The sequence below is a fragment of the Mustela erminea genome, chromosome X (assembly GCF_009829155.1).
Source record: "Mustela erminea isolate mMusErm1 chromosome X, mMusErm1.Pri, whole genome shotgun sequence".
Taxonomy (NCBI): domain Eukaryota; kingdom Metazoa; phylum Chordata; class Mammalia; order Carnivora; family Mustelidae; genus Mustela; species Mustela erminea.
In genome coordinates this window covers 85,477,582-85,549,670 of record NC_045635.1, presented here as the reverse complement: position 1 = coordinate 85,549,670, position 72,089 = coordinate 85,477,582, and the positions used below count along the sequence as shown (strand labels likewise).

General features: G+C 41.0%; 2 protein-coding genes and 1 long non-coding RNA gene across 5 annotated transcripts; 1 reads left to right on the top strand and 2 right to left on the bottom strand.

Annotated features, from left to right (window-relative positions):
* Positions 1–4,440: 4,440 nt before the first annotated feature.
* On the top strand, positions 4,441–17,441 carry MORF4L2 (mortality factor 4 like 2). 2 transcript variants are annotated; one of them, XM_032330441.1, is made up of 4 exons: positions 4,441–4,553; positions 7,295–7,383; positions 14,574–14,678; positions 15,893–17,441. In XM_032330441.1, exon 4 carries the CDS (start codon positions 15,917–15,919, stop codon positions 16,781–16,783), a length of 867 nt encoding a protein of 288 aa, XP_032186332.1. In that variant the 5' UTR covers positions 4,441–4,553; positions 7,295–7,383; positions 14,574–14,678; positions 15,893–15,916; the 3' UTR covers positions 16,784–17,441. The 2 variants fall into 2 exon arrangements, with proteins under 2 accessions (XP_032186332.1, XP_032186331.1); XM_032330440.1 differs by lacking the exon at positions 4,441–4,553 and adding an exon at positions 5,800–5,907.
* A 28,985-nt stretch (positions 17,442–46,426) lies between these two features.
* Positions 46,427–48,470, bottom strand: TCEAL1 (transcription elongation factor A like 1). 2 transcript variants are annotated; one of them, XM_032330884.1, is made up of 4 exons: positions 48,359–48,470; positions 47,843–47,928; positions 47,423–47,494; positions 46,427–47,362 (listed from the first exon to the last, which is right to left on the bottom strand). In XM_032330884.1, the coding sequence occupies exons 3-4, from the start codon at positions 47,480–47,482 to the stop codon at positions 46,943–46,945; spliced, it is 480 nt and encodes a 159-aa protein (XP_032186775.1). In that variant the 5' UTR covers positions 47,483–47,494; positions 47,843–47,928; positions 48,359–48,470; the 3' UTR covers positions 46,427–46,942. The 2 variants fall into 2 exon arrangements, with proteins under 2 accessions (XP_032186775.1, XP_032186774.1); XM_032330883.1 differs by having other exon boundaries at positions 46,427–47,494.
* Positions 48,471–52,204: 3,734 nt separating this feature from the next.
* LOC116582989 lies at positions 52,205–64,829 on the bottom strand. Its single transcript, XR_004282579.1, has 3 exons — positions 64,819–64,829; positions 53,824–53,897; positions 52,205–53,057 (listed from the first exon to the last, which is right to left on the bottom strand). It is a non-coding gene; the product is annotated as an uncharacterized LOC116582989 (long non-coding RNA).
* Positions 64,830–72,089: the final 7,260 nt, after the last annotated feature.

Genomic DNA, 72,089 nt, shown 5'->3' with positions numbered 1-72,089 from the left:
AGTTCTCTTCTAAAGAGAAATCTGTATGTGTTCTCCTCCTCATGACTGGTAAAGCATTTTTTTGTTGTTTTTTTAAATGTTTTATTATGGAAGACTTCAAAAAATACACAGAGGTAGAAAGAATAGTATAACAAACCCCCAAGTACCCATCATAAATCTTCAACAATCTCAAGATGCAGCACTTTAAGCACTACTGGTCTGTCCTCTTTAAAAGACACCAGCTGAAGTTTTCAAAAGACATAGCTTTCTTCATTCCCAGTAAAATGGGGACTGTGGTAGCAGGTTATAAGCATAAACAAGTTATCTCTGGAAAACTGGCTCAAGGCATCCTCTTAAGGCAATCAGATTGTAGGAGTCAACATACACTGGTAAAAATCAGTCCTCATCTCTGTTGGTTTATGTGTAACATGGATAACTTAACATGATGATTCCAAGTAAAGCTTGTGGTCCACAAAACCACAAATTTCAGTATATTGCATGCTAAACTACTGACTCAGGTAGGGAAAACCAAGACATTATGTGCAGGGTCACCAAGGACTACACTGGTTGGATTTAGGGTCTCAGTCATTTGAAGTAACCTCTTTCTATTAAATGGATGGGTCAGATGAAGCAGGAGAGGGCTGATTATAAGAAGAGAGAGGAGCTAGAACAGAATACCTTAAAAGGATAAAACTTTCCCATGACTATTTCTATCCTTTGTCCTGTCTGTCATAGGCTAGCAAACTAGACTGATGCAGAGTAATTTGCTGAACTGGTTTGTGAAATCCCTATGGAATGAGGCAGCTATAAACAGACTAAAAAAATTATTATTTAAGAAATACTGGGGCACCTGGGTGGCTCAGTTGGTTAAGCCTCTGCCTTCGGCTCAGGTCATGATCCCAGCATCCTGGGATTGAGCCCCGCATCAGGCTCTCTGCTCAGCGGGGAGCCTGCTTCCTCCTCTCTCTGCCTGCCTCTCTGCCTACTTGTGATCCCTGTCTGTCAAATAAATAAAATCTTTAAAAAAAAAAGAAATACCATTTCGCTTAGCTTTGAAATATTAAGGTATTTTTTTAACTTCTAAATTAATGAAAGTCTTCTAAAAATCATCCAGTAAGCTAGTAAGAACCAAATGAAAAAATGTCAAAATAACCTAAGAATGCAACAATTTCATCTACTATCCAGAAGCCATGAGAGGATACTGATGACCCTATCTACTCTCTCCAGAAAACAATGACACTACTTTCCAGACCTAGGAAGGCTCTTAGCCACTAGGCAAGGGCAACAGATACTGTTAGGCAGGGCAGGTTGCCCCCCTGCACAAGGGTACCCAATGAGAGGGAACACACAAAGGCTGAAATTCATTCTTCCACTGCCCCGGTGAAACTCCAACATCTCTGAGAAAGAAAGGTATTTTTCTCATTGTTTCACTGGAGTGGACGCTTCTCTACAATTTTTCTGCCCCCAGGTGGCTCACATTTCTAATTAGCACAAAGGCGTTGTCTGAGCAACTGGTGGCCTTGAAAATTAACGTAGAGATCTTGGATCCATTTGGTGTTCTCTCTGAAGACTGGGACTGTAAACTCTGGACTTGGATCTTGAAGCCAAACAAAAAGTAATTTCAGCTATCTTTCCCTTTCAGTTGAAACGGATTGTGAAGATGATGGTTCAGCTATAAATGCAAAAGGAAGAGTAACTTGAATTTTCTGAGGACCCACTAAGAAGCAGGAATCTGCTGAAGCTTTATCCTACTTAGTAAGTGGAACGGGCAGGAGAGTTTTCACATTGGAGATGGTAGTATTGCATAATGAAAAAAAATGGGCTTTGGAGTCAAAAAGAAGTCTGAATATTTGCTCTGCCATTTACTAATTGACAACTTGAAGTGAGTACTTAACTTCTCCGGGCTTCAGTGAAGATTCCCTAAGATAATAAATGTAAAGAACTGAGCACAGAGCTGACTGGAACATAGAAGGCATTCAGTTCCTATGTCTTTTTCTGCTACTGCCCTGACTCCAAAGTTAATTCACATTATTCACATCCTCAGTCTTGAGATCTCATTCAACAGAGTAGCACATAAGGATGGGTCCACTAGAGGGAATGCTAGAGAGTTAGGAGATGTAGGTCCCAATGCTAGACATACCCTCTATTACAGTACATTGGGTAAGTTACTCCCTTCTCCTGACTCCGTCAGTAAAACAGAAGAACATACCTAGCTCTAACACTGAAAGGAAAGAGCAAAGGAAATCACTTTTCTTGGGCAACTACTATGAATTATACACTAAGCTAAGTCCTTTTACATACTTTATATAATCTAAATCAGCACTGTACCACAAAGCTTTCTGGGATGGTGGGGATGTTCTGTACCTGATGTATGTCCAATATGGTACCAATATTAGCTTTAAGTAGCTGTTGAGCCCTTGAAATGTGCTTAGTACATACAAATAAGGAACTGCATTTTTAATTTTACTTAACTGTAATTCAAATTTAAATACCCACATGTCTAGTGGCTACTGTTTTGGATATTGCACCTCTAACATGAAGCAGGAATATTTGTTCCCACTTAATGTATAGCAAAACTGAGGCTCAGAAAAATAAAATAACATGATGAAAGTTACATAAACAGTAACTAAACAAGATTCAACTGAGCAGTAGAAAGTTTAGTGGTTAATACTGTCAGATATACCAGGAATTACCTAGACTCCACCACTTACAAGTTGTATGACCAAAGAAAAATAATTATATTCTCTAGAACTCATTTTCATCATTATAAAATGATTACAGTCATCACCTAATTTACAGGCCTTTCGTTGGGATTAATGTATATAGAGCTATATAGTGTGGCCCATAATAGGCTTTCAACAACTGTTTCCTGACCACCCTGATTTCTCTTCCACACATAGATAAGGTTCAGACATAAACTGAAAAAGAGAAGTGTAGGATACAGAGAGCATTTGGGAAATATAAAAACAAGAAGGAAAACACTCAAGAGCTTTACTTGATATTACAGAAGAAACATGAGGGAGGGTATGAAATCATCAAAATATTTCCACTTACTTAGTTTGCTTTCCTGCCCTCTTCTTGGCAGTCTAGTCAATGTTATCCAAGCAGGGAACAAGGTATCTGTAATATATTTTGAGGCCCAGCAAGACAAGCTATTATAGATGAAAAACAGAGTACTGTCAAGGGTCTGGGCTTGAGAAGCAGGTAAAGTTCAAATCCTGACTCCCATACTTGTCCACACGGAGAAAACAACTGAACACCTCTATAGTTAGTTTTTAATCTTAAAATGGGTCTGATAATATGCAGGATGATGTACACCTGAAACTAATATAACATTGTATGTCAACTATACATCAATAAAAAAAGACAAAAATTTTTTATAAAATATGCAGGGTGTCTCAATTAACATATCATTTATGACCTCGCTTTAAGTTCTGTAGCACCCTCTAGTGGAGTGTACAAAACCAGCATTGCATTTCTGCCTTCCAAAGCCATGGTTTTAACTTTAGTGTACATTGCAATCAGCAGAACAGTGTAACACAGATCACCAAACCCCACCCCTAGGATTTCTGATTCATTAGATTTGAGGTGGAGCCTGACCATTGAATTTCTGACAACTTCCCCAAAAGTGGTAATAATGCTACCACTGGGTCTGGAAAACACTCTGAGAACCACAGCTCTAAATCTCGCCCCCTACACTTTGTGCATGCATGTGCACATGTGTGCATGCACACAAATGTATATGATTAGCAGTTGAAAGATACATTAATTTTTGTTTTTTTGAGTTTTATTCATACCCATCTAATAAGGACTTGTGAGGATTAGAAGAATATCCATGTAAAGGATATGACACAGCATCTAAAATATAGAAAGTATGCAAAAAACTGAGCATCACAGAACATAAATCATTTGCCCAAGGTCTCACAGCTAAGTGGGGAATTAAAATTGGGTCTCTAACTCCAAAGACATAACAAAGTGTAGCAGTGCCACTACAAAAAATAGGGTGCAAACACATATTTAATAAAAATTTCAAGAGAAAAAGATCGGTTTTCAGTATCGGGGTCCATGTTTTCATCTGTCTTTATTGACTAAACAGCCACCTATATTTTCCACTGGAGAATGTTGTTAGCATTGGAAAAAAGATGTACAGAAAGGATTCAGATCTTTATCAGCATCAGTGCCTGGGGTCATTCATTAATTCTAACCCCCCAAAAGGCAAGGAGGAAAGAAGAGAGGGCTGGAGGGGGAATTTTTTTAAGAAGAAATAAGGAAAAAACATTTGAATCTAGGGCCATAGTTCTCTGCTTCCTTATTTTCAAAAGTTAATTTGATTTTTTCCTTACCAATGAAAAATTTACAGATTCCCTATACATTGTTTGTGGAGTTCAACAAATCAGAAATAGGGGAACAAAATCCCATAATTCCAGGGACTAAACAGCCAATCCTTTGCTGGGATTTGGTGGCATCTAGTGGCAGACTCAAGAGGTATAAACCTCACCCAGAGAACTTTCTGGAAAACTAGCTGACCGCGTACTTGCCTGAAGGGCACTGTGCTTGGAGATCAGGACAAAAAGGTAAGAGAGTCTCAGCCCCCACAGAAATTCAGAGTCTGTGTGTGTATAAATATAGATAGAGAGACGGAGGGGAAGGCTATCACGTATGTTACCGGCAGAAATCTGTGTTTGTGCCAAGAGAATGGCAGTCAACTTTGGGGGGGGCAGGGAGAAGTTACTAGGAAACGGGAAAGAAGTGGCACCTTGTAACTGCTCATATGGGGATGGGAACGTTTGGCTCTGAACTATTTATTGGAGGGCTATGGTTTAGAACAGGATTTTGTCAGCAGAGAAAAACGTGGGAAGAAAGGGTATTTTTAGGGTCTGAAATTAAATCAATAGGAAAGGCCAACATATTTCTGGCAAAGGCTCTTTATTGGTTACGGGCGCCTTTACTTATTTTCCTTTTCATTAGAACAGTTTTCAAACTTATACGAAGTAGATACTATCCGGTACACAGCGCGCGTGCACGCACACAAGCACATACACATGTGCGCGCACACACACGCACGGCCCCGCTCCTGGACACACACCGGCCCCAACGCCTGTGTCCCAACGCTAGGGGAGCACGCCTGCGCAAACCCACCACCACCGACGCCACGAGGGCTGCCGCGTACATATCCCAACCCCAAGGCTACGCGACCTTGCCCGCACACAAACACAGGCCCCAACACCACGCACCCACACACCCACCACCCCAACTCACACATTAAAACCCCTGCTCCGCTTTTATTTTTTTTGCTCCGACAGTTGCGCAAGAGATTCGGGGGCGTGGCCCCAAATTTGACCTCGCGCTTCCCCACTCGCGGGAACCTTAGCTCATTTCCGCCCATCCTGTTTCCGCAGGCCACGTAGACACTTCCTTTCCCAGTGGAGGAAAAAAAAAACCCATAATGCCTCCCTGCAGGAAAAAAAAAAAAAAAAAGAAACTCCGGTCAGGGGAACTCTGGGTCGTGAAAACAGGCCACGTGAACACCCTGCCCTATAGACTTCTGACCCAACGGCCGTCGCGCTTTTGGAGGGCGGGCTAAGAACCTAAGAGGGCGAGAGTCATTGGCCAGAGTCCGCACTAAAGAAAAAAGATGATTGGCTTGCTTCAAGCCTTAACCGTGAAGAAGCAGGTTGCTAGCACCCGCCTTTACTGCGGCGAAGTGTCATCGCTGACGTGTTAGGCCTTGTCCAATCATTTGGTTATGGAACATTCTAAAACTTAGACAAGACGATTGTGATTGGCTGGAGGCTATAATCCCGCCTCCAAGGTGACGTGTCTGCCTATGGATATCAGTTGCCAGAGAAACCTGGCTTTACTATGGCGGTTGGAGGAACGGCAGTGATCACACGTCGGCTGCTGGAAAGAACTGGATTCTCGTTTCAGGTTTCGGGGTGGGGGTGGGGTGAAAGGGTTGACGATTTCTTTTTATCGTCGCATATATTGGCGAGATTAACTAATGGCTTCGCATTTGAGCAGAGCTGCATTCAAATTTCTACTCGCCAACGCCCAGCTTGGGCTGGCTCCTGTTCTTTCAGTGTCTCGGTTTCCATGTTTGTAAAATGGTGATATAATAGTATCTACCTCAGAGACGTTTACCTCACAGGCTTGTACTGTGTATTAGTGCGTATAAGACACTTAATACCAATCTTGGTTCCGAAAGCTATTCGCTATTATTGTGTAGTGAAAAACCCGCGTAACAGAATGAAAGAAAAACATAAATTATGTAAATTCGTTCATTATAGTGTTTTCCCTGCCCATCAGATTCTTTCCTATAAGAAATTCGAGCTATAAAAGAGACATACCAGTCTTTACTGATTAAATAATTTACTATTTGAGAATTAGCTCAAAATAGCGGGGATTGGAATTTTCCATATTGAAAAGTTTAAAAGGCCGGAGCGGGGGTGGGGGGAGATGGAGAACGAGAGCGATCAGGAGATGAACCACATGCGATCAGTAGGCCTTGTTTGGATCCTGATTGGAACACACCAGCTTAAAAAAAAAAATAGCTGCTTAAGATGCATCGGGAAAATTTGAAGACGGATTTGCAGTTTTTTTTTAAGGAAATGATGTCGATTTTTTAGACGTTGTAATGGCATTAATGGTTACAATTTCAAATTATCTTTATGTTGTAGAGAAACAGGAAAATATTTGCGGATTAAGTAATAAAATGTCTGGGAATGACTTCATATATGTTAATGACTGGAATTTGCTTCAAAATAATCTCAGCGGTAGGGGAAATGGGGAGGGACATAGATGAAACAAAACTGGCCCTAAGTTAATAATTGTTTGAGCTGAGTGATGGGGCATAAGGGGTTCCTTATATTATTATGTCTTCCTTGGTATATGTTTGACATTTTCCATAATAAAATGCAGAAAATCAGCTATTCCTTGCGCTTAAAAAAATCGGAGTTGGGGGGGAGAAGTGGGTGGGGTTATAGATGAAACAAGATGGCCTTCAGTTGGTAATTGTTGAAGCTGGGTGATTGGTAATAGGTTTATATTACTCTTCCTTCTACATTTTTATTCGTTTGAAATTATTATTCATAAGAAGTATAAAAAGGACTGTTACTTTATCAGAAATAAAGATAAATGTACAGTAAAGTCGTTTTGAAAATATAACCACAAGAAAGGGAAAAGAAACATTTGTACATTATTTATCAGGCATTGTGTCCTTTGTGTGTGATAAATGCATTGGTTGGTGGAGGAAAAAAAAAGGATCTCATATCTTTTTACGTTATGTCCTTTTCTGTCCCCTTCTTTGACCTTCCAGGCCATCATCAGAAAAGCTAAGTTTGCTGTATTGTAAGGATCAGAAGATCTGATCCTGATTGCAGAACCATCCCTGATTACAGAAACTAGGTAAGTGCCTCTCTCCTCCTGGCCTCAGCTCTCAAACAAGATAATTCCACATAACCTTCCTAACTGTCCAGGAATATTTTGAAGTTTAATAAGCCCCTATCTGGGAAAGCACTCTAAATTCTAAGAAGAAAAGGATGGGTGCTTCCAGTGTAGCAAGTACCCAAACAGATTACATTACATTCTTTGATAAAAGATAATACAGTTGATACCCTAGGGTTAGTTCCATATATTTATATGTGTGTATAAATATATAATTCTTTTTTTAAAAAAACTTCGTGGCATCTCACGTATAGCATAATTTAGTGATTGAAAGCAAATACTGACTTCCTTAGTTTGAATTCTGTCTCTGCCACTTGCTGTGTGATCCTGGGCAAGGTACTTACCTCCCTTTGTCCCTAAATTTCCTCATGTGTAAAATAAAGATGGTAATAGTTCCTACTTCATAGGATTTTTGAAGGGACAGTGCTTGGTACATATAAGTGTTTGCTTTAATAATAATTATGGTTTACCCACACATACACTCTTAAATTTCTAAAAGCAGTGGATTCTTCTGTTTGGAAATGTAAAATAATAATAATAATAATAATGCTGTCGGTTTCTTTCCTGATTTTCCAGAAGCAGCAGTTACCTCTAGAACTGAATTCTGAAATTAAGACTTCTGGCTTGTCCTAACAATCTAGAAAGATACTGAGTATATTGATCATATTTATTTACAAGGAAATTTCCAGGCACTATAATTTTAACTAGGAAATCATAACCATATTCAGTCTGCTAACAGCTTTTGTGTCATTCCTCCTTTGTCTCAGACTCAAAAAATATGTTAAACATAAAGGAAGTGTTCCAAGATCCAGAAGAGAATGGATATAAATGTAACTGGCATGGTATATGTGTATTTAAAGGTTTATTACAACAAACCATAGGAGATGTTGTTCACACTTGATTTGTGACACACCCATACCAAAATGTTAGCTTTCGGAGTCTGCATTCCGAAATGGCCCATCACTTGCATGAGGGGATGAAAGAAGGTTTCTTTAGGACTTGAAAGGTTTATTTTCCCATGTAGTCACTGTATTTTCCTTCTAATTTTTTTTTTCTCTTCTGAAAGCTGGGTTGCAGAGGAGGGCGCTGCACTGGTGGGAAAGATTCAGTAGATGTGTAGGCACAAAACCCCTTTACAGGAAGCCATTTGGAGAATGATTAAGGGCAAAAGGGAGGGAGATGGGCTGTTAACGCTAGTAGGAGCTCAGAAGGCAAGGTCCAGGGTATCCTGAAATGGAGAAAGCCTCAAAGAGGAAAAGGACCTTGACCTGGACCTACAAGAATGGGCAGAACCTAGAAGGGGGGAGGGATGCCTACAAAATGTATTATACACGGTGATAATTTACTGAAAAGTCCACTGTTGAGGTCTAAGGATAAGAATCGATTTTAAAAAATCATTGAATTTAAATATGTATATTTTAAGACAGATTTTTAGTCTCATAATTGCTATGTGAATATATTATCCTTAGAATGAAAAGGTTTAAATACTATGAAGTAGGCTCAGGTTTCTATTTCTTAACCTCCAGTTCATCACTATTCTCAGTTCTGTTTCCTTCTAGATCTTTAAGTACCTGTTGAAAAACATACATGGAGATATATATATATATATAGTGTTTTCTTTTACATAAATATGGTATCTATCACACTATGGGAATTGTTTTTGCAACTTGCTGTTTTTATTCAAAGAATTATCTTGGATGTCTTCATGTTCATTCTTAGAGTTCTGTTTGATTCCTTTCACAGTGGCATTGTTTTGACTAGCGTGATAATCCATATTATGGATAAACCACATTTTATCTTTACAAATCACTAGTGATAGTCCTCCACATTGACTTCAGTGTTTGCTACTTCAAGTAATGCATCAAACATCCTTGGAAACCATTTACAAGTGTTATTCTAGGGCAACATTTATGTCTTTATGGTAATTAAACCAGTGCAATGCTGGTGTGAGAACAGATACCACTGTGACGGAACAGGTGACCTAGAAATAGTGATAACATTTAACAATTGAATAATCAAATCATTGGGAAAAGAGTACCTTCAAAGACCCATGCACATCTAGGAATTTAGAATGTTCTCTAATAGAATTTCGGATCAGTGTGGAAAGGATGACCTCTTTAATAAGTAATATTAGGAAAAGTTACATATTTGGAAGAAACTATAGAAATACCAAGAAATACAGGAAATCATTTTTAGAATATTGATTTGGGAGCATTTTCCCTAGGTATGACATAAATGCCAAGTTCACAAAGGAAAAGTTTGACATATTTTTCTGTGTGATTTTATGTATACACTCACCCCCAGAGAAGGAAAATGAGTTTGGAAAAAATGTTTCCAACATATCCAAGAATACTTAGGATTTATTATTAGAAATCAGTAAAGGAAGCAAACAATCTAGTATAGAAACATATTCACATAAGAAAAACATACACATGGATGTGTGAAAGATACTCAGTGATATACTACATACTAGATAAGCAAAAAAAAAAATTTTTTTCCAAAAGACATTTATCCCGTGTTGCTCAAGGTATAGGTGAATGAACTTTAATAATTTTTGCTGGGAGTACAAATTGAAGTGGTTCTTTACAAATTGAATTTGCCTCTATCTCATCAAAGTTAAAAGTACACCAATCCTTTGAACAGTTCTGTTTTTGAGAATAGCCCTGAAATCCCTGATGCTCTAATATATCTGTACACTGACGACTCTTAAAGCGTTTCTGTAATAATGAAGTACTGGGAACAACTTAAACTTTTAATAAAGGACTGGTTAAATTCTGCCACATAGAGATTATAGGGTAATGTGAATATTAAAAAGAATGAGCTAGGTATGTGTGGACAAAAAGATGCCCATGACAAAGTGAGAAAAGGTGGGGGGCAAGATGTCTCACATTTGCCAAATGAAATATAAAGTACACATTTAGTTTTATAGATTATATATTTGTGTGACTATGCACATAAGATCTGAAAGCTTACACAGTTATTTTGGGATTAGGGAGGGGATGAAAAGGAGGAATTCCCCCATTTTTATGTATTTTGGAATTTACACCTATGTAAAGGAAAGATTACCCATAAATGATGCCACAGTATTAACTACTTGGGGAAAATAATGCAGATTTTCTGTTCATAACTTAGCAAATTCTAGATGGATTAAGAAAATGTAAAACCTCTATTAAAATGACATCTTTTAACAGTGGAAAGGAAAGTTAATGTTTCATTATGTAAAACTCTAAAATCTTAACATTAGGCACTATAAAAGAACACTAGGGGAAGTATTTGCCCCAGAATGACAACTTTTGATATATAAAGAGATCCAGGGCACCTGGGTGGCTCAGTGGGTTAAAGCCTCTGCCTTAAGCTCGGGTCATGATCCCAGGGTTCTGGGATGGAGCCCAGCATCGAGCTGTCTGCTTGGTGGGGAGCCTGCTTTCCCCTTTGTCTCTGCCTGCCTCTCTGCCTACTTGTAATCTCTGTCAAATAAATAAAATCTTAAAAAGACACACATTTTCCCACATTTTAATGTCTCTGAAATTGGGATGCATCATACATTTGAATAAGTGCAGAAGTAAAAACAAGGCACCATTCACAATAGTAATAGGTGTTGTGTGTTTTTTTTAAGATTTATTTATTTGACAGGCAGAGATCACAGGGAAGCAGGCAGAGAGGGGGAAGCAGGCTCCCTGCTGAGTAGAGAGCCTGATGATGGGCTCCATCCCTGGGATCATGACCTGAGCCGAAGGCAGAGGCTTTAACCCACTGAGCCACCCAGGCCCCCCTAAATAAATAAAATTTTTTTAAAAAGCTCCTATAGATGTTAAAATCACTAAGAACCAACTGAATGGGCACAGGACCAAAGCCTATATAGTCAGTAGACACTTTTTAAATGTTAAAATGTCTAATAAAAATTGAACAACTAAACATTTTATCAGATGTTGTAGATGAGCCTAGCCACTGCTGACCAGAGTATAAGTGATAGTTATACACACTCCTAGTAAGGTTGGAAACTGGCACAGCTTGGGGAAGTAATTTGGTGATGTGTTACTACCTCTTGACCCCCTAAATCTGCATCTGGAAGTATTAAATAATGGGAAATGAGGACAAAAATGTTGCAATATTTACTGCAGGGTAAATTGAAGAGGAATCACTTTCTGTTAAGGGTGGTTAGATTGAGGTAGGACCATTTGATGAAGTACACAGCTCTCAAGATGTATATTATGTTACAAGGGAAAGAAAACTAGTTTGTGATACCACATTTTTAAATAGGGAAGGTTGAGATTTGATGATCAGTATAAATAAGTATTTACACAGAAATTTAGAAAACTAGGGCAAATCTACAAATGTGTTTTCTCAATGTCTGACCTACCCCCAGAGCTGACCTGTAGAAAACATGTGGGAAAATATTTGATGACTTGTCCCTAATTTGTGCCTACATTTTCTTCATGTATTGAATCACTTCCTCACTTTGATTCTCTGTAGTGTGCCCCCCCAGGGACCTAAGTGCTGCTCAAAGAGATATGTGATATGTATAACACAAGACCTGTGGCAAATAGAATAATGGTGGTGGTCTATAAGCAAAACTAACACAAGACATTTAAATATTAAACTCTGGAGTACTAAGATCCACTTCATACGGTATTGGAGATGGAAGAGAAACATGGACTAGAGTTGGAGATTTGAGGAGGAAAGAAGACTTCTGTAGTATTTAGATGGAGATAATGGAGAGAGCATGATGGAGCAAAGGGTAGGTGTACTAAGCCAGTAAACACTAATAAAGCCTGAAACTCAAGACAAACTGGCAAACTCAGTTTAAAATAGCCCCAAATTAAGTAAACTGTAGTGCAAACTTTTTAAATGAATGTGCACAGCACATCTGTCATTGATCATGGAGCAGTGTTAAGCTGGGAAGGGATGTACAGAATGGAAAGCTATTCAGAAACTTACAAGTAGGAGCCAGACATCAAAAGGTAGGTATTCCCTTCTTTTCATGTCTGGTTTCTGACTTCTAGATAGTAATAGTTGCTTGTTTGATCTGTAGGCTACTTAGATGAAAATAAAGGAACTGAGACAACTAATACAAAGGCTGTTTCCATGGCTTTATTCAGCAGTCACAAACCTTGATTTGTGGTGCAGGTATTTTTTCTGTAAAATGTCAGATATTTCATTGAGACTATATGAGGGGAAGAATTTGTAGAGAATGACAGAACCCACCCAGTTAATTAGAACCAGGTAGAATTCCTTTTTGTAGTTTTCCTATGAATGAATATATGTGGTCAATGCCAGGGATGTATGGTATGTTCAGCTATCATTTTAAAGTTCCTCCTCAGTAAGGAATTGCTGATGACTGTGAGACTTCCAAAGTACTTTGCATCCCACCTGGCCTCAATTCTGTTTCACAGTCTGGCTGGCACTGAGCCATCTTGCTTTCTTTAGTTGGTATGTTAACTGTCCCCCGTGTATTGTGGAAGCTCTACTATATTAACTCCGAGGTGGGCTTTCTGAATTTCAAGTAAATTACTTAACTAAATTCTCAGATACTGTCTCCCCTCTGTCCTGGGCACAGTATTTGTTTAGAAACATCCTTTTTGTAAGCTCAGTGGCTTACAGTGCAATGCCATGACACACTGGCTACTGTCTGATCCTTCCAAGGATGTGTCTCTTTATCCCTCAGGCAGGTTTCTGATTCCCACAGGGTCAGTATCCGTATTCACAGAGTTGGTGCTCTCTGAGGACCTCCTTTGCCCTTGATTTCTTTACTCAGATCTTTGTGTCCTTTGAGTGAGAGGGTATCGTTTGCTTAGTGAAATCTCTGGTACTCAGGCCTGTCTTCCCAATAACTGGTTTCCCTGATTCAAGGCGCTAGTTGTCTAGCATTTTTTTACCTCTTATTTTCCCCCTCAGGGCTTCCTTTACACCTGCTCACATTGTTTTAAGGGCTAGGGATTGGCCAAGGGCCTTTTTATGTGGGTGAAATTAATAGTTACCAGAGAAACCTGGTTTAAGGCTGGTCTACCATCATCATTTTTTCCCAGAGGTTACCCTGATTTTAACAGTGGTACTGATTTCATCTGGATACTTTTCCTATGCATTTATACATATCAGTTTAAAATAGGAATTTGATCACACTGTACATAAGAACTGTACAGGACTGATGTTATATCTTGGCCTGTGCGCTCTCTACAGGATCCTATTGTACCTGTAAAACATTATGCCTATTTATCTAATAATGTAGCATTGAACATCTTTCTATATTCATACATGGTTCTCTGCTTAATTGATTTGAATGTTCTATAGTGTGCATACAGAATCTGTGTTCCCATTGCCCTACCGATGAATGTTGAGGTGTTTCCAGTTCTTCGGTATTAAGAACACCACTGTAGTGAACATCTGTATACCCATATTCACATGTATTCCTGCAAGATACCATGCTAGCTATTTAGCCAGGTCTCATTTATGAAGTTCTTTTTTTTTAGATTTTATTTATTTGTCAGAGAGAGAGAGGGAGCGAGAGCGAGCACAGGCAGAGTGGCAGGCAGAGACAGAGGGAGAAGCAGGCTCCCTGCCGAGCAAGGAGCCCAATGTGGGACTTGATCCCAGGACGCTGGGATCATGACCTGAGCCGAAGGCAGCTGCTTAACCAACTGAGCCACCCAGGCGTCCCTCATTTATGAAGTTCTTAAGAACCTGTGAAGTCGGGCGCCTGGGTGGCTCAGTGGGTTAGGCCTCTACTTCGGCTCAGGTCATGATCCCAGGGACCTGGGATTGAGTCCCGCATAGGGCTCTCTGCTCAGCAGGGAGCCTGATTCTCCTCATCTCTCTCTCTGTCTGTTTCTCTGCCTATTTGTGATCTCTCTTTCTGTCAAATAAATAAATAAAATCTTAAAAAAAAAAAAAAGAACCTGTGAAGTCAAGGGATAGTTTGGCCTCATTAGATGAGTAAAAGAGGCTAAGAGAGCTTGCATATCTTGCCCAAGTCCTCACAATTCATAAATGGCAGAGTCTGATTGAAGTAGAAGTATGTCTAACAGCAGAGGTCATATATTTTCTCTGATAATTGCAGTTGTAAACCACATGGTCAAAAAACTAGGTTTTTTTTTTTTTCTGTGTTATTTCACAAAAGTTCATCTTCATTGCAGATAATCTGTTTCCCTTTCTAGGTTGTGTCCCCAGCCTCATCCTTCCAGACCATTCCAGGAGATCTAGGAGGTTCCATCTGGGAAAACACTAGGAGTTCTTGGAAGGGAAAGAAGGAAGAGGATTACGTAAGTCAAAAAAAATTGCTTCATCTGTCACACTGTAAGAATCATAGAATACTGTTTTTTTTTTTCATCTTTATCTTACTAGTTCTCTCTACTGTATTTTATACTATATCATACTTTGGTTCAGTTTTTCTTCCCTCTTCTCTCCATGAATGATTTTGATGGTTTTCATACTTCTGGTAGCAGCTGTATGATGATTACTCTCAGATCTCCGTTTCTGGCTCTGACCCTCACCTGAGCTTTAAAGTTAAATGTTTAACTGTATACCTCACACTTAGTAGATCCACTACTGAACTTCTTTCCTCTCTAATCGACTTCCTCCTCCTTTAGATGCAGTCTCATTTGGTGATAATACTAATGTCTTAATCACCTATTCTCAAAACCTGGGAGTCATCACTGACTTCTCCCTCACTGAATTATCACCTCCTCCAACAAGCTAATACTAGAAGTTGTGTCGTATGCCATTTATTTGCTCCAAAGTACTCTGTGCCTATAACTCTCAATGTACTAACCTAGTTTTTTAATTGCCACTTTAGATACTTAAATCACTAGCATCTGGCATAGTATCTGTCCCAAAGCAGATGTGTATTAATGTATGATGACTCACTGAGTGGATGAATTATTTCCATTTAATTCATTGCTAATTCTAAACTAACCATTAAAATCCGTGTTCTTATTAATTCATTAATTACCCGGGCTTAAAATTGCAGAGCCACCTTTGACTGCTCCCTCTTCATTTACCAAGTTCTGTATTTGGTTTCTCTTGACTCTGTCATCACCGCAAGTCAGGCCTACCTGAACTCCTACAAAAGCATTTACTGTTAGTCATTTTGCCTCTAGTCAACTAATCTTTCTTATTTTATCTTGTCATTTCTCTTGTTCAGAGACTTTAATTTCAATTCTGCTGCCTTTTACAGTTTTTTTTCCATTTAATTCATTCTTTTTCTAAAATTATATTCCTGTCTTTTGAGCGGTACCAAAAAACTAACTTACAGGCAAGTCTGATGAGTGATCGGATGGGGTGAGAGTAGTGGTTGATAGTGAGGATCAAAGTGAGGGTAGAGGTAGTAAGTCACTTACAGGTGATCCTGAACTAGGATTTGAAATACAAATTCCAAGAGAATAGCTTGTGTTTTACTTTGGTGAGCCTTTATGAAGCAGTGTGTATTAAGGGTCATGACAGAAAACAACCAAGTAAAATCCTTTATATATTACAGTGGTTGGAATAAAAACAGGGTTGAATGAGTTCCAGAAAGCAGGGTTCTCAAACTCGTGGACAACAATCTGCAGAAGAAGACAACTTTAAAAAACCAACTAGAAGCAATATGCAGAGAAGTAAGATGAGAGGGGCCTCCTCAGGAAAGAAGACTGCTGGTCCACAGCAGAAGAATCTGGAACCGGCTCTCCCAGGGCGATGGGGGGGTCGCTCTGCAGAGAACCCCCCTTCAGGATCTGTGAGGAAGACAAGAAAGAACAAGCAGAAGACTCCTGGAAATGGAGATGGTGGCAGTACCAGCGAAGCACCCCAGCCACCTCGGAAGAAAAGGGCCCGGGCCGATCCCACTGTTGAAAGCGAGGAGGCCTTTAAGAATAGAATGGAAGTTAAAGTGAAGATTCCCGAAGAATTAAAACCATGGCTTGTTGAGGACTGGGACTTAGTTACCAGGCAGAAGCAGCTCTTTCAACTCCCTGCTAAGAAAAATGTAGATGCCATTCTGGAAGAGTATGCAAATTGCAAAAAGTCGCAGGGAAATGTTGATAACAAGGAATACGCAGTTAATGAAGTTGTGGCAGGAATAAAAGAATATTTCAATGTGATGTTGGGCACTCAGCTGCTCTACAAATTTGAGAGGCCCCAGTATGCAGAAATCCTCTTGGCTCACCCTGATGCACCAATGTCCCAGGTTTATGGAGCCCCACACCTACTGAGATTATTTGTAAGAATCGGAGCAATGTTGGCATATACGCCCCTTGATGAGAAGAGCCTTGCATTATTGTTGGGCTATTTGCATGATTTCCTAAAATATCTGGCAAAGAATGCTGCATCTCTGTTTACTGCCAGTGATTACAAAGTGGCTTCGGCTGAGTACCACCGCAAAGCCCTGTGAGGGTCTACTGACCACTCACTGTTACGTCTGGTATCTGTAAACACTCTTTTTGTTCTTAGTCTTTTTCTTGTATAATTGATGTTCTTTAAAATTGTTAATGTATAACAGGGCTTATGTTTCAGTTTGTTTTCTGTTTTGTTCTAAACAGAAAATGAAAGGAGTACAAGCTCCTTTTCTCATTTCAAAGTTGCTACCAGTGTACGCAGTAATTAGACAAAGAAGAAACATTCAGTAGAACATTTTATTGCCTAGTTGACAACATTGCTTGAAAGCTGGTGGTTCTATCCCTTTGACACTACACAATTTTCTAATATGTGTTAATGCTACGTGACAAAATGCCCTGATTCCTAGTGCCAAAGGTTCAACTTAATGTATATACCTGAAAACCCATGCATTTGTGCTCTTTTTTTTATGGTGCTTGAAGTAAAACAGCCCATCCTCTGCAAGTCCATCTATGTTGTTCCTTAGGCATTCTATCTTTGCTCAAATTGTTGAAGGATGGTGATTTGTTTCATGGTTTTTGTATTTGAGTCTAATGCACGTTCTAACATGATAGAGGCAATGCATTATTGTGTAGCCACGGTTTTCTGGAGAAGTTGATATTTTAGGAATTGTATTTCAGATCTTAAATAAAATTTGTTTCTAAATTTCAAAGCAAGTATTTTGCAGCGTGCCTTTAATATTACCAAGGCTGACAAGTCAGCAGGCTCAGGAAGGATCTAGATGGAATGAAGAGAGAGTTCAGACTCCAGTGAAAGAATTCCTTTTTCTGTTGAGTGTGGCAGCCAGGAGTATCCTGTTATGCCAGTTCCCCTCCCCTGCCCTCTCACTGTGGCTTCTCAGAGTATGATTGCTTTCTAGTACAGCTTATAAGAGCCAGTTTTGTTCTGATGCTCCTTGCCCCTCTAAGTTGGGCTGGTGTAACAGAATATTTAGTGGGTACTATAACAGTTCCTTACACTTGTGCAGAGGCTTCCTCTTTGCCATAAAAGGAAGCATGGGCAGCCACCTTCAGAAATACTTCTAGATTTTGGACCAAGGATGGCAGATTTCCCTAGTTGGAACACTGAGGCCCTGTTCTGTTTTTGTAATCCCTTAGACATAACAGTGGGAATCTAGGGGATTTGTGGAGGAGGGCTGATGTTGGATGCCTATGATTATAAATCCATTCTATATGGAAATTTTCCAAACCACGTTTTGTTCCATAACAGTGTTTTTTACTTTAGCAAACAAAAAACATATTCCATTGGTTACTGCAGAAATTTTGGAAAATAAGAGTGAGAACAGATCTGTAAATAAGTCCTGTATAGTCCTACTGGATCAGTCAGGGTCCCAGCAGGAAATAAACGGGACTCAAAATAGATGATTTGAGAAGTTTAATGGAGAATTTTTTATTAAGTTGTTAACAGAGGAGTCATGGCATGTATTAGTTTGCTAGGGCTGCCACATCAAAGCCACCACAAACTAGGTGGCTTAAACAAATTTATTTTCTCATAGTTCTGGAGTCTAGAAGTCTAAAATCAAGGTGTTGGCAAGATTGGTTTCTTCTGAATCCTCTCCTTGGCTTGTAGATGGCTGCCTTACTGTGACTTCACATAGTCTTTACCTCTGCAGCTGTCTATGTCCTAATCTCTTCTAAGGAGGCCTAATGATTCCATTTTAACTTAACTATGATTCCATTTTAACTTAACTATCTCTGTAAAGATTCCATCTCCACACACAGTCCCATTCTGAGGTACTGGGGAGTTAAGATTTCACAGTATGAATTTAGAGGTGACACAATTCTGTCCATCATATGGTAACCTCTAGGCAAAGAAAAGTAGAGTAAGAGGGGAGGGCAGTGGTAAAGGAGAGTGTGGAGGAGGGGTAGGAGAACAGGGAGGGGAGGAAGGGAGTGGTTACTGGTTGGTAGACAGCTGTATGGAAAGGGCCATCTGACAGCAGCTATGATCTTCAGGACTCAGCTCACAGAGACTTCAGAGAATCCAGGATATGGGCGTTAAAAATACCTGAACTCGTTATTATGGGTATTACCCTTCAATCAAACTGAAGCCAAAGGGCATGGAAAACCTTTGATGTAATCTACATTGGTAAGCTTGGGGCACACAGCAGAGAGAAAAAAATGGATCAGTGAGGACAACTAAGAAATTTCTAGCACATGCACACCTGAAATAACCATAGTTCATGCTTCACCATATAGTCTTAGAATCATTATCCCCTCTGAGGGACGTAGGGCCTGGCCAATTAGAAGAGTTCTTAAGGACTCAGATTCAGAGGACCGCTGTGTGAATCGTTCCTAACACTCAGAATACAACATAAGAGTTCATTTCCTTCGTTATTTGAAACTGAATAGGAGACCTAGCACATAGACAAGCTTAGCTCACACACTTAAACATGTTAGAAATAACACATTTCAAAATTGCCTTTAAGGGCGCCTGGGTGGCTTATTGGGTTAAAGCCTCTGCCTTCGACTAAGGTCATGATCCCAGGGTCCTGGGATCAAGCCCCACATCGGGCTCTCTGCTCAGCAGGGAGACTGCTTCCTCATGTCTCTCTCTGCCTACTTGTGATCTCTGTCAAATAAATAAATAAAATCTTTTTTAAAAATAGCCTTTAGGGGTACCTGGGTGGCTCAGTTGGTTAAGGATCCGACTCTTGGTTTTGGCCCAAGTCATGGTCTTACCAATATTGGGATAGAGCCCTACTATCTGTTCTCTGCACTCAGCAGGGAGTCTGCTGGAAGATTCTCACCTTCTGCCCCTCCCCCCTGCATGTGCATGCATGTGCACTTGGTACGCTATCTCCCAAGTAAATAAGTCTTTAAAAAGATAGTAAGATTGTCTTTAAGGACATAAATTTAAGATCCTCAATTCAACTGTAGCAGGTTGGTAGGATGTCTACTTCAGTTGTTATTAGGGATTCCCGGTCTCCATTAATCATACAGACATGCTCTGGTCTGATCTAGCATGAGATTCCCACCGTCCTCAGATACCTGGTCATACTGGTTAGGGATCAGATGTTCATTTACTGAACTGGCACTATTTCAGATCCATGGATTTTGCTCCTGCTGCTTCTATCCAGCCCTCCAGATTAGGGGAATCTTTGGTAAGACAAGGTGCCTAGCTTTCCATAGTCTTGGATCCTGGTTCGGAAAAATACTCATGTCTCCACTACTGGAAGGACCCATAAACCCTGACCTCTCTTCTCTTGTCTTCAAATGCCCTTCATTCCCATCCAGGGACATCTGGCTTAAAAGCCACTGGCTTCAAGCAGCTTCTACTTCAAGCTCTGCCACAAATCTCCCTCTCCTGGATCTCTGTAGGAAATGGGAGGAGAGAAAAATTTAAGAATACAATATACATGTTAATATCCCAATTACTGATAATTCAGTAATTTCCAGTTAAGTTCATATGTGGTTTCTTTTTACTTTAGCTGATTTCTTGTTAATTGCTTTATTTTTTATAAAGACTACACCTTAGGAATACTCAGGAGAGGCCCAAAATACTTTATTAGGACCTAAACCAGGCCATCCCATTGATTTTTTTTAAAAAGAGGACAATTATAATAAGTGTATGCAAACTATTGCCAGAATCTCTGTTGATTTAGCAAGTGCCTCTGTTTTGAAACTGCACAAGTGATGTAGTTTCATCTAGCCATCTTAATGACTAAATGGCTTCCTTTCTAAAACTGAAGGGTGGATCTGAGAGTTTACCTCCTGAGATACAGCACCTAGCTAAAGTAGTGGTTCCATAATAAATAGTTACTAAAATTGTTAATTTATTTTCATCAATATCACTATCACCATAAATAGGCCCATTTTCCATCTAGGAGAATGTATGTAGATTGGTACAGAAGCATGTTGTAAAATGACTCTCATGACATCCATCAAACACCTAGAAAGCAAAGAAGGTGGCCATTAAATAGAAGGCTTGTTTAGCCTAAGACAAATTTCTGGCACAGAACGAAAGTTCAAAAATTGTATTTCTCTCTCTCCCTTCCCAAAAGGAAAGGGTAAAGACTGTATTCCTAAGATCTGTGGTTCTCAACCTGAGGTCTCCAGACTTTTAAGGGACTTTAAGGACACCAATAAGAATTGAAGAGCTCGGGGCACCTGGGTGACTCAGTGGGTTGGGGCCTCTGCCTTCGGCTTAGGTCATGATCCTGGGGTCCTGGGATCAAGCCCCATATGGGGCTCTCTGCTTGGCAGGGAGCCTGCTTCCCTTCCTCTCTCTCTGCCTGCCTCTCTGCCTACTTGTGATCTCTGTCTGTCAAATAAATAAATAAAATCTTTAAAAAAAATAATTGAAGTACTCTTGGGCACCTGGGTGGCTCAGTCAGTTAAGTGTCTTGCCTTCAGCTCAGGTTATGATCCCAGGGTCCTGAGCCCCCACATGGAGCTCCCTGCTCAGTTAGTGGGGAGCCTGCTTTTCCTTCTGCCTGCCACTAGCTCTGCTTGTGCTCAAGCTCGTTCCTGTGCTGTCTTCCACTCCAACTCCCATCAAATAAATAAATAAAAATAAAAATCTCAAAAAAAAGATTCTTTCTCCCCCCCCTTACCCCTACTCTCAAAAAGGAATTGAAGACCTCTTTTCCAGACTTTCTTTTTTTAATTCATTAATTCATTATGAAGGTAACACTTAGCTGAGCTTTTTCTGGAATCAAATGAGAAAACATTTAAATGTGCATCATGAACTATGAATTATAATGGTTAACAACTTGTATGTAGAAATTCCAGTTATCAGAAATTGTTCCTATGTTTTTTTGAAAAAATTCAAAATGTAAAAGTGTTTAAGGAAAAGGACAGAAGTTGATGATAGTCTATATTTTGTTTAAAAATATAGTTAAACTATTTAGAAAAAATCTTGGGATAAGCACTAAAAGATAAAAATAGAATGTGTTTATCAAATAAAAAAAAAACAGAATGTGTAAATTCCAGAGAAAAATTTCCAAAAATTTTCCAAAGAAAACTCTCTTGGTCCAACAGAAGGCAGGTAAAGAGAGGAAGGGGAAAATGCAAAGAAAAAAAAAACAAACACAAAATAGGAAGGCAGAAATACATCTACATCAATAATAATAAATGTAGATAGGTTAAACTCATGGTAAAAGAAAACCACAGATTGGATTTTTTTTCAAGGCACAGAATCTGGTTTCATGCTTTTTCTCAAAGATGTCCTTAAAATTATCCAGAAAAGTTCAAAATAAAAAGATGGAAGAATATATATTGGGTGAATACTAAGCAAAAGAAAGCTGGTGTAGCCAAATTAATGAAAAAACACAGTAGCATGGCACATCACAAACATACCAAGCAGAGGTAGTCAACCTACCGAGCAAGAGCAACTGTGAGATACAACAAAAACCCAACTTCACTTCTGTCTAATACTTTGAGTTTTGCCCAGGCCCCAGGGCTTTGCTGCTCAAAGAGTCCTACAGACATTTAATTTTTTTTAAGATTTCATTTATTTGACAGAGAGATAGGAGAGCACAAGTAGGCAGAGTGGCTGGCAGAGGGAGGGGAAGAAGCTGAGTAGGGAGCCTGATCCAGGACCCTGGGATTATGACCTGAGCTGAAGGCAGATTCTTTTTTTTTTTTTTTTTTTTTTTTTTTTTTTTTTTTTTTTTAAACTGAGTTTCTTTTTTTTTTTTTTTTTTTTTAAGATTTTTATTTATTTATTTGACAGAGAGAAATCACAAGTAGATGGAGAGGCAGGCAGAGAGAGAGAGAGAGAGAGAGGGAAGCAGGCTCCCTGCTGAGCAGAGAGCCCGATGCGGGACTCGATCCCAGGACCCCGAGATCATGACCCGAGCCGAAGGCAGCGGCTTAACCCACTGAGCCACCCAGGCGCCCTGAAGGCAGATTCTTAACTGACTGAGCCACACAGGTGTCCCCCTACAGTAACTTTAAATAATAAATCTAGCTTTGTTTCAGTGACCAGAACCTTCAGTCCCTAATTTTAAAAAGGAACCCTCTGAACTCAATTTAGAAATAAATCTCTCCTCCCTCAGCACCAAATTCAAGTGGACCTCCCACCTTTGGGGTAAAGGATGTGTTGGGTTTCTTTTCTTTCCCCATCCTTCCCAGCTTGCTAATTTTGAATTCAGGTCTAAGGTTGAAGGGAGGGAGTAAACAGAAAGCTCTTTATGGTTGTTTGGTAAGTTGGCTTCATGCTTTCTGGGTCTTGCTTATGTTTAAAGCAGACTTTCATCTGAGGCTCCCCCACTGCAATGCTTGTGTCAAAAGCTAAACATTCTATTGCTGTTTTCCTCTTCAGCTCTGGGTTTTCCAGCTATCCTTTCCATATAGTTTCTCTGATGGAATCCTTAGCACCCCCAAACAGTTCTCTTCATCAGGGCCCTCAATACCAAACATTCTCCTGCATGACCCACTTTTGGTACATGAGAAACACCCATATATCTTTTGCCCCCAACAAACTGAAAGTATAGATATCCTAATACAGTCACCTCTCCTTTCCTCCCACCATCACCATAGCTGCATTTTCTCTAGTCCATAATATTTCTCATGCGGATCCCATTTCACGGTGCCTCCAAACTCCAGGAGATAACATATCAAGCTTCTTGGGGTCCAGCTGAAACCTTGGGGTAAAAGCACCCCAACTCTTCCCCGCTTAGACACGCATTCCAAAGAAATCCTCCTCACAAAAATTCCTTGTCTGTATCTCCTCTCTCTTGACCCTTTTAGTCGTCCTTATAAGTTTTAGGGCTGCTTGGTTATTTCCTTTGAAAACCTGGCTTTAGAATTTCATATCTGTTCAATCTTGGTGCAAAAGAGTAAACTTTCAATTTAACATCCCTTATGCATATTTAAACCAACCAATCTCCCAGTCCTGGAAGGTAACCATCTAAAGTTTAAAAAAAATTAAATGGAAGGGGTGTGGATTTTGGAGTATAATGAACCTAGGTTGGAATACAGCTCCACAACTTACTAGACTTAGGGCCTTGGAACACTCCCCAAGTTGTTTCTTCTTCATGTAAGGAAATATTTCTACCTGCCTTACAGGGTTCTTACGGGTTTTTTTTTTTAGGATTTTATTTATTTGGAGCAGGAGAGGGACTACGAGCGGGGGTGGGAGGTGGGAGGCAAAGGGAGAGGGAGAAGCAGAGTCCCCACTGAGCAGGGAGCTCAACATGGGGCTCGATCCCAGGACCCTGAGATCATGATCTGTGCAGAGGGAAGACGCTCAACTGACTGAGCCACCCAGGTGCACCTCTCATAGGGCTCTAAGAGACTCAAACCAAAACACCAAACACTGCATCTGCCCCTTCGTGGGCATTCAAGCAAATGTTAGGTCCCTTCCCATCTTGCCTTTTCCATACCTTTGACACTCTCTACCATAGAGAACATTTGTAAATGTAACAAGAGGAGATACAGGTATGCTCTTCAGTGCCACTTCTATATTCCAGAATAAGCTGTCTAATGGATACAAGATAGAAAAATCATACCGTTCTTATTTTGGGAGTTACCCATCCAATGGAGTTGAAGGTAGGGGACACAATCATGCCATTGAACTAGTTCATGTGTTTTCCTGAACTTGAATTTTAACTTCTAGGTTAAAAATCAATAAAGCATACATACTTGGAGCTCCAGAACTTTATATTGAAGAGTTCAGTGCTCATGAATGGCTATAAGATCTGGTAATACCCTTCCCTTCTGCCTTCATCAGTCAAAGATAGTAAAATAGCTGATATTATTTAATATGTGTGAGACACTAAGTGGTCTGTACAATAATTCACATAAACCTCACAACAGCCCTAAGAGATAGTAATGTGACCATACCCTTTTGAGAAAAAGGGCACAGAAGGGCACCTGGCTGCCTCAGTCGGTTGAGGGTCTACCTTGGGTGGGGTCGCGATCTCCGGGCCCTGGGGATCGAGCCCAGCATCAGGGTCCCTGCTCGGTGAGGAGTCTGCTTCTCTATCTCCCTCTGCCCCTCCCCACCACTCATCCCCTGTCTCTCTCAAAAAATAAATAAATTTTAAAGAGAAAGAAAAGAAAAAGGGCACAGAAGCCAAGGACACAGAGCTAAAAGTGGTAGACCTGGGACTTGAACACAGTTAAAGCTCTTTATTATATTAGCCTGCCTCTTGGAAAAGTAGTATAACTATTGAGAAATGTGAAACTTGAGATCTCATCTGTGAAAGTACCCTGACCCTGTTACCACTTCAGGCCCTCCTAGCAGCAAATACCAAGACAAGAGTTGACATACAAGAGATTTACTGGAAAAAATACCTATAAAAGCTACAATGGGAAGGAGTGGGAGATGGGGAGAGCCTTCAGATTGTGATGCATGTCTCACACCTGTGAAAAGAGGGGTAAGGAGGGAGGTTTAGGCAGGAAGAGTCCCAGACTGTGGTGCAATAAGGAGAAAGTCTGTACCAGGCCAATAGAGAGTAAGCAAAGATTAAAGGAGTCCGCCAATGAGCAGAAATGGCCCAGCTCTAGCTGCACAACTGTCCTCAGTGATAGTGTGGGAGCAGTATGGGGAAAATGTAGCCTTAGTGTAAATGTCAGGGGAGCTCCAAAGGTTCTTTTGAGGAAACAGCTGTGTGACTCCATGGCCACTGCAGACCTGGTGACTTTTTCTTGACAGTCATCCACATACCTTCTACTGATTGGAGCCTAAATTTTTGCAAGGAACCTGAAGCTGACCTCTTCTATACTAAGCCGCTGGAGGAGCTCCTACTCTTAAGCACTGTCACCTAAAAACCTAGGCATCCTGGTTAGCAGAGGGCTCTCTCCAGGAACTGGGACCCTCAATGCTTTCTGCTCTGGAGTTGGCTAGGCAAGTCACTTCTTGGACATGTGATGGGGATACCAGCCTTCTGTGTGAGCAGGGAAGTGGTGAGAACCCCAGAGAACCAGGCTCTGGTTGCTGCTGACCACCCATCACTAATGCCTCCAAAAGCATCTTCACACCAATTTACAATTGGGTGATGGCCCTGGCGCTCAAGTCATGGGCAGGGCCTGCAATGCATAGGGATGCTCACACAGGAGGTGAAACCCCTTTTCTCCTAAGTTGTTGTTGGACCACATGCTTTTTGCAAGTTCCTTCTACCTGGAGTCTCTGACCCTGGGCCTAGGCTGACACAGGCTTCAGAGGCACTGCAGGCACAGAGAAATGTTCAGGGCAGAGTCACCAACACAGGCTGGGGCACATCTGAGGCCCTCTGGGGAGTCTGTGCAAGGTGGGTCGAAGAGGGATGGGTGAGGGCGCCTGGGTGGCTCAGTGGGTTAAGCCGCTGCCTTCGGCTCAGGTCATGATCTCAGGGTCCTGGGATCGAGTCCCGCATCGGGCTCTCTGCTCAGCAGGGAGCCTGCTTCCCTCTCTCTCTCTGCCTGCCTCTCCGACTACTTGTGATTTCTCTCTGTCAAATAAATAAATAAAATCTTAAAAAAAAAAAAAAAAAAAAAAAAAGAGGGATGGGTGAGGTCTTGTCTGAGGTCTAACCCCATTTGTGGAAAAGCTAGTTCAGTAAACTCAAAAGGAGAGCCACGTGGCCTGGTCAGACCCAGGTCAGACATCTGCCCACTCAAAGACCATCCCAACCAATGTTTCCAGTTAGGAATCCTTGGAACTTTATCCCCTCCCCTATAAAAAGTTCCCCAAAAGAGAAGGGGGAAAGGAGGGAAAGGCAAAGTGCTCTGACCTGCAATGGGAATCGTTGTTGCCCTCCGGGTAAGTGTGTCCAGGACAATTTGGCCACCAGCCTCAGAGGATCTGGTGCCGGCTGCAGGCTGGAGCAGAGAATCCAACATCAGACCCACCCTGGAGAGAAGTGTGACTTGGGTGAGCCTTTCCACATCCTACCTGAGCACCGCCCCTCTGGGGTGGGGGTGGGGGGTGGATTCATTCTGTCTTGTCAAACTGGTATAGTGAGCCTCTGGAAACTTATCTCACTCCAACTGGAATCCAGCCCAACCAGCATCCATCAGGCTGCCATGACCTTGATGTGGTAATGTGAAGATCTCCCAAGACAGCATCACAGTGAAAACCAAGAGCCAAGGGCACATTCATTCTTGCTTTGCCTCATAGAAAATGTTCTTATATTACACGTGTCACTTTTTCTTGTCATTACAATTTAATTTAATTTAATTTTCTTAAAATTACAATTTGTAATTTTTGTTTCAGTGCTTTGGAAAAAAAAAATCCCTCTTGAATTCTTATGAATATTTTCTTGTAGTTTCTTTTTCTCACGTTATAGTTTTTATTCCCTCTGGGCACACAGAAAACCATACTTCCTATCCCCATAGCACCCCCAGCCTCTTGCTGTTGGATAAAGCCACACGACTAATTTAAGCCAGTCAGCCCTGTGCAGCAGTGATTTTTATTACTTCTAGACTATTATTTTAAGAAGGAGTGAGAGATCTCTATGACACTCTCCACTTGCCAATGACCAGCAATATTCCAGGTAGTGGAGCCTCTGTCAGCTGGGATCCCTGGCAGACTATGGGAAGCAGAGCCCTCTCACTCCTGGACTTCACCAACATATGTTGAGCATTTATTGTGTCCTAGACATAAACCTTTGCTTTGCTAAGCCACCGGGGTTTGGGAGGTGGTTACCCCAGCATAAGCTTAGCTTAACCTGACAAATACAGCATTGACTCTCAAAATTTAGAGTGAAATAGTCACCTGTGATACTTGTTAAAATGCCTCTTGTGTCACAAAAATATACTGGGGAACAGATTTATGGCCTAGTGTTGATTACTCTTTTAGCTGATTTAATAGATCCTTTAAAATTGTATACATTTTCATTTTTGATCTAATAATAGTATTTGTTACTCGGGTAATAGATATTTTCTTTGGAAAAACAAAAGACAGAGTAATAAAAAGGAAAGATTAACCTAAAAATCCAGAATTCTGCCACACACAGATACCGCTAATCTTCTGATATTACTGTGTCAGGAATTTTCTTGTGAAAAATAGGAATGGAAAAAAAAGAATCCATAGTACTCCTTTCAGGAGAGCTGTATCAACTCTCCCTAAACAACCCCCACCCCCGACCTCGCTCGGGTAACGCGCGCGCGCGCGCGCGCACACACACACACACACACACACACACACACATACACAGCAGGACACACACACGCACGGGCAGGAGTGTACACCTCAGGGTGGGAGTGTAGGGTATGCTGTCCCAGAAAGAATTTGTCCACCTGCCCCCACCCGTGGGGGCTACAGCTACCAACCACGCTTGCGCCCATCTGCTAGTATCCGGGGTGCTTACCTCACTTTCTCCATCTTTCGCTCAACAAGTCCACATCCTCCGCACTAGGAAGCTGACACCCACGCAGGGTTCCCGCCCACCTCCCCAGCATTCCCCATTGCCCACCATTTTCTGAATCTAAATTGATAGAGGGTGTGGCTGTGGTGTGAGCGGTGCCGAGCGTTACCTGCTGGGGTCCTTTTACCCTCCCTTTTCCTCTCCAGTGACTTGCAGGTGGCTCCCACCTTCACACTGACTTGCAGGGAACCCGGTCATTTTCCTTCTCTTTACCTGGGCCAGAGACCAGTCTGCTTTCAGTGCAATAGGGAGCTGGTACCCAATCCTGACCGCCCACAGCTCCCTCCCAAGCTCCCGCACCCAAGCCCACATATTTTCTGCGAGCAGCGGCAGAAAAGGGGTATAGGCAGTGCAATTCTGGACTCGCTTTGATGTTCGCCCTCGCCTTTGGATATCCTCTGCCCTTTCAAACCTCCTTAGATCCAGGGCAGGCGGTGGTCTTCTCCTATTCTGAGGTACAGAAGCACACCGCCTGCCTCAAAGGTAATAGGGAGATGGTGCTCAGGCAGGAAACAGGACTCAGACTATAGTGACTCAAATTCACGTCTGCCTTTTGCCCAGCGTAGCCAGTGTTATCAGTGAGCTCGGGGTCCCCCCTCCCACCGTTAACCCTTCCTACAGCCCTGCAGCTGAAGCCAGGTTGCCCCTCCCCAGCAGCCCCCCCCACCACAATCTGACTGTTATTCTCTTTTCAGTCTTTGCCAGAAACATGAAAAGTGTATCATTGCCCTGGAATTTATACTTTCCTTTCTCAGATTATGAGGGAGGATCCACCAGTTGGGGTTAATCCACCATGTCTCCTTTTCTTCTCTCCTGCTCCCTACACTGTCCACCTCCCCTCCCCCAAGACCCAGAGATCTGCCATGTCCCTTGCAGTCCTGCCCAGGCACTTAAATGGGATTGAGGAAAAGAGGCTCAGTGTGAGAGTGAGAGATTTATAATAGTTTTTTTTTTTAGTATTTGTCAGTTCTGTTCTGTATGATTATTATAATTACTGATAATAATATCCACCTACATCCAGTCTGTCATTAGAAAATAGAAAAGAGGGGCGCCTGGGTGGCTCAGTTGGTTAAGTGACTGCCTTCAGCTCAGGTCATGATCCTGGAGTCACATGATCCAGTCCGGCATCAGGGAGAGGCTGCATCTCCCTCTAACCTTCTTCCCCTCATGCTCTCTCTCATTCTCTCTTAAATAAATAAAACTGCTTTTTTAAAAACTACTTTAAAAAATAAAATAAAAAAGAAGAAAAATAGAAAAGGGCTATCTGTTGTAATTTGGGAAGCAGGCAGTAGATTCAAGTGTGTGGGGTGGGTAAACAAATAATCCAACCACATGTTTTCCCTGCTCAGTAATAACACAAATATAGATCCTTTAGGCAGCCACTTATTTAGGAGTTTGAAATGTACAGAGCAGCTGGAGGCTCCCCTTGTGGGGGAGGGGTGGTTTTCCATGAAGTCAGCCTCTGAGGTCCTATAATTTCATAACACCAAGGACACCTTGAAATTTCAGATTTTAAAAGCTGGTCACAATGTTCTGGTCTTCGAAATTATTATTAATTCAATCTATGTCCCACTTGCCTACCACATTCACCTCCCTATTAACCCTTTACAATTGCAACCAAAAATTTTCTACTGCTTCTCCCCAGGGATTAGATCTAGGTTGCGGGCCCTGAAACTTACAATTTGGGGGATGCTCTTTAAGAAAAGAAGGATTAGGGGCACCTGGGTTGCTCAGTCTTAAGCGTCTTCCTTCGGTTCAGATCATGATCTCAGCGTCCTGAGATCAAGCCCTGCATGGGGTTCCCTGCTCAGCGGGAAGCCTGCTTCTCCCTCTCCCACTAGCCCTGCTTGTGTTCCCTCTCTCACTGTATCCCTCTCTGTCAAATAAATAAATAAAATCTTTAAAAACAAAAAGAAAAGAAGCATTTAAAGAGTATGCATGATGTGACAATTAGGTACCAAAGTAATATTTATTTATAATGAGCAAAGAAATGACAAAATTTAGACAGCTGACGTATGTGAAACATCCCAATTTCCATAGAAATGTTGACACAAAATGAACAAACTTTTTAGAATTTATAAAAGTAAGGAAGAGTTATTCAAGCCCAAGTTAGGATGGCTGCTTGGGAAACACGCTCTTTGCAGGAAAGAAAGTGTTTAGGAGAATGAATAGTTTTTACAGGGTTATATACTTTTTACATCTTAGAAAAACTCAAAAGACTATATAGCATATTGTCAGGAATCATGAGTTTTATTGCAAAGGAATGCAGGGAGTAGGAGCAATGATCAATATCTCAAGGACAAGATGGTTTTTCCTTTAGGCTCCTCGTTCACAAAGCAGTTGTACAATGCATGCATAGTGGGCCATAAATCAGGCTTTTGGTTTGAACAAAGTTTATATATAGTCATGTTGACTTAGAAATCTAAAATGATTTCCCTTGTTTATCAGACTTTTAAAGAGTTTTTCTTTCATCCCAAATAATATTTTTATTAACTGCCTAGTACACTTCTGATTTTTTTCCCTACAATTTTATTGCTACAAATCCTTTGATCCTCTCTTCATATGACATCTTTGTAACATCATTTTCCCTAGAGAAAATGTTAAGATAATTCAATCTTTCCTTTGTGTGGAAATCAAATTATTATGATCACATGATTATAATCAATTTATTATGATTGTTGATAGAAGTTTCAACTTTACTACTCATTATTGGTGAAGGCAAATTTTTACTATTGTCAGATTTGAACAGATTGCTGCCAAACTCTCTCAAGTTTTTCTTATGTGGGCTTAAGATTTATTTTAAATTTTCTTGTGCAGATTTTATTTATTTATTTGACAGAGAGAGAGGTGTCACAAGTAGGCAAGCAGAGTGAGAGGGGGAAGCAGGCTTCCTGTTGAGCAGAAAGCTTGATGTGGGGGGTGCATTCCAGGACCCTGAGATCATGACCTGAGCCAAAGGCAGAGGCTTAACCCACTGAGCCACCCAGGTGCCCCTTATCTTAAATATTCTTAAAAATAATATTAATGATGCAGGGTCATGCCAATGTCCTGAAAGGGAACAGAATTTGCCAAAGAATATGTCTCTTCAGCATATTTGGCATAAGTATTATTTTAAGCTGATTATTCTTTTAAAAAACAGCATCCGCAGGAAAAGCTCTGAAAACTGAATAGAAGTTGCCCTTTTGAAAGAGGTATTTACATTTATAAGGGAAATCTCCATTTGTAACAGTGTCTCCCTCTGTATACCACAAAAAACAGGATGACTAATTCTCTAAAAACTCTTGGGATACTTGGCTGGCTAAATTGGCGGAGCATGACAATCTAGGGGATCATGCGTTTGAGGCCCATGTAGGGTGTAGAGATTACTAAAAAATGAAAACAACAACAACAAAAAAAAAACAAAAAAAACCCCCAAAACTCTAGAAACTCTTATCAAAGGGGAAGGCAAAGACCTAAATCTGCATCTGCATAACAACCTTATCCTAGTTTACTTTGCTTTGCCTGGTACCCTCCCTTAAATGACTCCCCCACTCCCAATATTTCCCTTTTTCTTTAGCTGGAGTTGGTATTTAAGGTGGTGACTTGGGCCATTTTGGGGAGTTACTCCATTTTCCTGGGCTTCTTCCATGTATACAGGAGAAGATACATGTTATTAAACTTATTTGGTTTTCTCCTGTTAATCATTTATTACAGGAGCTGGAGGAGAGAGGTTCTCAGCCAAGAACCCAGAAAGGTAGAGAGAAAATTATTTTTCTTCCCCTACCCCCTTCAAGGTCATCCAGCTGGACTAAGAATTAGATTTACATGAGACAGATTAACAGGGGGAAAATAAAAGCTTTATTATGTGCACACAGAGGCCCAGTAATGAAAGTGAGACCTAAAGAAATGACCAAAGCAGCTACTTTTTATACGTTTTAGACAAGAAGACTAAATAAATCTGTGAGGAATTAATAGGACAAAGAAAACAACTTAGGGAGCTTCAATTAGTAAGGAATTCTAAATAGAATTTGGGCTGAGGTAGTAAATTAGTAAAAAGTAACAAGCTTTGTTTCTGTAGCCTTCTCAACGCTGAATTCCCTATCTTGTGATAAGGATGTTTCTTTACCTCCTGGAGACTTTCACGTGGGAAATTTATTTCCTGATACCAGAGGGAGAGAGGAGGATCTGAGCGTCCTTCTTGTACAGGCTGTTTCTTAAGTAACTTTTATTTAAAATAATCATATGCCAGGGGTGCCTGGCTGGCTCAGTCAGCAGAGCATGTGACTCTTAATCTTGAAGTCTTTTATTTTTTTAAGATTTTTTTAAAAAGATTTAATTTATTTATTTGAGAGAGGGACAGAGAGAGAGCAGGAGCCAGGATAGGGGCAGAGGCAGAGGGAGAGGGAGAAGCCCATGTGGGGCTCCATGCAGGGTTCAATCCCAGGACCCTGGGATTACGACCCGAGCAGACACTCAACTGACTGAGCCACCTAGGCACCCCTTGATCTTGGGGTCTTGAGTTTGAGCCCCATGTTGAGAGTAGAGTTTCCTTTTTTTAAAAAAGAAATAGATAAATCAATCAGTCAACTATATGCATATTTTGGGGGCAGGCTGCCCTTGGCCCCTACAATGGTATCTTAGTCAGTGTCAGTATTTCATGCCAAATCACCAAGAAATTAATATGAACCTGTGTAGATATGATTGGGCAAAGCCACAAACACGGATGGTGTAGGAAAGACAGGAATCCATTTTTGATAAATTGTATTGTAGGACAGCAATGGAAGTCAAGACAAAAAAAATATCTTGGGGTCAGCTAATGAAGTAAGAAATAGTGTCAAATGCTGGAAAATGGCTGGTGTTAAACAGTTATGCCTTTAATGTGAACTATAAGATTTGCTCATGGTGGGGTGCCTGGGTGGCTCAGTGGGTTAAAGCCTCTGCCTCTGGCTCTGGTCATGATCCCAGGGTCCTGGGATCAAGCCCCACATCAGGCTCTCTGCTCAGTGGGGAGCCTGCTATCTCCTCTCTCTCTGCCTCTCTACCTACTTGTGATCTCTGTCAAATAAATAAATAAAATCTTAAAAACAAAAAAGATTTGCTCATGGTTCACTAAGCATACGAAATGGATTAAGAACACAGTTCAGTAGCCTTAGACTCATACAACCCTAGTTTGAATCCTAGAGTTTTTACTCACCACCTTGTGAAGCCTTACTAGTAATTAATTAATTATACCTGGAAAGGACTGAGAAGCACATGGATAAATTATCCAATTAAACCTAAATGAAATGTAATTCCAAATCATTACCTTTCAGTGTGGCACAAGACATGCCCACATTCATCTCACCACCAAAAATGTGACAAGAAGACAGTAGTCTTAAATTGCAGTCAATATTCTTGCTTCAAGTAACTTTACAAAAATATATGAAACATTATTAGTTTTCTATTGCCATTTAAACAAAATACCAAACTTAGCTGTTTGAAGTAATACCTGGGTGCCTGGGTGGCTCAGCTAGTTAAGTGACTGCCTTCCGCTCAGGTCATGATCCTGGAGTGCCAGGATCAAGTCCCAAATCAGGCTCCCTACTCAGCAGGGAGTCTGCCTTCTCCCTCTGACCCTCCCCCTTCTCATGCTCTCTCTCTCATTTTCTGTCTCAAATAAAAAAATAAATAAACACCTATTTAACTTGGCTCACAGTTTGGTAGGTAAAAAGGCCAGATGTATTAGGACTGGGTTTTCTGCTCAGGATCTGTTAAGGCTGAATTCAAGGTGTCAACCAGGCTGCACTTTCATATGGAGCTTAGAGCCCTTTTGCAAGCTTACATGACTATGGCAGAATTCAGTTTCTTGTGGTTGTAGAAACTGCTCTTAGCCAGTAGCTGGAGCCATTCTTAGCTTAGATGTCATATTCCTTGCCACATGGCCCCTCTATTTTCAAAGCCAAAAGTGGAAAAGCCCCCTCATGTTGAATCCCTTTCATAGTTCAAATCTCTCTGACATGAGAATGGGCCGTCTCTTTAAGGGTTCATCTGATTAGATCAGGCCCACTTAGTGACTGCCCTTTGATTAACTCAATGATTTGAGATTCTGATAGCACCTGAAAAATCTCTTTTGTCATGTAATGTAACATGATCACAGGTGTGATATCTCATATTCACAGGTTCCATCTAAAATCAAGAGGAGGGAATTATTTAAGTGTGAAGGTCACTGAAAGGACCACCTTAGAATTTTGTTGACTATAACCCTTCCCAGAGGCTTTATATGTTGCCCATATGAATCCAGGGGCCATGAAACATAGGCTTCATTAGTTTCAAGGTGAATTCACCTCTGTATTACCTCTATCCATTCCAAGTTTTCACTTCACTCATATAATTGTATTCTGCCAAAGGAACCCCTAAACCTCACAACCATACACAATCATAAATTAGTTACTGTTTATGGTTCTGACAGAAGTTATAAATGAAATTGACTAATGCTGATTTTGCGTTTAGCTAGCCTGGGATGATAGAGGCTTACATCTTGGGCATGCAATGAAAGGCAATCATGATTTCTGGTATATCCAACAGAGTATGTTAGATTGAGGCTACATAGGTTGGGGGAGACGCAAAGGCCAACCACAAAGAAATGGTACTTGTTCTCTAGAGACCTTTGGGAACCTCATTACTTTGCCTGCTATATGCCCCACATGAGGATTGTTGCTATGAATAAGCTAGTGGGCTATTCCACACATGCCCTCTCAGCAGTCCATGAGGTAGGGATTATTAGCAAGTCTCCAAATAAGAATTTGGAGAGAACAGTGTCCAGTGTGGATTGGAGTTATAAGAGAAAAACTCAAAGAAGCAGTAAATGACCAACTCAATCTTCATGCTGCCATTCTCAAGTTCTCTGGATGGTAACCCCACAACTCACTGAATAATCTTGGATTCTATATCTTGACATTCAGGGCTCTTCAGGATCCAACCTGAGTCACATATTCTCAGCTTTGTCAACCATTTTTCCTCTGCTCTGGCCAAATCAGTGTGACCCAAACATGCTTTATACTTACCCACTCTGTGCTCTTGCTGTACCATTATCCTAAAATAAGAAATTCCCTCAGATCTGATAGTATAAAGGAAATGGAATAGGCAATATAAAGAAAAGTACATCTCATAAACAAATTGTTCTTTGGGATATTTCAGGAACATACAAGTAGACCACAGGTCTGAAAGCCATGAGAAAGAAGCCAGCTCTATGACAGCAAAGGCTTCCCACCACCATTGCTTGTAGAGAAAACCAGCAGGTTTAGTTCAACCTAGAGAAAAAGGGATTCTTTCAGAAAACTATAGACCCAGTGCTTGGTTTATAGTCTATGTCTGATTTAATCACTTATCATGATACATACATGATTTCTTTCACTTTGAACACTTTTTTTCTAATATTTTTATTTATTTGACAGAGAGAGATCACAAGTAGGCAGAGAGAGAGAGAGAGAGGAGGAAGCATGCTCCCTGCCAAGCAGAGAGCCCAATGCAGGACTCGATCCCAGAACCCTGAGATCATGACTCGAGCTGAAGGCAGAGGCTCAACCCACTGAGCCACCCAGGCGCCCCTCACTTTGAACACTTTTGATACCTTTTTCCATCCTTTCTCATGTCTCCCCTTTCGCTATAAGTTTCTCAATTTGTTTCCATGCACTTTTTGTTTTGTTTTGTTTAGATTTTTTAATTTATTTGACAGAGAGAGATCACAAATAGGCAGAGAGGCAGGCAGAGAGAGGGGGGCAGGAAGCAGGCTCCTCGCTGAGCAGAGAGCCCAATGCGGGGCTCGATTCCAGGACCCGGAGATCATGACCTGAGCCAAAGGCAGAGGCTTTAACCCACTGAGCCACCCAGGCACCCCTCCGTGCACTTTTTGAATAAACATTCTAGAACTTTTCTTCTGCTGAACTGTGTATAGTTGGAAATAATTCTCATCTCAGTGAAGTAGATCTTCACCAGCCTTGCTTACACACAAAAAAAAAGCCCCTAAGTGGCCTGCATTGAAATCTCCCTCTCTGAAGAGCAAACACAGAAGAGAGGCATTCCCAGTGCAATCTTAGAGAGAAGCTCAAGATCCCAGGGTCCTGGGATCGAGTCCCGCATCGGGCTCCTTGCTCGGCAGGGAGCCTGCTTCTCCCTCTGCCTCTGCCTGCCTCTCTGTCTGCCTGTGCTCGCTCGTGCTCTCTCCCTCTGTCTCTGAAAAATAAATAAAATCTTTTAAAAAAAAAAAAAAGCTGTTGGCCTGGGGCACCTGGGTGGTGCAGTTAAACATCCAACTCTTGGTTTGGACTCAGGGTCCTGAGATGAAGTCCTGAGATGTGTCAGGCATGCTTAAGAGTTAAACATCCAACTCTTGGTTTGGACTCAGGGTCCTGAGATGAAGTCCTGAGATGTGTCAGGCATGCTTAAGAGTCTTTTCCCTTCCCTCTACCCCTCCACCGTGTTCTCCCTCTGCCCCCATCTCTCTCTCAAAAAACAAATAAAACTTAAAAAAAAAAATGCTTACAGCCTGGATATTAGGGCTTGGCGAAGTGGCTCACTGAGTAGCGGATGTGTTACCTTGTAGGTTAGTCCAACATTCTTTCCCAGAGCTGACAGGATTAGGAGTTTAAAAAGCAGTGAACCTCCAGTTCTGTGCTCATCTGACTTGGTGAGAATTTCATGTTACAGGGGCTGTCAAGACCACAGAGCTTTGGCCTTAAATTGGGACATACAAAGCACAGAATGGGTTGCTGCATTCAGTCTCATGCACTATCACCTCTTTTATATCCTTTGCATTGTATATTTGCTACTTTAGTAGTAACCAACCTCATACCACTTTGAACCAAATCCAAATCGTCATTCTTGCACATCTCTGAATTTAGACTAGATTTAAATTTTTTTAAAAAAATATTTTATTTATTGATTTGAGAGAGAGAGCATGAGCAGAGGAAAGGGGCAGAGGGAGAAGTAGACTCCCCACTGAATAGGGAGCCTGATGCAGGAATCGATGCCAGGACCCAGGGATCATGACCTCAGCGGAAGGCAGATGCTTTACCCACTGAGCCACCCAGGAATCCTAGACTAAAAATTTAGAAATATGGGGTGGCTGGGTGGCCCAGTCAGTTAGGCATTTGCCTTTGGCTCAGGTCATGATCCCAGGATCCTGGGATCGAGTCCTGCATCAGGCTCCCTGCTCAGTGGGGAGTCTACGTCTCCCTCTCCCTCTGCCTCTGCTCCTGCTGTCTCTCTTTCTCTCATTCTCTCTAAAATAAACAAATAAAAATTAAAATAATAAAATCTTTTAAAAAAGAAATATAAATTTGTAAATGCTAAATGGATACAATTTTATTAATCTGCTTTTGACCTCATTTACAGATAAGAAAATAGAAACAGAGGAAGATTAAATATACCCCTAAATTCATCTAGCAAGCCAGAAAAGAGATTGGCTCTGGAACCATGTCTGTGGAATCCCAACAATTCTTACTAGATTCCTTTACTAGCCTATATTATTCAGGGCACACATCTCACCTTCAGACTTTTTCAGACTACGCTACAGTGGTCTTCCCCTGGTGAAAGCGGCTGACAGAAAAGTGGGCTCCGGGCCCATTTACATGCATCCAGGATGGACAGTACAGCCTTTTCAGAGAGCAGGAGCTGAAGGGATCCGAAGGCAGGCAGGGCAGTGCTGCAGGCAAGGGGGAGGGCAGTCAGCCCCTGGCAGCTGCTGCCATGGCAACAGTCTCCAGGGCCCTGGTCTTTCTCTGTGGGATCTGAGGAAGCCAAGGGTGAGCTCCTGGTTTAGGGATTCCTGATCTCTGGTGAGGCTGCACCTCGTGGCAGAAACAGAGCCCACTCCATCTGAGCCTCTCTAGAGCACAGATTCCATGGAGGTCTGGTTTCACTTTGCAGGGCCTGTCTGCCTGGAGTCCAGGAGGAATGCCCTCTCCAGCTCAGAGGTTCCCCCTGCTGCTGCAGCCTCTGCATTCTTTCCTAATGACACCCATGGCAGCATTTTGGTCTCAAGACTAGCTGCTGTGGATTGCAGCAGGCCCTGTCCAGCCTGTAGCTCTCAGGCTCTCTCCCACTTTCGCCCCAGGGGAAATAACCAAGTGGGAAATGCAGTGACAAGAGCCTTCTCTTTTCTGCTTCTGGCCTCATCCTCACTAGGGCTACACACACACACACACACACACACAGTCTCTCTCTCTCTCTCTCTCTCACACACACACACACACACACACACACACACTCTCTCTCTCTCTATCTCTCTCTCTCACACACACTTTCTCTCTCCCTCCCCCTTCCTTATTCCCAGAGAAACAAGGAAGGGGCTCTGAGGAAAGGTGGGGTAGCAACTCAGGCTGCTGGGGAACATTCAGGGACTGGGAAGGCAGGTCCAACCTGGGCCAGAAGAAGGCAGTACCAGGCTCTGGGCTGGGCAGGACCCAGGCTGTCACTTACTTGCTGGAGGGCTCTGGAGGCCCAGGAGGCTTCTATCCCTTTTCAGGTCTCTGTTCCTGTCCTCCTTCTTCTCCCTAAAAGGCAGGGCAGGGGGTTGTGATAGAACAATGAACAAGGTCCCTTCCAGCTCCAGGCTGCCTACCATGGTGAGGAAGGCTTCTCTTAGGAACACCGTTTGGTCTGAGGGGGACCTCTCTAGACTGTGGCTGCTGCAGCTGCTTTTCCCAGAATCTAGACAAGGTCAGAGCACAGAACTTGTGCTATGCTGGCCTTCCCTGCTGGACTCCAACATACACACTCACAGCCTAACTCTTGGCCTCAGACACCCCCAGAAGGGTCCAGGACAACCCCAGTCTGAGGTCTGGATGACAGAGGTTGGAACAGAGCAGACAAATTCACAATCTTGGACTATGCAGCCATCAAAAGAAATGAAATCTTGACATTTGCAAGGATGTGGATGGAACTAGAGTGTATCATGCTTAGGGAAATAAGTCAATCAGAGAAAGACAACTATCATATGATCTCCCTGATATGAGAAAGTGGAAATGCAATGTGGGGGGCTTGGGGGTAGGAAGGGAGGGAGACAAAAGAAACTGAGAGTTGCCCGGGGGAGGGGGGTAGGGAGAGGGTGGTGGGGTTATGGACATTGGGAAGGACACCTGTATCCCTGGGGCTTCTAATACATTATATGTTTATAGAAAAAATAAAAATAATTTTATATATATATATATATATATATATATATATATATAAAATTTCACAATCTTGGATAATTGGTTTAAAAATCTTATATTTGAAGAGTGTTTTTCTGTCTTCTGTCCTGTATATGCTGATTAATGAGACACAAATATCTCTGAGTTCATTGACTTATGAGAGAGATAGATGTCTAGATGTATTTTTTTTAAAGATTTTATTTATTTATTTGACAGATAGAGATCACAGGCAAACAGAGATCACAGATAGGCAGAGAGGCAGACAGAGTGGGGGGTGGAGGCAGGCTCCCTGCTGAGCAGAGATTCCCGATGCCTGGCTTGATCCCAGGGTACTGGGATCATGACTTGAGCTGAAGGCAGAGGCTTTAACCCACTGAGCCACCCAGGCGCCCCTAGACGTAGTTTTTTTTTTAAGATTTTATTTACTTGTTAGACAAAGAGAGAGACAAGCAGGGCAAGTGGCAGGCAGAGGGAGAAGCAGGCTCCACCCACACCCTCCACCCCCTAAACATAGTTTTAACACGTGATAATAACAAAGTCCGAGTCACCTGGTGATTTAGGAGCACCAGGAAAGAACATCTAATTCAGCTTGTTCTGGTGACTGTCAGGGAAGTCCTCTGGGATGAAATGATATTTTAGTTGCGTTTTAATGACTGAATAGGATTTTGCTTAACAGAGAAAGGGAAGCCAGTCTAAACAGAAGTGGCAGGAAAAAAGCTTGAGGCAACTGCGCAGAGGCTTGGCCCTCAAGGGTCTGACTGCACCAGACCAGTCAAAGTCCGACAAGAATTCAGATGATAAATGTCCATTACAGAGGACAGTTTGGCAGTGTACCCTAAATGTACCAAATAACCCCACAGTCCCCCTTCTAGTCACTAATTCCTGAGAAATACTTACACATATGCACAGTAAGGCATGCCAAAAACATGCCATTGCCCCATGTTTGTTATAGTAAGGCATTGGAAACCATCTTAGTGTCTATCGTTAAGGAATAAACTTAATGATTTGTTCATTCACACTATGCAATGTATGCAGCTGTTACATATGACCTAAATCTATGGGTCTAATGTGGGATTTTTTGAGCACAGCAAGCAATTAACTCAATTCTGACACCGAGGGAGTGTCTGATCCCACAAATTAAGGGCTCAGTCCCACAAGACTGCACCCCACCCCCTTCAGATGCCAACCTTAAGTCCAGGTTGTCATTTATGCTTCTCACCTACTAGATCAGAGGTTCCCACGACTCCATCTGGGGATTCAATTAACTTGCTAGCTTGGTTCACATTTAGTTATGCTTTCTAGTTTATTACAATGGATGTTATAAAGGAGACAGATGAATAACTGGATCAAGAGGTACAAGGGATGAGGTCCAAAAGGGTCCCAAATGCAGGACCTTCTGTCCTCATAGAACTGGGGTGGGCCACCCTCCCATGATGTGGATGCATTCACCAACCTGGAAGCTCATCAAATCTTGCTGCTCAGGTGCCTGGATGGCTCAGTCGGTTAAGCGTCGGCTCAGGTCATGATCCCAGGGTCCTGAGATCGAATCCCTCATCGGGCTCCCTGCTTAGCAAGGAGTCTGCTTCTCCCTCTGCCTGCCACTCCCCCTGCTTGGGCTCACGCACACGTTCTCATTCTGACAAATAAGTAAAATCTTTAAAAGAATCTTGCCATCCAAAAGCTTTCATGTAGTTATGTCTGCAGCCTTCCCCACCTTTCCCTTCCTAGAAGCTGGTGAGGGGGTCTCAAAGTTCAACTTGGTCTTTCTGGTAACCAGTGCCATCTTGAGGCTATCCAAGGGCCCAACCCTAAATCATCTTATTAGTATAAACTCAAAAGAGGCTCTTCATGAATGACAAAAGACATTCCTACCACTCAGGAAATTCTAAGGGATTGAGGAGCTTTATGCGAGGAACTGGGAACAAAACCCAAATATATTTCTTGTTATAAATTACAACAGGTACCAACATGGACAGATGGATAGATTTCCAAAACACACAGTTGAGAAAAACAAAAAACCCCAAAACATTTGTCAAATGAAATGTAAGTTAAAAATGCCATTTATATAATGTCATTTAGATTCTATGAATATGGGGACGCCTGGGTGGCTCAGTTGGTTAAGCAGCTGCCTTCGGCTCAGGTCATGATCCCAGCGTCCTGGGATCGAGTCCCACATCGGGCTCCTTGCTCGGCGGGGAGCCTGCTTCTCCCTCTGCCTCTGCCTGCCATTCTGTCTGCCTGTGCTCACGCTCTCTCCCTCTCTCTCTCTGACAAATAAATAAATAAAATCTTAAAAAAAAAAGATTCTATGAATATGTATGTATGTGTGTGCACGTGTGTGCAAGCATGTGTGCATGTGATTTGTGTCTTTTCATGTGAATTACTTCTCCATGTACTTTGCTCATTTTCTGTTGTGTGAGTAGAGATTTATATTTTTCCAAGATATCTCTAAATCTGTGTTATGTTTTAAATATTTCATCCCTGGGGCACCTGGGTGGCTCAGATGTTCAAATCTGAATTAGAACATAGATGTTAACTTTGGCTCAGGTCATGATCCCAGGGTCCTGGGATCAAGCCCCATGTCAGGCTCCCAGCTCAGTGGGGAGTCTGCCTCTCCCTCTCCCTCTGCCTCTCCCCCTGCTTGTGTTCTCTCTCTGTCTCTGTCTCTGTATCTCTCTCAAATGAATACAATACGTTAAAAAATAAAATAAAGTAAAATAAAATTAAAATAAAAAATAAATACTTCACCCCAATTTCTGTGCCATTTAATATTCTTTGAGATTTTTTAAATCTTCACTATAGACATCACCATCAGGGGGTGTGGTTGATGGAATACCCATATAGATGAATGTCGTGGCACATGTGCAAAGAAAAATAAAGGAATTAATAAAATATATGCTATAAGATATAACTACAAATATGTAAATAACACATAAAAGTATCAGAATAATATATTTTATTAACATAAAAGGAATATACACACAATGTAAGCACGTATCTGTCAATATTAACAATTTCTCTAGGTAGAGGAACTATAGGTAATTTATATTTTGTTTTATACTTTCCTACATAAAGTATATTTTCCAGATTTTTCTGGAAGAAACATATAACTTCCACAATCAGAAAAAATTCAAAATAGTATAAGACCTTTCAGTTTAAACTTACACACACATGCACACATACTTATCTTGACTTGAGACAGAGAAAAACCGTCTAAGTATACGTTGGTTCTTGAGCTACTTCACCCCCCAAGAAAAGGTTGATACTGGATCAGTCCAGTGTGAGTCAGGGTTGAGGTATTCCCCTCCCCAGTATCAAATCTTCTCCCACCCCCCAGTAGTTTCTCTTCTTCCCTCTTTTCCTTTGTTAACTGTGTTCATTCAACTCGTAGTTCTGTCTCCAGACACCAGATGGCGTGCTTACTTCTAGTTTTTAAATACTATTTAAAACCAGTATTGTCTGGTTTTAGAGAGCGCACAAGAGGTTTAAAGAATAAATTCATTTTTTTACACATAGGGTATGCATCAGTACATTCAGTATGGTCCCACTTTCGTTTTAAAAATACATATTTATAGAAAAACGTAGAAGGATATACCACTGGGTTCTTCATTCTTTTAATTCAATAAATATTCAAAAGGCCCTTACTACATGTCAGGTACCACCAGCCACAATCCATATTTCCATGCCAATCTCTTTCAAACTCTAGACACTTACATCTAACTGCCTACTGGACAGTTCCATCTGGAGAAAAATAGTAATGCAAAAACTCACCCAAATGCACAAACCAACAAGGACACAGTACTTGGTAAGTCTAATTCAATTATACCTTAAGTCCTGAAAAACTACAATCTAAATTGGAGGCAGTCTGGGAAACCTGGCTGGCTCAGCTGGTGGCACATGTGACTCTTGACCTCAGGATTGTGAGTTTGAGCCCCAAGTTGGGTACAGACCTTACTTTTAAGTAATTAATTAAATAAGTAAATTGGAGTGTGTAGAGTGGGGAGAACACAGAATTTGATTCAGACAAATCTGAATTAGAACATAGGATCTGTCTCTTCTCTATCTCTATAATTTTATTCTTTATTCATAAAAATAATTGATTTTGGGTTAGTATTTCTGAATGGGAGAGGAAGGAATCTCGGATATTTTACAGGGAACCTGAACCTGATCTCTCAGGTATGCTATCTCACACTGAGGGGCTCCCACTCTCAAGCACTGTTTCATAAAAGCCAGATCATTCTGATTAAAAGAGGGCTTTCTCTAGGGTCTGGGACCCTAAATGCTTTTTGCTCTGGGGTTGACCAGACAAGCTGCTTCTTGGATATGTGATTGAGATGCCAGCCTTCTGTCTGGGCAGGGAAATGGTTAAGAGGCCCAGAGAGCCAGGGCCTGGATTCTGCTGACGGTCTACCAACAATGCCCCTGGCACTCAAGTCATGGGCAGGGCCTGCAATGCATAGGCATTGCAATGTGATGCTCCCACAGGAGGTGAAACCCCTTTTCTCCTAAGTTGTTGTTGGACCACATGCTTTTGCAAGTTCCCTCTACTTGGAGTCTCTGGCCCTGGGCCTAGGCTGACACAGACCTCAGAGGCACTGCAGGCACAGAGCAATGTTCAGGGCAGAGTCACCAACACAGGCTGGGGCACATCTGAGGCCCTCTGGAGAGTCTGTGCAAGGTGGGTCGAAGAGGGATGGGTGAGGTCTTGTCTGAGGTCTAACCCCATTTGTGGAAAAGCTAGTTCAGTAAACTCAAAAGGAGAGCCACGTGGCCTGGTCAGACCCAGGTCAGACATCTGCCCACTCAAAGACCATCCCAACCTATGTTTCCAGTTAGGAATCCTTGGAACTTTATCCCCTCCCCTACAAAAAGTTCCCCAAAAGAGAAGGGGGAAAGGAGGGAAAGGCAAAGTGCTCTGACCTGCAATGGGGATCGTTGTTGCCCTCCAGGTAAGTGTGTCCAGGACAATTTGGCCACCAGCCTCAGAGGATCTGGTGCCTGCTGCAGGCTGGAGCCGAGAATCCAACATCAGACCCACCCTGGAGAGGAGTGTGACTTGGGTGAGCCTTTCCACATCCTACCTGAGCACCGCCCCTCTGAGCACCATGGGGTGGGGGTGGGGGGTGGATTCATTCTGTCTTGTCAAACTGGTATAGTGAGCCTCTGGAAACTTATCTCATTCCAACTGGAATCCAGCCCAACCAGCATCCATCAGGCTGCCATGACCTTGAAGAATGGTCTGGAGACATGAAGATCCCCCCAAATGGCATCATACAGTGGAAAATAAAAAGCAAAAAGGTCAAGGGCACAGGACTGGCTCACCATTTTGTGAACTGAACACCAAAGAGCTTTAAATTTATTTCAGATCCATTTTACTTCTTATAAGGAAGGAATGCAAGACATTACTTAATGCCAGTTGTGAAAAATATATCTTGCTATTTTATTGTCCTCAGGTTTTTATTCTGTATATGGTCTTGCTTTGTGGCAAGCAATTTAAATTTTATGGAGTAAAACTGATGAGGTGGTTTTTAGTTTCTTAAAAATATGCTTGGACAAAACTTTCGCTCTTTTTTAAGTAAACCCAATACCAGTGTAGAGCTTGAACTCACAACCCCCACGATCAGGAGGCAGCCAGGTGCCCCGAACCTTGCACCCTTTTAAATTCTGATAAAATCATCTGCATTTTATTCTATTTTTGTCATAATTTATTTTTACTAAAACCAGGAGTATATTGCATATGGAAGTGGATTTCTAAATTGTGTGCTAATTGACAGAAAATGAAATTTAGTGGGTCTGGGATAGAGCCCGGGTCCCTGCATTTTTTTAATAAGAGAAATGCTGATATTTAAGATATGTAAATAATTTCAATGTTGAATTTGGGGTAACAATTCTTCCCCTAAGTGATCCTTCTAGAATTGCAAATCATACTTTCTAGAGAAGTAAACACAATGAAGCTACACAGTCAATTAAACAGAAATTCAGGGTTCATGACTGGGTCACAATTTTAAAAAATTATTAACCACTATCCATGTTTCTAGAATTAATAGCATCAATAAAAACAAAATCTTAGGTGTTATAAGGGTAGTTTGAGAAATCACAGTATCTGGTACATGCATATAGAGCTGTATGTATATACATATACAGTACTTTAATGACTTACAAAGTACAAAGTACTTTTGAATGCTTCTTTCTTGGTGATGTGCGGTGGGGAAGAAGGGAAATGCCCTAGCTTTAACCTAAGTCTTACTTTCCTCTTCAACTTATACAAGCTGAGCAAGTCAGCTGAATTGGTTAAGGCAAGTCTGCCAGAAAACCCTTGGGAAAGAATTCACCCTAGGGCAAATGTTAGGCACCTAAAACCATAGTCATTCTTGGAGAATATTTTGGGAGGGAGGTTTCAATTCAGAACACCCAGCATTATGGCTGGCACAAATTTGTCTCCTAGCCCGTATCTCAGTGAATTCATGTTTGAATCCAGGGAGGAAAAGATTAGACTTTCGGCAGGGCGGGGGGGGGGGGGACTCTTTTGTTAAGAATTCTTTAAGACTTTGAGGTTTAAGCAGGACTGGGATGATATGCATCTGGATAAGTATAATATAAAAGCTGAAGGAGAAACATTTTCCATTTATCTGTAGGTTCTTATTTGGCCTAGAAAGGACTCCAGAGCAATCAGCAACCCAGGCACCTTAGCTGCGGGTAGGGGGGACAGGGCATGGAAGGAGAAGGACCCAGGAGAAGAGGCAGCCCTGAGCAGCAGATATGACAGTATCCAAGGGAAGAGAATAGCAGGGCAGGAGAATGCGGCACTCAACTGGAATCTCACAGGAATTATTTGTGAGTGTAAGTGAAACCTCCTTTTGGGTTCTATCCCCTATATTTGAAGGGTATCTATAGGGGTTGGGGGTCCTGCATGCACAGGTGGGGGAAAATCAGGCAGCTCTAGGATCTTCATTTCATTTGGCTCCACAGCTGCCTTATAAGTCAAGCATTATTCCTCTTTAAATGGGAAAAGAATGACTGTGAAAGAGGTACCTGGTTTGTTCTTCTGCCTGAGATTTAAAAAAAAGTGGGATTGGGGCAACTGGGTGTCTCAGTCTGTTAAGCCTCTGGCTCTTGATCACAGTGTTGTGAGTTCAAGCCCTCATTGGGCTCCATGCTGGGCACAGAGCCTACTTAAGAACAAACAAACATGGGATTTACTTTTCTTTAAAGTTCTGACAAGAATTTATTAAGTGCCACATTGCCTTTATAACCTGAATGACAATTTTAAAAGTTTTTCCCATTATATTTTTTTCAACAAAAAAATGTCTTGAAAGACATTCCGATGAAGCAAAAATGAAAAACAAACCAAAACCCCTATTACCGCAGATAGCCACTGTTAAGCTATTTAAGATATACTGTTTTTCTTTGCATATTAATATATAAATATACATTCTTTTTACAAAATGGGATACAACATATACTTTTCAAAAATTTCACTTCACAATATATAATGTACATCTTTTCATGCAAATGGATGAGACTCATGATTGAAAAAGTGAAAGTTGCAGCTTGCGGGTGGGGAAAACCCAATTTAATGCCAGTTACAAGTAAAACACCTAGAATAAAGCCACGCGAAAAGTTATAATTGAGATGGGGAAAGGTATATAAGAAAATGCAACGTTCAGGTGGCAATACTTATATCAGGCAAAACAATTAAAGGCCGAACACATTAAATAGGGTAAGGGCGGTTCCGTCTCGCCTTCCAATGCATAACCATCAATTTGTTGCGCACTCTTTTCATTTCTTCCATCTCCTCTGCTACCTTTATCATCTCCTCATTGCTTAAATTTCTGCCGTGTATGTCCCCTCTAAATTGCGGGCGAGAGCGAGCCAGCCTCTCTTTAAAGCTTCCTTCTTCTAGCTTATGTTTTCCCACTCCACAAGGAGGCTGCTCCATGGGAGGGCGCTCCTCAAAAAGGTCCCTTCTAGAAAGGCGCTCCTGAGGAGGGCGCTCCTCTGACACTAGCATCTCGGGAAGGAGCTCGGGAAGGAGCTCCTCGGGAAAGAACTCCTCCTCCGAGGACTGCTCCTCGGAAGATGGTTCCTCTGGAGACTGCTTTCCGGGAGAGTGCTCTACTGGAGGCTGCTCCTCGGAAGATGGTTCCTCTGGAGACTGCTTTTCGGGAGAGTGCTCTACTGGTGGCTGCTCCTCAACTGTCTTGGGTGCGCTCTGTGGCTGTTCTTCATTTTCTTTGCAGGATTTTTCCATGTTCAGGATGGTCTTTATAAATACAGTTATTCACAGGAGATAACCAAGGCAGAGTCGAGTCAACACACTTGGAAGCTGAATCAAAACCCCAGCCCCGCGTTCCCAAACCTGCCTTCTCCCGAGTCGGGGCACAGCTTCCTCAACCTACGCTCGTCGAGAGGCTCTGCGGCGCTAGGGACCCCCGCCGTGTCCCACCCCTCGCAGCGTCCCTTGCCCCTCCTTCCCGAAAGCCCACCATTTTCCCAGCAGGCCTTGCCACAGGCCTCTCCCGCAGTGGCAGGGGCGGGGCGGGACGGTGGTGCTACCGACTCCGTTCCCATCAGCGTCCTCCCACGCACCCCATCCCGCGCCACTGCCCACCTTGGCGCCGACCGGGACCTCTCCTGGAGGTTTGCTCTAAGCGTCCTCTCCTCGAGGCGCTCGCTGTGACCTGCAGAATTGCAGACCTGCAGACAGACGCAGGACAGGGTAGGGGGCGGGGAGTGGGGAGGAGGGAAGGTCTGACTGACACACACGTTCCTTTCCTAGGCACTAGCCGCCGCCCCCACGCCAGCCCCTTCTGCTTCCCCTCCCCCACGCCCCACCTCAAGCTTAGTCCTCTGTGCCCCACCACCCTGTACCCTGCAGTGCTCGTCATTTCTTTTCGGGCGGCAAGTGGAAGAGAAGGATTACTTAGAATCTGTGTCTGTGTTCCCTAGGGGCCCCCACTCATTTCCCCACCTCACCCCAAGACCACCATTTTCTGCACCAAAATGTGGGCGCAGGGGGGCGGGGCTGGGTCTAGGGAAAGGCCTGGTACTCTCTGCCATCCCGATCCCAGAGGTTACTGGGCAGCACCGACACTCATACCGATTTAAGAAGACCAGGGGGACTTACTTCCTTCTGCTCTTCCCCTCGACCGAAGGGCAGGAGGCAGACGGTGTCTGGACAGGCAAAAAGGACCAGGAGAGCGGGACTTGGGCAGACATAGGCTCCTGGTCACGTGAGGGCCGCGCGTCACCGCCGAGCTCAGATCCCAGTTACCACTTTGACCACGGGCGGCCGTGCTGCAGCCGGACAGTATTTCCTAACGCGCAACACATCAGCCATCGTCACTCAACCCCTTTGTTTATATTTACCTTTTCCTGGTTACCAGAGACGGTCAGCATCCAGTCTTTGTGTTACTGCCTCTTCTCCGTTGCTTACCCTGATACCACCTCTCTCCCTATTCTCCCGTTTTCAGTCAACAAGGCCCATTATTTTCGCTAAAGTCCAGATCCTCCCCTGAAATTTGACTGTTTTTCCTTAATGAATCAATACCATATGTCAACTTTCCCAGCTTTAATCCACATCCCTAACTCCATCATGGCCGTTTAGGCTCTATCAACATGGTTTAGATCTCTTGTCACTTTTATGGAAGATAAGCTTTCAATTTTCCATGACTGAAGGATTTTTTTGAGCCCCCAAACCTGTATTACAAATAGAGGCTCCAGTCTAAATTAGTAATCATTCAGTTCTAGAACTCTAGAAAGAGTTGTTTGTAAAGTATGTACATTAAAAACATGAATACTTTGATTTTCACAAATCAAAATACAGATTTGTCTAAGTGCAAATAGTCTAAAAATGTATTTATTACCTGTAATAGGAGAATTCTTGGTGGAGAGAGTGGCATTATTATATATGTACATATATGTATACGATTTTTAAAAATTTTTAAGTAAACACACCACACATGGGGCTTGAACTTAATGACCCCAAGATCAAGAGTCACATGCTCCACTGACTGAGCCAGCAAGGCAACCCTATATATACTATTATGTGTGTGCGTGTGCATGTGTGTGTAAAGAGATTTTTCTGGGATTCTAAATCCTTAACCAGCCACCTCTTGGTGTTGCTGGTCAAGAAAGTGTATATTAATTCATTAAATCAGCGAATATCTGGGTCCTGGGACTGCAGTACCCAAAAGATTCAGCACAGAAGATATTCATATCCAACTATCCAATAATTCTGTTGACCTCACACTTGAGTAGTAGGATTAAAATCATATTAACATACTTGTCATTACAAGTATGTGTATTTGGATCTAATGGTGTTTTATGATCTTCAACCTCATGCCTGCATTTTATCTACTCAGATCAGCCTGGATGTTACTTTCTCATGCAGGTGCCCTTTCTTCCAGAGAGCAAACTATACCTATCCTCTCTGTATTTTATACTTTCAGGATTGGTGTCTATCAAATCTGTGAGGATCCTGGGATCATTTTCTTTTGCAAACCCAGGCTGTCTAGTACGTTTCCAAACAAGTTCATATGGAAATTTTCCTATTTTTGGAGCTTTTTGTCACTTTTCTCCAACAACTAATTTACTTTGTGTTGAGATAGGAATATGAATATTCATTTTTGTATCTTTTCCATGCCTGTTTTACTTTTAAATTTTTCTGTGATGTGTATCTTTTAAAATCCAAGTTTCACAATGCCTTCTTTACTCTTTTCATGGAAGGTTGGCTTCATCATTTGTATGGTTTCTTTACAAGAGAACCCCCATTTTATTCATTTCTTCACTTCTACCCTTTTTTCCCCTTACATCCTGTGGTGTGAAATTTCATACAGTTTTAATCATTCAGAGTCGTTTTTTCTTTTATTGAGCTGATACCTGCCTCCCAGTAGTTTACATGCATTGGTGCTGGTTTGGCCCTCTGGAGTGATAAAAAACAAGAATAAAGTAACAAGAGTGCCTTTTACCCTTGAGAGCCTGACACTGCCAGAGTTAATGTTCTTTCTCCTTCCCATCTGTGAGGCACACTGGGCAATCTACTTGAACTTTCTGTGACTCAACTTTCTCATCTGCAAAACTGGAGACACAATAGTACCTACCTCATGGGTTTGGGAAAATGAGTAAATAAGTCTGTATATGTAAAGGACTTGGAAAGGTATGTAGCACATAGAGAGCACTCTGTAAGCATTAATTGTACTAACAGAAATAGTAATAACAATAACAACAATAATAATAGTATGACCTCACACTAATACTGCTATGAATTATTGTTTATTTTTATTTTTAAAAATTTTTAAATTATTGTTTTTAAATTAACATTAATTGAGCACATGCCAGGTATTGTGCTGTATGCTATCTCGTTTAAAAGCAATCATATTCTTTTTTATAAACTTTATTTTTTTTCAGTGTTCCAAGATTGATTGTTTATGCTTCATATCCAGTGCTCCATGCAATATGTGCCCTCCTTAATATCCACCACCAGGCTCACCCAAACCCCCACCTCCTGCCCCTCCAAAACCCTCAGTTTAAAAACAATTATATTCTCACCAAGACTTATTTATTTAGCCTTAACCTCCCCAGTTATTTCAGTTCTTTCTGATATGACATACTTTTTCAAAGTCTCTCACCATCCTACATGCTCCTGAATTTATAAATGCCTCTGAAAGTACTGCATGTTTTGCCTAGTGTAGAATGGAGTGATCTTATCACACCTTCATTCTAGAATAGCCACAATACATCTGTAGATGCATAGTAGATTTTGTGGGTGCCAGATCACACAGTTAAATCCACTTTAATTGCAATCACCTGACACCCCAAATCTGTTTTCACACATCCCTGTTAATACACTTACATAAATCGTTTTCATTTTTAAAATTTATTTCCAGTATAGTTAACATACAGTGTTAAATTACTTTCAGGTGTACAACAGAGTGATTCAACAATTCTATGTATTACTTGGTGCTCATCAAGATAAATGTACTCTTAATCTCCTTCATCTATTTCACGCATCCCCCCAAACCCTACCCTCTCGTAACCATTCGTTTGTTCTCTATAGTTAAGTGTGTGTTTTTTGGTTTATCTCTTTTTTTTTAACCTTTGTTCATTGGTTTCTTAAATTCTGCATGTGAATGAAATCATATGGTATTTGTCTTTCTTTGACTGGCTTATTTCACTTAGCATAGTACTCTCTAGCTCCATCCATGTCATTGCATATGGCAAGATTTCATTCTTTTTCGTGGCTGAGTAATATTCTATTGTGTATATATACCACATCCTCTTTATCCATTCTTCTATTGATGGACACTTGGGCTGCTTCCATAATTTGGCCATTGTGAATAATGCTGCAAGAAAACATAAGGGTGCAGGATGCCTGGGTGGCTCAGTCAGTTAAGTATCTGCCTTCAGCTCAGGGCATGATCCCAGAGTCCTGGGATCAAGTCCCACATCAGGCTCCTTGCATCAGGCTCCTTGGAGCTTGATCTCTCTCTGCTTGCCACTCTACCTGCTTGTGCTGTCTCTTTCTCTCTAACAAATAAATAAATAAAACATCAAAAAAATAAGGGTGCATATATATAAATCATTGTAATTTTATTTTTTTAAAGATTTTATTTAAAAGAGAAAAGATTTTATTTATTTATTTGACAGAGACACAGCAAGAGAGGGAATACAAGCAGGGGGAGTGGGAGAGGGAGAAACAAGCTTCCTGCCGAGCAGAGAGCCCAATGCGGGGCTCGATTCCGGAACCCTCAGATCATGATGTGAACCAAAGGCAGACGTTTAATGACTGAGCCACCCAGGCGCCCCAATCATTTTAATTTTAACCCAAGTATAGACACTTCTGTTTTTCTGGGCTAAATGTTGTATTGTTAGGTTCACTCCCTTAGTCTTTGAATCCAAATTCTATCATTCAGTACATTAGCTACAAAATATTAATTTAAGTCATGCCATTAGTACTAAATAGGATGATAAATTCAGCAAGCTCAGGAAAGATCTAGGGGAGATCTCAGCAAAGAGCTCTAAATAAAAATGAAAAAATTCCTTTCCCCTGTGGGGTTTGGCACCCAGGGGTGTGCCCTGCCAGGCCAGTTCCCCTCATTTCATCTCTCAGTGTGACCTTGTAGGATGGGATTACTTTCTAGTGCTGCTGAGAGTAAGAGACACAGTTGCCCATGAAAGCACCCAAACTAGTATAAATTAACCATTGTTGAGAACTTGGTAAACATAGGGTCAGACAAGGGAGGTATAAAGAACCAGAACCAGGAATGAAAGGAAGAATGAAGACATTTGTGTTGGCTCTAAGTCTCTGCCTGACAGTAACTGATTTGGGGTTCCCTTGAGAGAAAGGGCTCTCAAGAGGAAATAAGGTGAAGGTGGTTCTGCCATGGTGACAACCATCTGTTACAAAGGAATGTGGTCTGCTACTTGTTTGTGGTTGCAGTGGGTGCTATGAAATAACCCTTCTTATGGATTTGATTCAATACTTACTGCTGACATAGGATCTTGTGAGGATGTGTTGCTTAGCTCAGAATTGCTAGGGAGGCTTTAAGTCTAAGAAATGCCATTTTAAAGGTGAGATAATGAAAAAAAGGTGAGATAATAAAGGCTCTGGGAGGTCACAAACTGCTCCGATGGAAACACAGATGATAGTAGCCGAGATGGGATTGAAATCCTGGCGGTATGATGTAAGATTTGGAACTTGAAACCGCCTTGTAAAACTGCTCCTGGGCAGTGGGCTCCAGGCCCGTTTACATGCATCCAGGGTGGACAGTACAGGCCTTTTCAGGCAGCAGGAACTGAGGGATCCGAAGGCAGGCAGGGCAGTGCTGCAGGCAAGGGGGAGGGCAGTCAGCCCCTGGCAGCTGCTGCCATGGCAACAGTCTCCAGGGCCCTGGTCTTTCTCTGTGGGATCTGAGGAAGCCAAGGGTGAGCTCCTGGTTTAGGGATTCCTGATCTCTGGTGAGGCTGCACCTCGTGGCAGAAACAGAGCCCACTCCATCTGAGCCTCTCTAGAGCACAGATTCCATGGAGGTCTGGTTTCACTTTGCAGGGCCTGTCTGCCTGGAGTCCAGGAGGAATGCCCTCTCCAGCTCAGAGGTTCCCCCTGCTGCTGCAGCCTCTGCATTCTTTCCTAATGACACCCATGGCAGCATTTTGGTCTCAAGACTAGCTGCTGTGGATTGCAGCAGGCCCTGTCCAGCCTGTAGCTCTCAGGCTCTCTCCCACTTTCGCCCCAGGGGAAATAACCAAGTGGGAAATGCAGTGACAAGAGCCTTCTCTTTTCTGCTTCTGGCCTCATCCTCACTAGGGCTACACACACACACACACACACAGTCTCTCTCTCTCTCTCTCTCTCTCTCTCACACACACACACACACACACTCTCTCTCTCTCTATCTCTCTCTCTCACACACTTTCTCTCTCCCTCCCCCCTCCTTATTCCCAGAGAAACAAGGAAGGGGCTCTGAGGAAAGGTGGGGTAGCAACTCAGGCTGCTGGGGAACATTCAGGGACTGGGAAGGCAGGTCCAACCTGGGCCAGAAGAAGGCAGTACCAGGCTCTGGGCTGGGCAGGACCCAGGCTGTCACTTACTTGCTGGAGGGCTCTGGAGGCCCAGGAGGCTTCGATCCCTTTTCAGGCCTCTGTTCCTGTCCTCCTTCTTCTCCCTAAAAGGCAGGGCAGGGAGTTGTGATAGAACAATGAACAAGGTCCCTTCCAGCTCCAGGCTGCCTACCATGGTGAGGAAGGCTTCTCTTAGGAACACCGTTTGGTCTGAGGGGGACCTCTCTAGACTGTGGCTGCTGCAGCTGCTTTTCCCAGAATCTAGACAAGGTCAGAGCACAGAACTTGTGCTATGCTGGCCTTCCCTGCTGGACTCCAACTTACACACTCACAGCCTAACTCTTGGCCTCAGACACCCCCAGAAGGGTTCAGGACAACCCCAGTCTGAGGTCTGGATGACAGAGGTTGGGGCAGAGGCAAGGCGGGCTACATAATTTGTGAGGCCCTTTGTAAAATGATAATGCAAGGCCCCTTGTTCAAAGAGCAAGGGAGGAAGTACCTTTAAAGGGACTAAAATATAAAGCTTGTCTTTCTTCTGTGGTCTCCCTTTTGACTTTTCTTTCTTTCTTTCTTTTTTGATAGACTTCATTTTTTAGAACGGTTATAGATTCAGAGAAATTGAGAAGATCTAGAGAATTCAAATATATTCCACACCCAGGAGAAGCTTACATTAATATGGTACATTTGTTATAAATAATGAACCAATATTGACATATTGTCATTAGTTGAAATTTATACTTTATTAAAATTTTCTTTGTTTTTTTACCTAATGCCCCTTTTCTACTCTTGGACCCCATCCAGAATGCTGTGTTTCTTTTAGTTGTCATATCTCCTTAGGCTCCCCTTCGCTATGACAGTTTCTCCACTCTTTCTCTGATTTTGATGATGTTTACAATATCTATTGGGATTTGGCTGGTGTTTTTCTCTTGATTAGACTGGGAATATGGGTTTTGGGGAGGAACATCACAGAGATAAAGTACCATTTCATCACAGCATAGCTGCATGCTATCAGTAGGATTTATGACATGGATGTTGACCTTGACATGGTGCTTTTTATTTATTATGTAAAATTTTATATTATTAGCAGGAACTCTATAGTTCATTGTTGTATTCTTTGATGCTGGTTTTAAATGCAAACACAAGAGCATGTGACTCATGCAGAATCACCAGAATTGCACAATTCGTCTTTTGTAGCTTGTACATGCACTCGTACTTACTTCTTACCAGAATAATGGAAATGCTGCACAGACATAAACTTTTTTCTTTTCTTGATATGTGTACATATGTACATTCTACAAAAGGAATGAAAGGTGAAAAACTGTGTGGTGGTCTCTCTTTCCTTCTTTTAAAGTTTCTTTTTAATTTAAGTAATCTTTACACCCAACATGGGGCTTGAACTCATGACCCCAAGATCAAGAGTCACAGGCTCTTCTGACTTAGCCAACCAGGTGCCCCTCCCTTTCCTTCTTTGTAGTCAGTATAAGTGGTTGGCAAATACAGGGAAGTTACACATGTCAGAAAGGATGTGATTGGGTTTCTTGGTCATTTGTGTTTCTTAGAATGCATTCTGTGTTGGAAGTAAGTTCTGAATGGAACCAAAAGGGTAGCCTCTCCTGCAAGTTAACAGTCATAGAAGTAACATGCTTACCATTTCCTTGCTCAAATACATCATGTAGTGTCTTTGTATGGTTTTGGCAACAGGATAATAGTGGCCTCATAGAATGAGTGGGGAAGTATTCTATTTTTTGGAAAATTTTTCGAAGCATTAGCCCTCATTCATCTTTATATGTTTAGTAGAATTCACCAGTGAAGACATCTGGAACTAGATTTTTCCATTTCAGTAACTTTTTGTTTACTAATTCATTCTCTTATTATAGTTGTATTCATATTTGCTATTTCATCTGGAGTCAGTCTTGATAATTTGTGTCTTTCTTAGAATTTGTCCATGTCATCTAAATTATCTAATGTACTGGCATACAGTTATTCATAGTATTCCTTCCTAATCCTTTTATTTCTGTAAAGTCAGTAGTTATGTCCTCTCTTTCATTTCTGACTCTAGTAATTTGAGTTTTCTTTCTTTTTCTTTTCCTGGGTCATCAATCTATCTTTTTAGAAGATTTTATTTATTTATTTATTTGACACAGAGAGAGAGAGCACAAGCAGTGAGAGCAGCAGGAGAGGAAGAAGCAGGCTCCCCAGCCTGATGTGGATCCCAGGACCATGGGATCATGACCTGAGCCGAAGGCAGAGGCTTTAACACACTGAACCACCCAGGCGCCCCCTTAGTATTATTTCTAATCTTTCAAGTTTATTGTGGTTTGTTTTATTGCCTAACATATGGTCTCTTCTGGAGTATGTTGTTCCACATGCACTTGAGAAGAATATATATCCTCTTGCTGGTGGGTGAAGTATTCTATAGATGTCAGTTAGGTCTAGTTGGTTTATAATGTTCAAGTCTTCTGTTTTCTTTCTTTCTTTCTTTCTTTCTTTTTTAAGTAATCTCTACAACCAATGTGGCTTAAACTCATGACCCTGAGATCAAGAGTCTTATGTTCTACCAACTGAGCTAACTAGGTGCCCCAAACCTATTTTCTTGTTGATCTTCTGCCTTAATGTTCTATCCATTATTAAAAGTTGAAAGTCTCCAACTGTTATCATTGAATTGTCTGTTCCTCCTTCATTTTTGTCAAATTTTCTTCATGTATTTTGATAGTCTCTGTTAGGTGCATATATATTTATGACTGTTATATCTTCCTAGTGGATTGACCCTTTTATTATTAAATGTCTCTCTATAAAATTTTTTATCTCTATTAAAAAAAAGGTCTAAAGTCTATTTTGTCTGATTACTATAGCCACTCCATTTTCTTGTGGTTGCTGTGTGTGTAGCATTTTTATCCTTTTACTCTCAATCTATTTGTATTTTTTAATCTAAAATGTGTCTCCTATAAAGAGCATATTATTAGGTTTTGTTTCTTTATATCCAGTCTGACAACCCTGCCTTTTTTTGAATAGCTTAATCCAGTCATACTTTATTATCACTTAAAGAGTTGAATTTAGATCTGCCATTTTACTTTTCGTTATCTATATGTCACATATCTTTTTTGTCCCTTTATTCCTCTTTTGCATTAAGTGAGTGCTTTCTAATATTGCATTTTAGTTTTATTAATGGTTTTTTTTCCTATATATTTTAGTTATGTCCTTAGTGTTTGATCTAGTTGCTTACCATATATGTATTAGCTTATCAGTTTCAGCTTCAGATTCATACTAATTTAATTCTAGTGATATCCAGAAATATTACTCCTATGTAACTCTATTCCACTGATTTTATTATTATATATTGTTATATATAATATACCTATACCTCTTGCAAACTCAACAATACACTGTTATAATTATTGCTTTGTGTAATTTTACATATTTTAAAGGCTCAGAGGGAAGAAAAGAAAGCAAGTATATGTTTCTAATTTTTGCTATGTTAATCTTTTTTTGGGCAAAGATTTTATTTATTTATTTGACAGAGAGAGAGCAGAAGCAGGGGAAGCAGCAGAGGCAGTGGGAAAAGCAGGCCTCCTGCAGAGCAGGGAACCCAACACTAGGCTCCATCCCAGGACCCTGGGATCATGACCTGAGATGAAGGCAGAGTCTTAACCAACTGAGCCACCCAAGCACCCCTGTTACACTAATCTTCTTACATATAATTTCTGGATCTCTTCACTTCGTTCCTTGTGATTCAAGTTACTATTGGGAGTCATTTTCTTAGCTAATATAGTACTTTGTAGTATGTAACATTTCTCTGAGGCTTTGTACATTTTTCTTTGGCCTTTTCCTTTCTGTTGTTCAGATGGCTTAATCTCTATCACACTGTCCTTGAGTTCACTAATTAGTCTTCCAGTTCAAACATACTGTTGAATTTTTCATGCCAGTTATTGTACTTTTCAACTCCTGAATTTCCATTTGTTCTTTTAAAATTTGTTTTAATTTTAAAAGTATTTTTAAGATTTTATTTATTTATTTATTTGAGAGAAAGAATGTGCATGAACAGGGGGGGGACAAAGGGAGAGGGAAAAGCAGGCTCCCCACTGAGCAGGGAGCCTGACACCAGGGCTTGATCCCAAGACCCCAAGACCATGACCCAAGCTGAAGGCAGTTGCCCAACTGACTGAGCCTCCAAGTGCCCCATTTGTTCTTTTTTAAAAAATAATTTCTCTCTCTCTTTTTAAGATTTTATTTGTTTATTTGATAGGGAGAGAGAGAGAGAGAGAGGGCACAAGCAAGGGGAGCAGCAGGCAGAGGGAGAGGGAGATGTAGGGCCCCACCCCAGGACCCTAATAAGATCAGGGCCTAAGCCGAAGGCAGACACCAACCATATGAGCTACCCTAAAAATAATTTCTCTTTATTGATATTCTATATTTGATTTCACATTGTCATCATATTTTCCTTTCTTCTTCAATCATGGTTTCCTTTAATTGTGGAATCACATTTATAGTGGCTACTTTAAAGTCTTTTTTAATCTGGTGTCTGGTCACTCTTATAGGCAGTTTGTGTTGCCTGCTTTTTTTCCTGATACATGGGGCATACTTTCCTGTTTCTTTGCACATCTTATAGTATTTTGTTGGAGACTGGACATTTTAGATAATGTATTTTAGTAACTCTGGGTATTAGTTCCTCCCCACAAAGGGCTTGGCTTGTTTTTGTTATTTTTCTGTTTGTTTAGTGACTAGCTGGATTATTTTAGATAACTTAGATTATTTTAGATACTTCAGCTGGTCTCTAAACAAATAATGTCTGTTCCACACACAGTGTGAAACCCCTAGCTTGTTCCTCAGTGAGCTCAGCTTTAGGTATGCCCACAGTCACCCTGGGATGACACAGTTTTGGCAGGGCTCTCTATGTCTATTTCCCTGATCACACGTGCCTGTTAAACACCACTAATTGTGTGCTGATTGCTCTATTGTTTTCAGCAATGCCCTGAGGCATAAATTGTTCTACAGACAGAAATTAGTTCTGCTCCCAGGTCTTCTCTTAGTGCTCTCTGTCATATTTTCTCTGGTGAATGAGCTGACCTCAGTTTAGTCTCTATCTCCAATGAATCTACCAATGTCCTCTCAATTGCTTTTCACCATGTGTGGTGTTATCTGGCACTACTTCTGACACCAAAGGCATTATGTTTTTCCACACCAACCAGTTCTCTGATTCTCCAACACCAGCTGGCTTTCCTACAATTCAATCCAATTCTGGCACTAACTCACTAGTTAGTGCAGACCTTATACTTTAAGGGCTCCGTTTTGCAAGACTGCCCCCACTTCAGACACTTGCCACAAATGGGGTGCCCAGGCTACCCATGCTTCTGCCCAGCCAACTACAAATTTGTAAGTTCCTATGACCCCCTCTTCAGTTTTAGTACTTTACTAGAACAACTCACAGAACTCAAGAAAGTGCTTTTCATTTTTTTTCCCAAAAATGAAGTGCTTTAGTTACTGGTACTGGTTTATTTTAAAGGATGCAACTCTGAAACAGCTAAGTGGAAAAGATACATAGAGCAAGGTATTGGGGGGTAGGGAGTGGTGCAGGATTTCCATGCTCTCTCCAGGCACACCACTTTCCCAGCACATTAATGTGTTTACCAACCTGGAAGCTCCCTAATCCCTATCATTTAGGGAGGTTTATGGATATTTCATTACATAGGTACAATTGATTAAATCATCAGTTATTGGTAATTGAATTCAATCTCCAGCTCAATCTCATTCCTGAGAGGTTGGGAGAAGGGAAATGGGACTGAAAGTTCCAACCTTTTAATAATTTGTTTGGTCTTTCTGGTGACCAGCCCCCATTCTGAAGCTATGGTGACCCTGTGAATCACCTCATTAGTATAAACTCAGATGTGGTCAAATGGGGCTCATTATGAATAACAAAAGACAGTCCTATACTTTAGGAAATCCCAAGAGCTTTAGGAGTTCTGTGCCAGGAACTGGAGACCAAGACCAAATATATATTTTTTTATTATACCACACAGTACAACCTCTACTGTTTTCAAGAGCTCCTTGAGGCTCAATCTTCTCCACACACTGTTGCAAATGAAATAATTTCCTTTGAGAAGAAATTTAAAGCTCTCTGTTTGACAACGTGCTTCTCCCCCCAGATAAAAAAACAACCATTGCTCTGGAGTTTGCAGTTATTTATTTTATATTATCACAAAATATACCTTCAAATAATATTATATGACTTCATGATTAATGGAAGAAGTTTACAACCATGTATTTCCCTCATCATCCTTTTTCTGTTAATTTTATTTCTACAGATGGTATAAACACACAGTACATTAGTGTTATTTTTATTGTATAATCATCTCTCATTAACAGTGTTATTGAGATATAGTTTATATGCTATATAATTCACTCATGTAAAGTGTACAAATCAATGGTTTTTAGTATATCCATAGGGTTGGGTATCCATCACCTAATCTAATTTTAGAACATTTTTATTATCCCGGGGCTACTGGGAGGCTCAGTCAGTTAAGCATCTGTCTTCAGCACAGGTCATGATCCCAGGGTCCTGGGATTGAGCCCCACATTGTTGTCGTCCTCCTCGTCTGTTGTCTTTATCATCAGGCAGAGAGCCTATTTCTCTCTCTCCTTCTGTGGCTCACCCTGCTTGTGCTTTCTCACTCTCTCTTTGTCAAATAAATGAATAAAATTCTTTTTAAAAAGAACATTTTTATTATCCCAAAAAGAAACCTGGTATTCGCTACCAATTATTTTCTTTCCCTACCCTACTGCCAGCCCCAAGAAACCACGAATCTATTTTCCATCTCTACAGGTTTGCAATTTCTTAGAAATTGAATAATACAATATAGGTTCTTCTGTGGCTGACTTCTTTCACTTAGCATACTGTTTTCAAGATTTATCCATGTCATAGCATGTATCAATACTTCTTCCTTTTTTTAGATTTTATTTATTTATTTGTCAGAGAGAGAACATGCACAGGCAGGGGGAGTGGCAGAGGCAGAGGGAGAAGCAGATTCCCCACCGAGCAAGGAGCCTGATGCAGGACTCGGTCCCAGGACCCTAGGCTCACCACCCAAGCCAAAGGCAGACATTCAACTGACTGAACCACCCAGGTATCCCTATACTTCTTCCTTTTATTATTAAATATATTTTATTATATGATATACCACATTTTTTTCCTTTTTAAATTAACATATAGTGTGTTATTAGCCCCAGGGGTACCACATATTGTTTAATCTACTCATCAATTGATAGACATTTGGGGTTTTTCCAATTTTTCTATTGGCTATTATAAACAATGCCTCTATGAACATCTGTGTTTAAGTTTTAGGTAGCCATATCTTTTTATTTCTCTTGGGTATATACCAAGGAATAGAATGGGTGAGTCATATGATAAATCTGTGTTTAACATTTGGAAGTACTGCCAATCTATTTTCCAAATTGGGAGCAGCATTTTACATTCCCATCAGCAATGTTTAAGGGATCCATTTTCTCATTATTTTTTCTAAAGCTTATTTCCCATCCTTTTCATTTTGCTATCATATTGTCTGTGAATTGTTATCTCCTTTTGGTTCTGATTCACATTTCCCTAATGATTAATGATATTGAGCTTTTTTTAAATGTACCTATTGGTTATCTGTTTATCTCTGGAGAAATGTCTATTCAAATAACTTGCCCATTTTTAAATCAGGTCATTTGTCTTTTTATGGCTGAATTTCCAGAGTTCTTTATATATTCTGGAAGTTAGTTCTTTATCAAATTGATTTGCAAATATTTTTTCTCATTCTTTGGGTTTTCTCTTCACTTTCTTAATGGTGTAATTGGAAGCTCAAAATTTTTTCATTTTGATAATGTCTAATATATCCTATCTTTTGTCACACATAGTTTTGTCATATCTAAGGAAGCATTATTAAACCCAAGGTCATGAAGATTTCCTCCTATGTTTTAATTTATAATTTAAATTATACTTTAATTTAAATTATAATATTTATAATATTTAAATTATAATTTAACTTATAATTTTGGCTCTTATATTAATACTTATGACCCAGCTTGAGATAATTTTGGTATACTTATGATGTAGTGGTCTAAATTCAATCTGTGGCTTGTGGATATCCAATTGTTCCACCACATTAGTTTCAAAACTATTCTTTCCCCTTCAGTTATCTTGACACATTTGTCAAAAATCAATTGAGCTTAAATATGAGGGTTTACTCTTAGGCTCTCAGTTCTTTTCCATTGTTCTATAATATCTGTCCTCATACCCATACCACACTGTCTTGATTATTGTTATTTTGTAGTAAGTTTTAAAATTGGGAAGTATGAGATAGTTCATATTATTCTTTCTAAGATTATTTTTTCTGTTCTAGGTCCCATGAATTTCGAATTATCTTGTCATTTTCTACATAGATACCAGATAGAATTTTGATAGGGATTGCGCTGAATCTGTAGATCAATTAGAGAATATTGCCATCTGAACAATACTTTCTTTCAATCCATGAACATGGGATTTCCCTTATTTAGGTCTTCTTTATTTATTTTTTAATTTTTTAAAGGTTTATTTATTTATTTGAGAGAGAGAGAGAGAGAGAGAGAGAGCGCATGCCCAGGGGAGGGGCAGAGGGAGAAAGAGAGAGAATCCTGAGCAGACTACTTGCTGAGCATGGAACCAACCCTGAGATCATGACCTGAGCCAAAATCAAGATTTGGACATTAACTTACTGAGTCACCCAGGTGCCCCTTATTTATATTTTTTAAATAATATTTTGCGTTTTCAGTTTATAAGTCTGGCATTTCCTTTGTTCGATATATTACTAACAATGTTTTTGTTTTTGATGCCACTGTAAATGGAATTATTTTCTCAAGTTCACTTTCAGATTGTTAATTTCCAAAGTAAAGGAATACAGGGACAACTGGGTGGCTCAGTTTGTTAAGCAGCTGCCTTCAGCTCAGGTCATGATCCCAGGTTCCTGCAATTGAGTTCCACATCGGGACTTCTCCCTTTCACTGTGCCTGCTGCTCCCCCTGCTTGTTCTCTCTCTTTCTCTTTCTCAAATGGATAAATAAAGTCTTTTTTAAAAAGAAGAAATACAATTAACTTTTATATATTGATATATCCTGCCACAGTATTATGCTAATATATTTAATATTTAATGCATTCCTTAGGATTTGCTCTATGTAAGATTATATTGCTTTCAAGTAGAGATCTTTTTACTTATTTATTTCCTAACTGGATGCCTTTTTATTTCCTTTTCTTGACTAATTGCCCTGGCTGGAACTTGTAGTACAATTTGTAAAAATGGCCAAAGAGGACATCTTCGTATTGTTTCTGTTCTTAGAAGGAACACTTTCAGTCTTTCTCCCTTAAGTGTGATGTAAGTTGTGTGTTTTGGTAGATATCCTTATCAATTTGAAGAAGTTCTTTTGTATTCCTAGTTGGTTGGATATTTTTATCATGACAGGGTGCCGGATTTTGTCAAATGTTTTTTCTGTATCTATTATATTGAGATGATCTTGTGGTTTTTGGCTTTCATTCTGTTAATATGGTGGCTTATATTGACTGACTTTTGTGTATTATACTAAATTTACATTTCTGGGATAAATTCCACTTGGTCATTGGGTATAATAATTTTTATATATTGCTGGATTCAATTTGGTAGTAATTTCTTGAGGGTTTTGCATCCAATTTATAAAAGGTATTGGTCTGTAGTTTTCTTATTGTACTTGGTCTTGTTTTGATATCAGGGTGATACTAGTCTCATAGAATTAATTGGGAAGTGTTTCTCCCTCTTCTGTAATGTAATCATAATCATATTGAAAAATTTACTGTGAAGAAGAATACACTTCTAGAAATTATGAAATATATTTATAAATTTGCCAACCCATACAATGTTAGTGTAATAGGCAGTCCACAATTGCTTACTTCTTAGATTTCATTAGAAATTACATCTTCTGGGGGCACTTGGGGGGCTCAATTGGTTAAGAGTCTGCCTTTGGCTTAGGTCATGATCTAGGGGTCCTGGGATCAAACCTGCATCAGGCTCCCTGCTCAACAAGGAGTCTGCTTTTCCCTCTGCGCCATCCCCCTGCTTGTGTTCTCTCTCTCTGTCTCTGTCAGATAAATAAATAAATTCCTTAAAAAACAAGGAAGGGGGTGCCTGGGTGGCTCAGTTGGTTAAGCAACTGCCTTCAGCTCAGGTCATGATCCCAGAGTCCTGGGACTGAGTCCCACATCAGGCACCCAGCTCCATGGGTAGTCTGCTTCTCCCTCTGACCTCCCTTCTCTCTCTCTCTCTCTCAAATAAATAAATAAAATCTTTAAAAAAACCAACGGGGGGAGGAGTCAAGATGGAGGAGAAGTAGCAGGCTGAGGCTACATCAGGTAGCAGGAGATCAGCTAGATAGTTTGTCTAAACATTGCAAACACCCACAAATCCAACGGGAGATCAAAGAGAAGAAGAACAGCAATTTCAGAAGCAGAAAATCAACCACTTTCTGAAAGGTAGGACTGGCGGAGAAATGAATCCAAAGTGATAGGAAGATAGACTGTGCGGGGAGGGGCCGGCTCCCAGCAAGTGGCGGAGCAACGGAGCACAAAATCGGACTTTTAAAAAAGTCTGTTCCGCTGAGGGACATCATTCCAGAAGCTAAACCCAGGTGAAGCCCACGTGGGGTCAGAGTGGCCACAGGTCCCACAGGGTCACAGAAGGATCAGGAGTGTCTGAGGGTCACAGAGCTTGCAGGTATTAGAACAGGGAAGCTGGCTACAGAGACAGAGCTGAGGAGTGAGCTCTGAGCTCAGGGTTACCTTGAACCAGTCGCAGCCTGGGTCAGCTCGGAGCGCGGCCAGAGGCCAGGGAGACGAGAGTTATTGGGTGCTGTTCTCTGAAGGCGCATTGAGGAGTGGGGCCGTGAGCTCTCGGCTCCTCTGGGCCAGAGACTAGGAGGCCGGCATTTTCATTCCTCTCCTCCGGAACTCTACAGAAAGCATTCAGGGAACAAAAGCTCCCGAAAGCCAACCTGAGGGGATTACTCAGCCCGGCCCTTGGTTAGGGTGGTGCAATTCCGCCTGGGGCAAAGACACTTGAGAATCACTACAACAGCCCCTCCCCCAGAAGATCTACAAGAACTCCAGCAGGGACCAACTTCACCTACCAAGGAATGCAGGTTCAATACCAAGGAGAGCAGCAGAATTCTGGAGGAGGAGAAAGCAAAGCACTGAACTCATGGCTTTCTCCCCATGATTCATTAGTTTTGCAGTTAATTTAATTTGGTGTTTTTTTTCCTTTTTTTTTCTTTTTCAAATTTTTTTTCTTCTTCTGCTAAATTATTTTATAACTTTTACCCTTTTCTTTTTTAACGTATTTTAACTAGTTTATCTAATATATATGTATATATAGATATATTTTTCTTTTTTATATTTTTCTTTATTTGTTTTCTTATTTTAATTGTTACTTTTTTTTTTCTAAACCTCTTTTTATCCCCTTTCTCCCCCCCCCCCCATGATTTGGGGTCTCTTCTGATTTGGTTAAAGTGTATTTTCCTGGCGTCTTTGCCACCCTTTTAGTATTTTACTTGCTCCTTCATATATTCTTATCTGGACAAAATGACAAGGCAGAAAAATTCACCACAAAAAAAACAAAAAACAAAAAAAAACAAGAGGCAGTACTGAAGGCTAGGGACCTAATCAATACAGACATTGGTAATATGTCAGATCTAGTGTTCAGAATGACGATTCTCAAGGTTCTAGCCGGGCTCGAAAAAGGCATGGAAGATATTAGAGAAACCCTCTCGGGAGATATAAAAGCCCTTTCTGGAGAAATAAAAGAACTAAAATCTAACCAAGTTGAAATCCAAAAAGCTATTAATGAGGTGCAATCAAAAATGGAGGCTCTCACTGCTAGGATAAATGAGGCAGAAGAGAGAATTAGTGATATAGAAGACCAAATGACAGAGAATAAAGAAGCTGAGCAAAAGAGGGACAAACAGCTACTGGACCACGAGGGGAGAATTCGAGAGATAAGTGACACCATAAGACGAAACATTAGAATAATTGGGATTCCAGAAGAAGAAGAAAGAGAGAGGGGGGCAGAAGGTATATTGGAGAGAATTATTGGAGAGAATTTCCCTAATATGGCAAAGGGAACTAGCATCAAAATCCAGGAGGCGCAGAGAACCCCCCTCAAAATCAACAAGAATAGGTCCACACCCCGTCACCTAACAGAAATATTTACAAGTCTTAGTGACAAAGAGAAAATCCTGAAAGCAGGACAGAAAAAGAAGTCTGTAACATACAATGGTAAAAATATTAGATTGACAGCTGACTTATCCACAGAGACCTGGCAGGCCAGAAAGAACTGGCATGATATATTCAGAAGACTTAATGAGAAAAGCATGCAACCAAGAATACTATATCCAGCTAGGCTCTCATTGAAAATAGAAGGAGAGAGAAAAATCTGCCAGGACAAACAAAACTGAAAGAATTTGCAAACACCAAACCATCTCTACAGGAAATATTGAAAGGGGTCCTCTAAGCAAAGAGAGACCCTTAAAGTCATAGATCAGAAAGGAAAAGAGACAATATACAGTAACAGTCACCTTATAGGCAATACAATGGCACTAAATTCATATCTCTCAGTAGTTACCCTGAACGTTAATGGGCTAAATGCCCCAATCAAAAGACACAGGGTATCAGAAAGGATAAAAAAACAAAACCCATCTATATGTTGCCTACAAGATACTCATTTCAGACATGAAGACACCTCCAGATTTAAAGTGAGGGGGTGGAAAACAGTTTACCATGCTAATGGACATCAGAAGAAAGCAGGGGTGGCAATCCTTATATCAGATCAATTAGATTTTAAGCCAAAGACTATAATAAGAGATGAGGAAGGACACTATATCATACTCAAGGGATCTGTCCAACAAGAAGATCTAACAATTTTAAATATCTATGTCCCTAATGTGGGAGCAGCCAACTCTATAAACCAATTAATAACAAAATCAAAGAAACACATCAAAATAATACAATAATAGTAGGGGACTTTAACACTCCCCTTACTGAAATGGACAGCTCATCCAAGCAAAAGATCAACAAGGAAATAAAGGCTTTAAATGACACACTGGACCAGATGGACATCACAGATATATTCAGAACATTTCATCCCAAAGCAACAGAATACACATTCTTCTCTGGTGCACATGGAACATTCTCCAGAATAGATCACATCCTCGGTCCTAAATCAGGTCTCAATTGGTATCAAAAGATTGGGATCATTCCCTGCATATTTTTAGACCACAATGCCCTGAAGCTAGAACTCAATCACAAGAGGAAATTTGGAAAGAACCCAAATACATGGAGACTAAACAGCATCCTTCTAAAGAAAAAATGGTCAACCAGGAAATTAAGGAAGAATTGAAAAAATTCATGGAAACAAATGATAATGAAAATACAACAGTTCAAAATCTGTGGGACACAGCAAAGGCAGTCCTGAGAGGAAAATATATAGCCATACAAGCCTTTCTCAAGAAACAAGAAAGGTCTCAAGTACACAACCTAACCCTACTCCTAAAGGAGCTGGAGAAAGAACAAGAAAGAAACCCTAAACCCAGAAGGATAAGAGAAATAATAAAGATCAGAGCAGAAATCAATGAAATAGAAATTAAAAAAACAATAGAACAAATCAATGAAACTAGGAGCTGGTTCTTTGAAAGAATTAATAATATTGATAAACCCCTGGCCATACTTATCAAAAAGAAAAGAGAAAGGACCCAAATAAATATAGTCATGAATGAAAGAGGAGAGATCACAACTAACACCAAAGAAATACAAACAATTATAAGAACATACTATGAGCAACTCTATGCCAACAAATTTGACAATATGGAAGAAATGGATGCATTTCTAGAGACATATAAACTACCACAACTGAACCAGGAAGACATAGAAAACCTGACCAGACCCATAACCAGTAAGGAGATTGAAACAGTCATCAAAAATCTCCAAACAAACAAAACCCCAGAGCCAGACAGCTTCCCAGGGGGATTCTACCAAACATTTAAAGAAGAACTAATTCCTATTCTCCTGAAACTGTTCCAAAAAATTGAAATGGAAGGAAACTTCCAAACTCATTTTATGAGGCCAGCATCACCTTGATCCCAAAACCAGACAAGGATCCCATCAAAAAAGAGAGCTATAGACCAATATCCTTGATGAACACAGATGCGAAAATTCTCACCAAAATACTAGCCAATAGGATTCAACAGTACGTTAAAAGGATTACTCACCACGACCAAGTGGGATTTATTCCAGCGCTGCAAGTTTGGTTCAACAGCCGCAAATCAATCAATGTCATACAATACATTAATAAAAGAAAGAATAAGAACCATATGATACTCTCAGTAGATGCTGAAAAAGCATTTGACAAAGTACAGCATCCCTTCCTGATCAAAGCTCTTCAAAGTGTAGGGATAGAGGGCACATACCTTAATATTATCAAAGCCATCTATGAAAAATCCACCGCAAATATCATTCTCAATGGAGAAAAACTGAAAGCTTTTCCGCTAAAGTCAGGAACACAGCAGGCATGTCCATTATCACCACTGCTATTCAACATAATACTAGAAGTCCTAGTCTCAGCAATCAGACAGCAAAAGGAAATTGAAGGCATCCAAATCGGCAAACAAGAAGTCAAACTATCACTCTTTGCAGATGATATGATACTATATGTGCAAAACCCAAAAGACTCCACTCCAAAACTGCTAGAACTTATACAGGAATTCAGTAAAGTTCAGGATATAAAACCAATGCACAGAAATCAGTTGCATTTCTCTACACCAACAACAAGACAGAAGAAAGAGAAATTAAGGAGTCAATCCCATTTACAACTGCACCCAAAACTACAAGATACCTAGGAATAAACCTAACCAAAGAGGCACAGAATCTATACTCAGAAAAGTATAAAGTACTCATGAAAGAAATTGAGGAAGACACAAAGAAATGGAAAAATGCTCCATGTTCCTGGATTGGAAGAACAAATATTGTGAAAATTTCTATGCAACCTAAAGCAATCTACATATTTAATGCAATTCCTATCAAAATACCATCCATTTTTTTCAAAGAAATGGAACAAATAACCCTAAAATTTATATGGAACCAGAAAAGACCTCGAATAGCTAAAGGAATATTGAAAAAGAAAGCCAAAGTCAGTGGCATCACAATTCCAGACTTCAAGCTCTATTACAAAGCTGTCATCATCAAGACAGCATGGTACTGGCACAAAACCAGACACATAGATCAATGGAACAGAATAGAGAGCCCAGAAATAGACCCTCAATGCTGTGGTCAACTAATCTTTGTCAAAGCAGGAAAAAAATGTCCAAAGGAAAAAAGAAGGCCTCTTCAATAAATGGTGTTGGGAAAATTGGACAGCCACATGGAGAAAAATGAAATTGGACCATTTCCTTACACCACACACGAAAATAGACTCAAAATGGATAAAGGACCTCAATGTGAGAAAGGAATCCATCAAAATCCTTGAGGAGAACACAGGCAGCAACCTCTTTGACCTCAGCCACAGCAACATCTTCCTAGAAACATCACCAAAGGCAAGGGAAGCAAGGACAAAAATGAACTATTGGGATTTCGTCAAGATCAAAAGCTTTTGCACAGCAAAGGAAACAGTTAACAAAACCAAAAGACAGAATTGGGAGAAGATATTTGCAAACGACATGTCAGATAAAGGGCTAGTGTCCAAAATCTATAAAGAACTTATCAAACTCAACACCCAAAGAACAAATAATCCAATTAAGAAATGGGCAGAGGACATGAACAGACATTTCTGCAAAGAAGACATCCAGATGGCCAACAGACACATGAAAAATGCTCCACATCACTCGGCATCAGGGAAATACAAATCAAAACCACAATGAGATATCACCTCACACCAGTCAGAATGGCTAAAATTAACAAGTCAGGAAATGAAGGACGCTGGCGAGGATGTGGAAAAAGGAGAACCGTCCTACACTGTTGGTGGGAGTGCAAGCTGGTGCAACCACTCTGGAAAACAACTTGGAGGTTCCTCAAAATGTTGAAAATAGAACTACCCTACGACCCAGCAATTGTACTACTGGATATTTACCCTAAAGATACAAACGTAGTGATCCGAAGGGACACATGCACCCAAATGTTTATAGCAGCAATGTCTACAATAACTAAACTATGGAAAGAACCTAGATGTCCATTCACAGATGAATGGATAAAGAAGAAGTGGTATATATACACAATGGAATACTATGCAGCCATCAAAAGAAATGAAATCTTGCCATTTGCAATGACATGGATGGAACTAGAGGGTATCATGCTTAGTGAAATAAGTCAATCGGAGAAAGACAACTATCATATGATCTCCCTGATATGAGGAAGTGGCGATGCAACATGGGGGGGTTAAGGGGGTAAGAGAAGAATGAATGAAACAAGATGGGATTGGGAGGGGGACAAACCATAAGGGACTCTTAATCTCACAAAACAAACTGAGGGTTGCTGGGGGGAGGGGGTTTGGGAGAAGGGTGGGGTTATGGACATTGGGGGAGGGGTATGTGCTATGGTGAGTGCTTTGAAGTGTGTAAACCTGGCGATTCACAGACCTGTACCCCTGAGGATAAAAATACATTATATGTTTATAAAAAATAAAATTAAAAAAACCCCAACAACAAAACAAACAAACAAAAAAACTCTGGTAAGTATCACTGAATCTAACACTAAGGCCATAGGTACACAGCAAAAATCCCTAGGTTTTCTTGCTTTGGTGGCTTTAGATAATAGAATTGCTTTAGACTGCTTGTTGGCTGTACAAGGAGGAGTTTGTACCATAGCAAATGCCTCTCAATGTATATGGATCAGCACCTCTGTTATTGTAGCAATTACAAGGAATTAACAAGCCACTTAGCTAAAACAGATTGATGTCTTTTCAGGTATATTTTTAAAATTTATTTGCTATCAATTGGTTTGGTTCATGGGGACCCTTATTAAGGAGCATACTTCAGTCTTTGGCATTATCTCCTGATAGTCATCACTGTAGTCTCCCTGGTATGCTGCGTTCTCTCAAGGGTCTGAAGTACATATTCACAGTCATCAGCATACAGCAGATGGTCTCACCATACTTGGAGAAACAAACAAGATGAACAACAAAGTGGAATAGCAAAAACAATTCTTCCGCAAAACTGACATCATAACTTAATGAGTTTCATGAGACAAGACTAGTTTAAACCTGATGGTGATGGAGAGTGACACTAATACCAAAATTTTGGTTAATCTCTCATGAACGAGAGAATTACCAAAAGGAGGGAATTATTAACGTAATTGAGCAAGGTCATCATTAGACTGAAGTGGCACTAATGACTTGGTAGACTAAAGCAAACCAAAACCTAAACCACAGTCAATTCCTATAACTATCTCAAGGTTAAGAAGAACAACCGATCACAAACAGCTAACTAGGCTTCCCAGGATAATGCAATCACTTAAGATATCCAATTAAATAATTTCCTCATTTTGCTTCTGTATCTTCTCTATAAAAATCCTGCACCTATGCCTGCGTGGCTGAGTGGGTTAAGCTTCTGCTTTCTGCTCAGGTCATGCTCCCAAGCTCCCAGGAAGCCTGCCTCTCCCTCTCCCTCTGCCTGCCACTCTCCATGCTTGTGCTCTCTCCACCCCAACCCCTGTTAAGTAAATAAATAAAATCTTAAAAAAAAAAAAATCCAGCCCCTAGCTCCTGACTATGGAGCATTTCTAACCTCTTCCAGTTTGGCACTGTTGGATTTGAGCTGATGTTTGCTTAAACCCTTAATATTGTTAATATGCCTCAGTTTATCTTTTTTTAAGAAGATTTTATTTATTTATTTGACAGACTGAGCAGAGAGCTGAGCAGAGAGCCGGATGCGGGGCTCAATCCCAGGACCCCAGGACCATGACCTGAGCCAAAGACAGAGGCTTTAACCCACTGAGCCACCCAGATGCCCCGTGCCTCAGTTTATTTTTAACAATTCTTCAGATTTGTAAAGTATTGGCATTTACTCTTCTTTAAACACTGGTAGATGTAAAGAAAAAACACACACTCATGTGTCTCCTCTACTCTCAATACTCTGCTACAACACTGTTTCACTTTGACAGCAGACTTTTGGGTTTTCCACACATCAAGCAGTTCTGCAACACCTGCTGTGTGTTCGCTACTCAGTTCTGACACTGTCTACTAGGAGAAAGCATCATATACCATGGAGTAGTTCTACAACCCTGT

What these genes read in the sequence shown, in the direction of transcription:
- TCEAL1 (XM_032330883.1), bottom strand. Translation starts at nt 47,482, where the DNA reads ATGGAAAAATCCTGCAAAGAAAATGAAGAACAGCCACAGAGCGCACCC.
- MORF4L2 (XM_032330441.1), top strand. Translation starts at nt 15,917, where the DNA reads ATGAGTTCCAGAAAGCAGGGTTCTCAAACTCGTGGACAACAATCTGCA.